Here is a 71,367-nt window from a genome sequence, read left to right as displayed (position 1 = left end):
TTTAGTATTTTGTTCTACGAGTTTAAAGATAAGTTTTTTCCAATAACTGCATAGGAATACAAACATAGTGTCCCCCGCCCCCCAAAAAAAATAATAATAATAATTAAATGAGTGAAATACCAATGGCTATCGTGCTATTGTAACATAAATGCTTTAGTCAGCCTGGGGCATTGGTATGGAGATTGTGGAACTTGAAACAATTTGATTTTGTCCATAAGGTTCATGTTATTATGTAAGTTAACCTGCATGGTAATGATAATTACAGTATCTGCAACATATTTTTTTAAAAAAAAAAATCATATTTAATAGCAAATTGAAAATTGTCGTAATCATTTTGGTTGTAAAGCGAAGTTTCATCAATCAACAATTCCTCAACTTTTTAATTGCTATCACTTCTTGAGCACCCCATATAAAATTTATTAAAAGATACTTATATGTGCACATGTTTGTTATGTAAAATTCTTATAAAAATTTCATGTAATATGGCCCTTTAGTAATAAGCTAAACATACTCCGTGGGGGCAATTGCCCCCACTGAGTATACATTGGGTCCTTCCTTGGGAAGTAGGGGCCTGGTATCGCTGGTCCACTACCCGTAGGTCACTTAAACAATTATAGCTATTCAAGGGTTGTACAAACAACAGGGGTCAAGGTCGGCCAGTGAGACGATGGGGGATAAGCTTCGTTGTCGACCTATATATGGGATAAGCTTCACTTATACAGTTCTAGCTATTCAAGGATGTGATCCGAGACGGTGCCCAGATCTCCTTGTGCCTTTTGGCCTTCCCCTTTGCCTACATATAGACCTATATGCATAACAGTTCAACCCATGCATATAAACCCATTTTGATCAGGAACGATGAAATTAAGATATATACCCCTATAGAGAGACTCATATAACATGCCAAGGAACTCATATCAAGCAAGAACCCTTTGTTCTAAATATAAAGCAAGGATTTACCTTAGTTTGGATATGAAATCAATAGCTAGATGAGATAGGGCAAGATACAGAATCTCTACGCTCTAGAAAAGTGTCTTATCAGGCGACTTTTGCTGAGATTGCTACTATGGAGGAGATTTCGTGGCGTCAGAAATCTCGGGTTTTGTGGCTTAAAGAAGGTGACTGCAATACTAAATCCTTTCACAGGCTTGCGAACGCTCATAGAAGATACAATAACATTGGGCGTATTCGTGTGAATGGTTCAGAGTTGTGGAAAGAAGATGAGGTGCGTGGGGGTATTGTTTTTTTTATCAGCAGCTCTATATCGAGACTTTGGAATGGAGACCAAAACTTGACGGTTTGCATTTCGATGTTATTTCTACGCTGGATAGTGATATGCTTGAGGTTCTGTTCTCTGAAGAGGAAGTTCTTAAGGCGTTATCCAGTTGTAATGGTGATAAAGCTCTAGGGCCAGACGGATTTACTATGCGGTTTCTTAAGGAGAGCTGGGAGGTGGTGCGTAATGAGGTAATGGGCACTTTTTAGGAATTTCATTCTCCTGGTACATTTGAGAAATCATTGAATGCATCTTTCATTGCTTTTATTCCTAAGAAGGGCAACGCCTCTGACATTAAGGACTTCCGGCCAATCAGTCTAGTGGGATGTATGTATGTATAAGCTTATTGCCAAGGACCTTGTTCTTAGAATGCGAAATGTTTTGGATGGAATTATCTCAGAGTCGCAAAATGTTTTTGTTGGTGGTAGACAGATTTTAGATTTCGTTCTTATCGCAGGAGAATGTGTCGACTCCAGGTTGAAGAGTGAAGTTCCTGTTGTCTTATGCAAACTTGATATCAAGAAAGCTTATGACCATGTGAATTGGAAATTTCTTCTTTACTTGCTTCGGAGAATGGGGTTTGGGGATCGATGGATAAAATGGATTGAATCTTGCATCTCGTCAGCTATGTTCTTTGTGCTTGTGAACGGCTCTCTAGCTGGTTTTTTCCCGAGTTCGCGTGGTTTGAGACAATGAGATCCTTTGTCGTCTTTTCTATTCCTTATTATCATGGAGGGATTGAGTAGATTAATGAAAAAGGCAGAGGATCTGGGTTACATAAGGGGGTTCACTGTTGGCAGAGATGTCGCTAACCAGATTCAGATATCCCATTTGTTGTTTGCAGATGATACCTTGGTTTTTTGTGATGCTGATGTTTCCCAACTCAGGTATTTGAGGTGCATTCTTACATGCTTCCAAGCAGTGTCTGGTCTTAAGATTAATGTTGGAAAGAGTGTGCTTATCCCAGTGGGGAATGTCTCTGATATTTCCTTCTTAGCTGCTGTTCTTGGGTGTGGAGTGGGTGCTTTTCCACTCCTTTATTTGGGATTACCTTTGGTAATCTCCTCCAGGAGAGTGGGGACTTGGGATCCGGTGATTAACAGGTATAAAAAAAGATTGGCGGGGTGGAAAAAACAGTATCTTTCGAAAGGGGGGAAGGTCACTCTTATTAAGAGCAGCCCCTTGTCCCTTCCCACATATTTCTTATCCTTGTTGCAAATCCCGTGCTCTATTGCTGAACAGATCGAAAAAATTCAAAGAGATTTTCTTTGGGGTGGAAAAGGAGAGGAGTTTAAATATCATCTTGTTAGTTGGGAGCAGGTTTGCAAACCTTTGAAGTTTGGCGGTTTAGGTATTCGGAAGTTGGTCCCTTTTAATAGAGCCTTATTGGGGAAGTGGTTATGGAGGTTCGGTAAAGAGTGTCATCGACAATGGAGAAGAGTTATCTCGTGTCGTTTTGGGGAGGAGAGTGGAGGTTGGTCGTCTCGTCCTGTTTCTATTACTGGGGGTGTTGGCGTTTGGAAGTTCATTCGGAAAGGTTGTGATGTGTTTTCCACCCATATTCGGTTCAAGGTTCATAACGGTATGAATGTTAGATTTTGGGAAGACTTATGGTGTGGTGATCAGTTGTTGCCTCTTTCCTTTCCTCGTCTCTTTTGCATTGCCGAGAATAAGCATGCTTACGTAATTGACTGTTATTTTCTTGATAACAGTGGAGTTACGTGGGATGTGCGTTTTAGGCGTTCTCTTCAGGATTGGGAGATAGCAGAAGTTTGCGTCTTTTTGGACCTGTTGTATAGACAGAAGGATGTTGGCAGAGATTGTGATGACATTTTGTGGACCCCCTCTCTTCATGGTAGATACGAAGTTCGATCCATGTTCTTGTGTTTGTCTAATTTTATTGGACATAATTTCCCATGGAAGTGTATTTGGCGCTCTAAAGCTCCTCTTAGAGTCGCCTTCTTTGTTTGGACTGCTGCCTGGGGAAAAATTCTAACATTGGATAATCTGCGTAAGAGAGATAATACCATTGTTAACTGGTGTTGTCTCTGTAAAACTGATGGTGAGTTCGTGGACCATCTTCTTATGCATTGTTATGTTGCATCTGATTGTTGGAATCTCATATTCAGTATTTTTGGCGTTTAGTGGGTAATGCCTAAGCACTCTTTCCAATTAATTAACGCTTGGAGAAGATGCCCTGTTACTGGTCATGCTCTTGATTTTTGGAAGGTCGCCCCACACTGTGTTTGGTGGTGTATTTGGAGAGAGAGAAATAACAGAAATTTTGAAGGAAAGGAATCGTCTTTTGCAAACCTTAAGTCTCTTATTCTGTGCTCTCTTTTCTGTTATGTTAGAGGCAGCGATTGCTCCTCGATTGATGATTTTTTTGTTCTATTGGATTATGTTGGTCCGTAGGTTTGGCTTTTGCTCTTTTGTTTTTGTGTATTAGGGACGCGTTTTCCTTTTGAATGTTTTTCTAATATATTTTTTAGTTATCAAAAAAAAAAATGAAATCAATAGCTGGATGAACCTAGTTTCAAAATCAAATAAAAAATAAACCCCAATTTACAAATTAAATTGATAAACAAAACCCAAATTGTAATGCGGGAAAAAAACCCATCTAGACATTGTCCAAAAGAAATTTACTATTGGAAAATTACTGAATTTTTAGATAAATCATGAATAAAATGTTGAACTCTCCGAATTTCAAAAATCAAGAGCGAAATTGAAGTCTCTCTTTCCCCGACTCTCTCCCGTGGATTTTCATTTTCATAGAAATTGTTAGACCTCTCTCACAGCCGCTAATGGTATTAACAAGAATCCATTACCGCATCGTTTTGGTGTCATGGCCTTTACATGCTATGGACTTTCCTGTTCTAGGAATTATTCCAGAACACCAAAACGATGCTGATGAGCAGTGCAAGTGGCTGCCCAATCCTGCCGGCGATTCCCAACAAGGCAACCTTCAGATGGGGGCCGATTTAGATGGGTAATCACGACACAGTAATCTTACCGGATGGGTCTTAGCATTGCTCCCTTCATTTATGCTTTTTAGTGATAGAAAGTAGAGAGTTGAGAGAGATGATGACGGTTGGCCAGTGGCAGCGACGATGAGTGGTGAGAAGAGAGAACCGAAAGAGGGTGGCGACGACGGGTGGAGAGAGATGGTGGCAATGGTGGCGATGGTGGTTGGAGAGAGAGAGGAAGAGAAGGCATCATTGGGGTAGGGTGTGAACAGAAAGCCCAGGTGTTCCTCTTGTAAGTGTGGGCAAAGTTGTCATTTCACATAATAGGATATTTTGCTATTTTATTGTTAAAATAATAGGGGTACAAGAGTAAAAACAGTCAAAGAAATTAATGTCAGGCAGCCACTATGTGTTAGAGGGGAGGTCATTGCAAGATTTTTGAAAAGTTTCATTAATTAGGGCACACCTCAGGAGAGGTCAGTGTATTTAACAAATATTTGTGTAACTGTGGAAAAAATACTCATATGTGCACATGGTAATGATTAATGATTATTTGTCTAAGATGTCATGCTTAAAATATTGCTGTGACCATGAAGGCAATGAAATTGTTTATATATACCAGTTACAACCTTAACTCTCCGATGAACTATTGGCGGAAATTTCCCCCGAAAATACAGCAGCAGCCAAGATAATAACAACCCTTTAATCATCACATGGTTAAGTAATGGTTGAAGCCCTCATGTAATGTAAAAGGATAACATTTTTTTCCCTTTGGTTCGGGGATTTTACTGAGGTTGCTCTAGAGTAGAATATACTTTTGTTAAAATGTTCAAGCCCCAGTGTGGGGTATGTGTATTTATTTGTTTTGGTGTTATTGATTTGTTTCATTGAATTTGTAAATTTTTTTTTTTTTTTTTTTTTGTTAACAGGGGAAAAACTCTAACATTGACGAGCCAAACGATGGTAAGTCTACCAGTGAGATATCGAGTCCATGCACCCCACAGAAAGACACCAATGGCCATCAAGTGCAGGTAGAACAGTGAATAAGGAGCTAAAAAATCGTGGTAATTCTACAGATTATTATCTCCTTTCACCGACCACCTATATTGATGCCAGTTCAGGGAGCAGAGAGATTTATTTATTTAATTTTTTTGTCTGTATCCATTTCTTCTGTGAAAGATTATAAATATAAAAGCTCATATCAATTATATTGTTTGTTTGTTTGTTCATTAAGTAATAATAGCAGTGTAGGAGAGAAGACAGATTTTAAGAAGAAACATGGGATCCATTGTACACAACTGTATAAACATTGCTTCAATTTTGTATTGGTTGGTCTTCGTTGGAGAAATTTAGTTTTTATTGGGTAATTATTAGTTTAAACTTTGATGGTATTTACTTTATTGGGGAAAAATATAAGCAGCAAATGATGATGTATATGTTCTTCTTCAATTGTTGATGGTGTAATATTTACCACCTATATAATATTTTCTGTAGACAATTGTACGCAAATCTACATTCTCAATTAGTTTGTTTTGGCATGGTGCAAAAGTTTTAATTTGGAATATATTTTTTAAGAGTGCAGGACATCATGTATAATTTGATATATCTATTACCAGATTGTCCGCTTTATCCTTCATAAAGAAGTATATGTATATTTTCTATCTGTTGATTGTTCAAGAAAAATATATAATAAATTAGTTTGTTTTGGCTAGGGGCGAGTAAATAATCCGTCAATTCGGTCTGAACTAATCCGATCCGTATGATTCGGTTCGGTTTTCAAATCTTATGGTTCGGTGATAGTTAGAAAAATTTACAATCCAGTATTCGCGGTTCGGTTAGCGGATTGGCCTAAGAAAAATTTCGACTCGAACCGTTAACCAATTCGAACCAAACCATTAACCGATCCGTTATCAATTCGAACCGTTAATCGATCCAAACCGAACCATTACCCATTCGAACCATTAACCAATCCGAACCGAACCATTATCTATTTGAACCATTAACCGAACCGAACCATTATCTATTTGAACCATTAACCAATCCGAATCGAATTGTTACTTAAATAATATATTAATATTATATATATATATAAAATATTGAATATACAGTATATATGTATTACTTATCGTATTATTTATTTATTTATTAATTATTCTTTTAACTTTTAAGTTAACCCTAGCAGTACCCAAACTCAGTACTCCATCTCATTTCATTACAGTCTCAGCCGCGCCTCCCTCAGCCCCTCTTCTCTTCAGTCTTCTCTCTTCTCCTCTTCTCTTCAGTCTTCTCTCTTACAGCCTCAGCCGCGCCTCTCAATCTAGCACCTCTTCTCTTTCAGTCTTCTCTCTTACAGCCTCAGCCACACCTCTCAATCCATCGATCACCAAATTCGAAGCAACGGGGACCTCTGCGTATCGAAGCAACGCCTCCCTCAGCCCCTCTTCTCTTCAGTCTTCTCTCTTCTCCCTCTTCTCTTTAGTCTTCTCTCTTATAGCCCAATCTGTGAAAATCGATCCGAACTGATCTGTTACTTCACGGATGGATTCGGTTTCAATTTTTACCAATTTGTTGAGACTGGTTCGGCTTGATCTTTTTCTCCAAACCGAACTGATCCGAAGGCCTAGTTTTGGCATAGTGCACAAATTCACATGTGTCAGACATGTTGCTAACCACTCCATATTACAATCAAGCCATGTCATGCAAAAGTAGATACTGACCAACCAGTCCTAACTGGGATGTGGAGTATAATATGCTCCCTTGCACCGACATGGTGATCAACATAATTACTGCAACTTATACAATCAGTAAAAGACGTTAAACCAAACGGGAGAAAACAGTTAATTCTTACCGAGTGGAATATTAAGTTCTCCTACCAGACATCTTAGCAAGAATTCACTATTAACAAAATTATGTAATGGATAGGGATGGTAAATTTCCCATTCTGCCGAGTCCCCGCCCCGTTTAGGGTGGGTTTGGGGATCCTTTTATGTAAACGAGAATAGGAATGGAGTAATTTTTGAAAATTTGGCGGGGACAGGAATAGGGTAAACCCACCTGTCCAACCGCGTTTAAGGTGTACATTTACTAAAATACTTTTATATATTATGATATATTACTAAATTATATTAATTATATATAAACATCTAAAAATAAGAAAATTTATGTGTTAAAAAAATTATAGTGTATATTAAACGGGAACGGGGATGAAAAAAATTACCGGGGATGAGGATGGGGATGTCCTATGAGATAAATATGTGGGAAAGTTCAGTAGTCAAGGCAGCGATCAAAATCAAAAAAGGTTGAACACTTCAAAAGTTAAATTATTGAGGATGCATTGAGAGAGTCTGCTGGACCATTATATCATGTATCACCATTTTGCACATTGTATCTCCAAACCATGATGTATAACAGCGTTTAGATTTGCTTCTAAATTTAAATTAGATCATTGAGTACCCCTGAAAAATGTCATTGCCTGGCAGCTCAAAATCATCTAGATCAAAAGTCTCTGGCAAGGTGATGGAGTGATACGGTGCAGTAGATTCTTGAGGTGGTTAATCAACAGTAGTTGAGCGAAAAGCTTGCTTAACCTTGAGCAAAGCCTCACTGCAATCATCGAAAAGGTAATTCACCTTTCTAGAATCTATCCTCACCACACCAAGCAGAAGATGGCAGACAAGCGGAGTGCAATGGGTACATCGAGCAGGAAAAAGAATCGAGTCTGTTCAAAGATGAATGTCAGATAGAGTATTTGCCATCAGATATAAAAATTAAAAAGGAAGCAGAGTCAACGTTGGGGAACGAACTGCAGACGCAAAATCATATTTGTAGTGAGTTGCATTTCCTTAAGTACAATAAAATCTACCAAAAACAGAATATGTGGTTTGCTTCAATTAATTCAACATCTGATAATGCTTCTATCAAAATTTCAACGATACAATAAACAGCATGAAACTCAACACAGCAATGGTGTACACAAAAAAAATCAGGGAAATAAGTAGATAAATAAATAAAATACCTAACTAGATCTAATCAAGCTTCCCTGAACAGATTCTGCATAATTAAAATTTTGAAATATTGGAGGTTTTTTTTTAAGTGAAATATTGGAGGACAGTCTCTCATCAGGGTCAGTCCTCCTAATTTGCATTGTTGAATTGTAAGAGACACGAAAGTTAATGCAAGTGTAGAGAAGAAGAGTACAAGAAAATTAATTTAAGTGTAGAGAATAATACAAGAGGATGGTGTGTGTGTGTGTGTATTTGTGTGCTTAGTCTAAGGATTATTATTATTATTATTTTTTCGGAAGGTCAGTCTAAGGATTATTGCTTTTCTAGTTTTTATAGGCTTCCAAATTTATTGTGAGTGGTCATTCTCTATTTGCTTTGATGTACAGGGAGGGAATGGCCTCTCTTTATCCCTTGTACTAATCACATTTATGTTAAAATAAGGGTAAATTACAACAACATTCCTTGAGCTTAGGTCATATTTCACCTATATGAAAATTTTGATTTTAACTTTTACTTACACCCCAAATTAGTTTTTGAACTCTGACACATGTGAATTGACCTATTTACCCTCACTTTTTTCAAAACAATTTAATACAAAATTTCTACAAAACTAAAATGGCAGAAATACCCCTATGTAATACTAATATTCCAAATCACTATTTTTCTTTTCTCTTTCATCTATTTAAAAAAAATTGGGCATCAGTCACAGCATCACCATCGTCTCCCCTTCCACTGTCGTTTAAGTCACTATCGCCATCACAGGTTGGTCGGAGATTCTCATCTCGCCATGGGCAAAACCAGGAAGCTTGTTTTATCGTGAAAATCATTAAGAGCAAATCACACACTCCCTCTCCCTGTCAAAGTTCCAAAACACCTTCCTAACAATCACCACACCACAGAACGATCCGACGACCATTGACGTAATTTCCGGCGGCGGCGACAGTGACAACAATCTGCAACAATGATGACGACACACCACACCACACCACAAAACGATTCGACAATCATCGACGCAATTTCCAGCAGTGGCGGCGGCAATGACAACAATCTGCAATAACGATGACGATTTGCAGCAGCGGCAACCTCTAAATGGGAAAATGTATCCTCGTCGCAGTTGGGGCTACGACGGCGTCAATTCCGGTGGTGACGGTGCAAATGGTGTCGCCTTCGAATTTCGGCGAGGAACAAGTAATCTCGTCGAACTTGCTGCCGTTCGTGGGTATTATGCTGCGCCGAGAAGGGAGCTGCGGTGCGATGTTGGATTCACAGCCGTCGAAGAGTAGCGATTTGTGGGTTTTGGGCAGAGTTTCCCTTCCGGCGGAGGTCCAAAGTGACTTGTGGTGTTGGATTCATAGGCGCGGATGATGGAATTGGGATGCAATGGGATGTTTGTCGGGTCGGGTGTGTTCAAAAGCGGTGACCCGGCTAGGCGTGCTCGGGCAATTGTTCAGATCCGGCTGCCCCGACTTGCCCAAAGGCACAGAAGGCAGCAGTGGAGCGGAAGATGCCACCGACGACGATGGAAGATAAGGAGGAGGAGGAGCCGACAATGCCGTCGACGGGTCAAAAAGTAGACTGCATACAACCACCGCATAGATATATAGTGTGTTTATATAGATATAGATATATAGTGTATATATGTATGCTTGACTGTATTTATTAATTTTGTGTATAAATTAAGGTTTGGTGAAGGAGGGGAAAAGATTGTATATGTGTGCGAGTGCGTATATATATGTATGTGATTGGTGGTGGTGACTGGTTTTGGAGGTGGCGGCCATGGGTCTGTAACATTCTTGGTTTTGGAGAAGATGGGCGTGTGTATACAGTTGTTAACCAAATGTAGAGAGCGAGAGAGAGAGAGAGAGTAGAGAGGGGTGAGTTGAGTGAAGGGTATTTTTGTCCTCAAAAAATTGAAACATCATTCTTGTAAGTCAACAATTAGTCAACGAGGGCAACATAGTTATTTTGCATGTAAAAGTACTCTACCACCCATGAAAAATGACATTTGGGGTGTGAATGAAATACTAAACCACTGATTTAAATATAAGTGAAATCTAAAACTAAAATTTTCATCTAACTGAAATATGTTCTAACCTCAGAGGGTCTGAGTGTAATTTACCCTTTTTTTTAAGAGTGCATGACATCATGTACAATTTGATATATCTATCACCAGATTGTCCACTTTATCCTTCATAAAAGTGTGTATGTATTTTCCATCTGTTGATTGTTTATAATATATTTTGCTACAGCAGGTTAATGGTTCCCATTTGTATTTTAAATTGAGAGCCATGAGGAGCAAGATGGGGAAGTATACTCCAAAGGGCTGGAGGGTACCTTGCAAAATCACGGGAAATAATAATATACTCTTTGTGCTTATGTGACTTACGGGTGCACAAGGTTCGGTTTGGTCTGGATTTTGGCTGAATCAGAATCAAACTGATTTCAAATCTTTTACTCTCGTTTAGTTGCTAAGTTGATTTGATTTCATCTGCTGCACTTAATATTCAAAATTTTCTCATGGACATAAAGATTTCCCTCGTTTTTATACATAGGGAGAGCATTTCAAGTAAATTAATTTCATTGAACTCTCATAACAAGAACAAATCATTAATGAATTTCATATCTAAACATAGATTAGAAGCAAAAAAGAATCAGAATACAGATGAAACTAACAAATCTATAACCCCTACCTATTCAATGGAATATAAAATTATGGAAATGCCCTCAGATTTTGAAAAATAAATGTAAACTTAAAATATAAAATATGCCATTTTAGTTGCCCCAAATGGATCTCAAATCAGAATCGAACCATAAGTTAACAATTTTACTATGTTTAAAACTGAAACTAGAACTAGATTGAATCGATATGATTCGGACCGGTTCACTAATTCAACTGATTTGTTTGGGTCTACCTTTAATGAGCTACGCGTGTCAGGGAATAAATGTTGTTACAACTTAGGTCTTTTCTTTTTGGCTAAATTACAACTTAGGTCTTTTCTTTTTGGCTAAATTACACTGATCTCTCTTGAAATTTGTTCAACTTTATTACTTTGACCTTTTATAAACTCGTTTACCGGCTGCCAAAAGATGACTTTGATTATGAGAAGTCAATAATGCCTTCATTTTCGTACAAGAAAGTGCAAGATTTTTTTTTCATAAGCTGGTAAAATAAAAAGATGTGACAATCAGTACTTATACATGCAAGGAAGTGCATGATTTTCATACAAAGAGTAGGGTAAAATTATCATTTTATAAAAGTTGGTCAACAGATATTCAAGAAAAAAAAATGTTAGGGGTGTCATTGAACATAAACATCAAATTTCAGAAAATGTTAAAATAATAAACGTTGATCAGTCTCCATATGTAATTTGTCCAAATATCATGGAAGATCAGTGTAATTTAACCCCATTGTATTTCCTCTTTCTGTCTTTGCATATTTCCAAAGCAACCCAATGCCATCGAACGCATGTGTATCCTACGTGCATTGATCTGGTACTTTAAGTATAGCAAATTTACTCTCTCCACCATTCCAAAATCAAAAACCGTTATGTGTCCCTCTCGATCAAAACCCTAAACCCTAACTGTCGCAATCTATATTTATCAGACATGGACAGAACTTCAAACCTGCTCGACGAAACCCTAGGTCTCGACGACCAAGAGAGTCCTTCTCTGATCTCGTCCGGCCGAGTAGTTCTCGTCAAGGACTACGTGGAAACCAGTGGCGCATTCGTTCTTTATCACCTCATCAAGCGCTCTTTTTCTCCTCACTACTCCTTTGCTTTGTCATCTTCGTGGCCTTCGCCCAACCTTTCTCTCACTACGATCGCATCCTTCGAAAAATGGTACCTCTTTCTATCACCCCACCATTTTTTGTATGTTTGAAAAAAAAGTCTTTTTTCAACTTTTTCATTGATCATTTTGGTGGATTTGGCTTAGATTTTATTTTAGGCTTAGTCAATCAATGATGTTTGTTGGGAAATTTTGGATTTTTGTGGACTATTTAAATTTCAGTGGTATCTGTAATGTCTTGCTCTATATTCTTAAATTTTTGTTACGGCAACAAGGGTTGTTTTGGAGACGTGGTTCTTGTTGTACAGAACTTTTCCATCTCTGTGAATCATTTTACAACAATTACAATCAGTTGATTGGATAGGTAGCTATGTGTTAATTAGAATAATTGTCTCCTGGGCTATTTTGACTTTGGTAAAATGTGTGAGCATTGGCTTGATATGGGTACAAACTCTTGGATGATTATTAAACTTTGAGGAATACAGAGATATTCGGGAAAAAAAATGTATATCTCATAAGATTGAAACCTAAAATTTGTATCTTTATGGCAGCTGTTATCACCCCAGGAAATGATTTTTGAAAATAAGATCCTTATCAATAGAGACAATATAGAAGAAGTTAGTATTTTTTATTTCTAATAATTTGGTAATTATGCTAATGAGATTTTGAGAGCTCAGTGCACAATCACATTACTAGGACATAAAATCGTGGTTCTGATTGGCGTAGCAGCCACATGAATATGTATTTCATAATTTTCATTTCATGAATTTACTATGTCTCTATGGCATGCTTGTATTCGCGCAAGAATCATACAATATGAGGAACAAAGAAATTAACGATCAGAAAATAGGTTGCATCCCAAAATGCACAACATAGTGGTTCTTTTGTGCATTCTCGAAGTAAGTGCATACATGTCCAAATAGGTGTCGGGCACATATCAGCACAGCTTTCATGAGGCAATTATCTGAAATGTTCAATCATGTATGAGAATGATTTAGAAGTATTCTATTCAGCTACATATCACAACTCAATATTTAATCTATCATATTGAATTACCTTTGTTCACCCCTTTTCATAATAATATAATAAGTTGGAAACACTTCAAAACTTGAAGATAATGATACAAGGAAGTGCATGATTTTCATACATAGGGTAGGGTAAAATTATCATTTTATAAAATTTGGTTAACAGATATTCAAGAAAAAAATTGCTAGGGGTGTTGTTGAACATACGCATCAAATCTCAGAGAATGTTAAAATAATAAAAGTTGATCACTCTCTGTATGTAATTTGTCCAAACATCATGTCATTGTAATTTAACCCCTTGTATTTCCCCCGTCTTTGCATATTTCCACAGCAACCCAGTGCCATCGGACACACGTTGATGAGCGCTGAAAAATGCGTATTTAAACCCCTTAAGTTTAGGCATTCTAATACCTTTATCTATCTTACTTTACCGTTTTAGATTGATTTCATATTGTTTCCATTTTCAGGCACTTATCCCGAAAATAAGCTAACTCATCCAAATAAGAGCAGAAATGGAGCAATTCTGGGATAAATCAAAGAAAGGAGCCAAGTGGAAGCAAAAGAAAGAAAAAGGTGGAAATTAACATCTTCGATCGATCTCAGATCAAAGTTCGATCGATCCAACATTATCGATCTCAGCACTTCAAGATAGATCAGAGCCATAATGACATTTTCAGAGATCTCAAAAGTTCGATCGATCCAACATCATTCTTCGATCGATCGAACTGCTTTGTCCTTATCCAAATGATTGATCTTATCTAGTTGTACCACCCTACTAACTACTTTTGTCCTTTTCCCAAAAATATCTTCAATATATCTCAGATTTGTCTTTATCCAAAAAGTGCCACCAATGAAGATCGATCCAGCCTAAGTTCGATGGATCTCAGCCATGCTCGATCGATCGAACTTCCTCCAGTGTGAAAAAGTTAAATTTCCAGCTCATTAAAAGTTATCATTTACCCAATCATTCAGGAATATTGTGTGCACTACCCCAGCTCATTTTGGGTGTCATTTGACCTACCTATATAAGGATAAGGATTGTTTTTTACAAGGGAGAGCCAACATAATATCATCTCATCTCTTGGAGAGCAAGCTTAGAGGAGGAGGAGGCTAGAGACACAAAGGGGGGAGTTCTTCATCAACAAGGAGCAGATTTCTTCCATGGAGTTAGCCCTTGAGGGTTGGAGCAACATCACCATGAGTGGCTAGACATCCTCTTGGGGCTAGAGTTAGCCCCAAGCATGCTTTCTATATCTTAATCATGTGTATTATTGAGGGATTAGTGTTGTAATTAATGTTTTGACACTTTGATATATATAGATCTTGATTGTTCAATGATTTATGTGCTTAAATGCTTTCAATTGATCATTTCATTCTATCCATATGTCTATGTATGCTAGAATAGATGTTCATGTGCTTGTCTCTAGATTTTGTGTTATTGATGCATGTCTATGTGTATTGATGCTATAGAGTTTGAGATTGTCAAAACATAGTGCTTAATGGAATGCTCTTGTGATTTTCTTGATGGTTCATACCTATTCTTTGATGGATTGTGCCTCTCCCTTAGTTTATTTTCATGCTAGTAGTGTAGATGTAGTGTAGTTGTAGTGTAGTGTTAAATGGGAGGACAATCCATGCTTGTTGTTTGATGATCCATGCTTTTGAATACAAGTAGCATATGTCTCTAACCTTGTGTTGTATTTGGATTGTGAGCTTAATGAAAGGATTAATGACTTGTTTTGATCTATTGTGCCTTTCACATGTTGTTTAGACAATATACGATTCATTACTTAGATATATTGTGTCTTTCACATGATGTTTAGACAATACATGCTTAACTAGTCATCTTTGCTTATTGAATCAACCAAACACACACACACACACACACACACACCAATATTGCAACACACCATTTGCCCTCATTAGTCACCTGTCAATGGTATAGAAATGCATTGCTTGGTGGTGATCTCTAAACCCCAAGACTCTTCTCTCTCTTATTTGCTCTTAGTTGCATTCTTTTGCTATCACTTAGTTTAATTTAGTTGCTCTCTAGTCTAATCAACCAACCAACCAATTGTTTGATTACTCGACCTACTAACCCTAATAGCGATTCCACAACCTTGTTCAACTCTCACAATCCCTTGGGACGATCCCTACTTGCCTAGCTATATTTATAGTGAAAGGTAGTAGCGGCTTCTATAAATGTAAAACTTGTCCCTCGCCTTAATGCACAATCTCTAAGCTTGTGGTAGGACGGCGACACCTGACCGCCACACGTGTATCCCACGTGCATTCATCTGGTACTTTATGTGGAGTAAATTTAGTTTCTCCACCATTCCAAAATCAAAACTTGTTGTTCAGCCCTCTCAATCAAAACCCTAAACCCTTAACCCTAACCATAGTTGTTAAAGGCGTCGGAGGCGCGCGCCTGAGGAGCAAGGCGCCTCTAGGTGCCATCCTGTCGCCTTGCATGACTTAAGGCGACTAGGTTGTAAAAGGTGGGCGCCTTTGTATAAAAGGCGCAACGCTAAAGGCGCGCCTACTTGAAAAGTGTTTTTTTATATATATATAATTATTTTGTTATTATTTTGGTTTTGTATGGTTTATTATTTGTTTATTGTTGTTTTTTAGTTGTTTATTACTTTTTATTATTATAGAAGCTACAAGTTACAAAAAAAAAAAAAAAAAAAAAAAAAAGAAGAAACAAAAAGCAAAAGGAAAGAAAGCAAAAAAAAAAAAAAAAACAAAAGGAAAGAAGGGACAGAGGCAGCGAATCTCAGTCTTGGTCCTCTCGGACTCTCGGATCTGCCGGATCTGCGTCTGCCGGTAAGTTCTCCTTCCCTCTCTCGCTTCTTCTCTTCTTCTCGCTTCTTCTCTTCTCGGATCTGCCGAAGGCCCGGATCTATCATCTCTCAGTCTCAAATTTATTTATTTATTTATTATTATTATTATTATTTTTCTCTCGGCTCTCTCGAGTCTGGCACTCTGGCAGATTTATTTATTTATTTTTTATTTTTAGGCTTGGCCAATTTGGCCCTCTGTTTTTATTCCAACATATCCTCTGTTTTTTTTATCCTCTGTTTTTTTTTATGCTTGTCTAGATTAGTGCCTTGCATGTGTTTGAACTTTGATGATCAATCTGTTTCTGTTTTTAGGCCTGTTTTTATGCTTGTCTATGTTGCATGTGTTTGAACTTTAATGATCAATCTGTTTCTGTTTTGGTAATTATTATTATTTTTTAATTACACAAGTTAAAGTTATTTTGACAAATTTATGTTGTGAGTTGTGACTGACTGCTGCTTTGTGATAGTTTTAGAGGATGAGTAAACTTTAATAGTATAAAATTTGGCGACTTATTGCAATTAGAGACAGTACTATATCAGTTGTACAAAACATTACCACCATAGTAAAAAGGATCCTTTTTTTTACTTCTAAATTAGTTTACAATAAAACAATAGTTCCCTGGCCCAAGGCGACCAAGGCGGTCGCCTTGGGCCTCAAATTTTTGAAGGCCTCAATTTTTGAGGCCCATAGAGGATGGAAAAAAAAAAAAAAAAAAAATTTTAAGTTAGGACAAGTTTTGGTGAGGTCCATAGGGGATGCAATAAAATGAAATACGGAGGATTAAGTTAGGGCAAGTTTCAGACGACACAATCTGCTTCGACACTCCGCAGGACGCAGCCTCCGCTATCGCCTCAGGTGACAAGGTATGATCATCCTCTTTCTCTCTTCTCTCTCCTTTTGCATGAATCGATCTTTTATATATGTTTCTTTCTTTGGTTCATCTCATCATTTGATTTGTTCTAACTTTGGTTCGTTTGATTCGGGCCTTTACCTTTGTTCCAATAGTGAAAAGTAGCTTCCAAACTAGGGTTTTTTTGTGTATGTGTGTGTGTCACTGTGTGTGATGGCTATCAAAAGCTGAATGAATATATTATGGTTCTATTAGTATTTTAATAATGTGTGTCTTTCATGGCGATCGAGTGCATAATCTATGGCAGCCATTTTTTTTTTTTTTTTCCTCTCCTTAATTCCACTCCAATCTCACAACAGCAGCAATCATACCCCTTTTCCTCGTAAGTTTTTGCATTTTCACATTCAATCCTACGAAAATTAAGGATTCCTTCTAGTGGGTTGAGCCGTTGAGGTAATAATTAACTTTTTCGATCTCTAAATTATGCTCATACTTAAAAGTGCCAAATTAAGGATTTTTTTATATTTTATTTTTATATGAAGATACATACCACCATTATTGATGTTATTTGAAGTTGGCTCAGCTAGAATTTCAGTTAATAATACTGTCAAAGCACTTGCCATCAGAATGTACAAACACATGGAAATCAAGAGCAGGCTTTAACAAAACAAAAGTTAATGGTTTCTTCTGTTGCAATGATCAATCAATCACTGCTACTAAAGTTGATTCCTCATCCTGAAATCAAGAAAGGGGTAATTGGCTCCCAAAAAAAACACACACAAAGTGTAGTTAATATAAAGAGTGAAAGACAAAACTATATATGATAGTGGATGCCACATATAACCTAAAATTCCCACTAATTCTTCAGCACTACAAGTTCAGCCTCCTATATATATAGTCACCTCATCTCCACATTTTTGTCATCTGTAGTCATCAAATTTTAGCAGCTATATAAACAATAAATGTAAAAAAGAAGCTGCAGTTTTCTGTTCCCCATTTCCACTTTTGGACTGTATTTTGGATACTCTGTTTTGTCTTCTCTCCTCTCCTCCAGATTCCAGTGAAAACTCCAGCTAGGAGATCATTCAACCAAACAGCTTGATTTTAGATTTTTTATTTATTTATTTATTGTATGATCGGCAATGCTTAGTTATTATTGTTTCTGTTTGATTCTCCATCCACTTTATGTTAATTGTGATCTTCTTTCACATGCTAGCAGGACACTCTTCTTATGATCTCGTGAGGTTATTTGCCTTGAACTTGAATCAAATCATTGCATATTGAGGTAATATATATTTTCTTTAAACAAAGCAAATTATTATTATTATTATTTTTAAGTCTAGTTTTATGTTGATTATGGTTCCTGTTATTTAGATTTCATTATGTCTACAAGAAAATTTGAATCTGGGCATGAAAAAAGAAGAAGAAGAAGAAGAAGAGAGAAGAAGAATTGATTCAATCTCAAAAAGGAGATAATCTTAAGTTTTTTAGGAGCAATACACAAATAGAGAGTTTAGTTGAAGATTTGGTGAATGAAGAACATATGAATGCGAAAGCAAATGAAGAAAACCTCAATAAACACGAAGATTTAATGAATAAAGATCATAGGAAGTTAGTCAATGAACATGAAGATTTAATGAATGAAGATTATAGTTATTAGTTAGTTGTCTTATGCACATTGCACATGCGCGCAATTAAATTAGCTATAGAATTTGAAGTTGTCTTATGCACATTGCACATGCGCGCAATTAAATTAGCTATAGAATTTGAAATCATCGTGTGAAAATTCCGCACTCTTATAATTTTTTTTTACATGTGTGAAACTTAAGGGCCTCACATTTGAAAGTTTGCCTAAGGCCTCTCAAAATATTTGGAAACTTAGGGCCGGCCCTGAACATTACCACCACCATAATGAAGAACGAATTTAAACTTCACTCACTCCAACAATAATGAACTGATTATTATTAAAAAAATTGATCATTGAAGTTGTCACAAGATGGGTTAATTTATCTTCTTTAAAAAAACAAACAAAACAAAAAATATCTTGTAGAACAAATTTTGATTGGGTGGGTTTTGTTTCCCATATTGATTCTTCTTTATATATACTATTGCATCTTTAATACTTTATTGGGTGGGTTTTTTTTTTTTTTTTTTTTTTTTCTCAACGTGCGCCTTGCTTCAGTCGAGCGCGCGCCTCGCCTTGCGCCTCAGGCTCCAGGAAGCATTTGCGCTTTTGTGTGCCTTGAGCCTTTAACAACTATGACCCTAACTGTTGCAATCTATTTTTATCAGACATGGACAGAACTTCAAACCTGCTCGACGAAGCCCTAGGTCTCGACGACCAGGCGAGTCCTTCTCCAATCTCGTCCGGCCGAGTAGCTCTCGTCGAGGACTGCGTGGAAACCAGTGGCGCATTCGTTCTTCATCACCTCATCAAGCACTCTCTTTCTCCTCACTACTCCTCTGCTCTTGTCATCTTCGTGGCCTTCGCCCAACCTTTCTCTCACTACGATCGCATCCTTCGAAAAATGGTACTCTCTCTCTATCACCCCGTATGTTTGAAAAAAAGTCTTTTTTCAACTTTTTCATTGATCATTTTGGTGGATTTGGCTTAGATTTTATTTTAGGCTGTGTCAATCAATGATGTTTGTTGGGAAATTTTTGGATTTTTGTGGAATATTTAAATTTCAGTGGTATCTGTAATGTCTGGCTCTATATACTTAAATTTTTGTTAGGGCAATAAGGGTTGTTTTGGAGACGTGGTTCTTGTTGTACAGAACTTTTCCATCTCTGTGAATCATTTTACAACAATTACAATCAGTGGATCGGATGGGTAGCTATGTGTTAATTAGAATAATCGACTCTTGGGCTATTTTGACTTTGGTAAAATGTGTGAGCATTGGCTTGATATGGGTACAAACTCTTGGATGATTATTAAACTTTGAAGAATACAGAGATATTCGGGAAAAAAATGTATATCTCATAAGATTGAAAAATTTGTATCTTTATGGCAGCTGCTATCACCCCAGTAAATGATTTTTGAAAATAAGATCCTTATCAAAAGAGACAATATAGAAGAAGTTAGTATTTTTTATTTCTAATAATTTGGTAATTATGCTAATGAGATTTTGAGAGCTCAGTGCACAATCACATTACTAGGACTTAAAAATTGTGGTTCTGATTGGCGTAGCAGCCACATGAATATGTATTTCATAATTTTCATTTCATGAATTTACTATGTCTCTATGGCATGCTTGTATTCGCGCAAGAATCATACAATATCAAGAACAAAGAAATTAATGATCAGAAAATAGGTTGCATCCCAAAATGCACAACATAGTGGTTCTTTTGTGCATTCTCGAAGTAAGTGCATACATGTCCAAATAGGTGTCGGGCACATGTCAGCACAGCTTTCATGAGGCAATTGTCTAAAATGTCCAATCATGTATGAGAACATTTATAAGTATTCTGTTCAGCTACATGTGGATTATGTAAATGTGCATGGTTTTCATTTTTGGGACATTTAGATTCATCGGCATATTTTATGGATAAAAGCCTTGATGAAATGCTATCGATTTAAAGTGTACCTCAGTAGGAATTTTTGCTTGTTTGTACTGTCAGTTCATATGAGGTATCTTTTTTCCGTTACGTGACAATGCATGCATGTTGTTTAACAATTTATCATCCAATCGTATGAATTAGTTAGTGAGTTAGCATGTGGGTGTGTATGAAACTAAACAAAATAAGTGGTAACAAGAGGAAAATAATGCAATTTAGATTTGAAATATTTATGAAAAGTTGCAACCTATTATTGAGCTTTGGCAATATTGTTAATAAATTCCATAATGAGAGTATTGTTTTACCCACTCCAGCTCCCTCGACCTGTCCAATTTTTCCTCACACTTGCTCTTTTTCTCAAAACAACAAGATAAAGATAAAATGATGCACGCATCCTAAGGCGGGTCTGTCAGTCCTCTGGTCACTGTAGCTGTAAAGATTCTGGTCAGAGCATTACTTGCCCTAGCTCTCGTGGAGGAACTACCGAGACTCCCTATAATATTCTTCAATAAATTAGGAGAAAATTTAGAGAGATACATTTGTAATGATGTGCAACAACCATAGCTTCTTACTTTAAATATGGTGGTTTTCAGCTTACTTTCATGATGTATTGGTTTAATATCAGTACGAAGCATCATCTATTTCAGTTAATTTTTTTTGAATAATTTTCATGAGTAACATTTACGATATCTGGAGTTGTTGCTATCACAGGGCTGCAACTTAGTTGTGCAACGGGATAATAAAAGATTCATATTCTTTGATATGCTTATGTTGGAGTGTCCAGGTGAGAATATCAGGTAGAAGTGGTTCTTCTAAACCTTTTTAATCCCGTTCTTGTTATCTTTTGGTGGACTTCAGTACTGCAATATTTGAAGAAAATAAATTCGTTGACACGGGATCCTAACAGGCGTTACAAATTATTTAACTTAGCCAAGTATGCGTAGTGTCAAAAGTATTTTTGGCCCCAACATCAATGGACTTACCTTTCCTTTGGTGTATTTATTAAGAAATGTGTTCTGTTGTTTTGATTTCAACTGAATAAGAAACAAAATTGTTGGGATCTACCATGTTAAATCTTAAGGAGCCTTACAATATCTTGCTTTAATTACTTTTTGCTTTACATGTGACGGGAGTCTGCTTTGACTTGATTTATGATTAGATGGAGATGGAGGAAACATCAGTAGAGATGGGCTTCTGGAGTTGTACGGGAAAATTCAGAAAACCATGGAAGAATGTGCTTTAACTGGGGATAAGAGGACCTGTATGACTATTATGATAGATGACATCTCTTTAATGGAGGTTGCTACTAATGGCTCTTCAAATCATGTCTTAGACTTCCTGCATTACTGCCACACTCTAACAGCACAATTTGTAAGACCTAGTTTTCATTTTGTATTTCCACTCCTTTGTTTAGCGCATTCGTGCGCATGCAGACACACATGCTTAAGATCTGTATTCGGTCAGAGTGTGGATAGAAGAACTGAAAAAGATCCCTGCGCAAATCTCAGTTGTTGATCTATTGAGAATAACTTCTTTTTACAGGGTTGTTCAGTAGTAGCTCTTAATCACGTGGATATCTATTCAAGCACGGAGGGGCCTCCACTTATTTTACAGATGGAGTACCTTGCAGATGTTATAATAAAGGCAGAACCTTTGGCCACTGGTTTAGCCACTGATGTGCATGGACAGGTATCACTAATTCACTATAATATTGCAATATTTGATTTACATGTTGTGATCAATGTAAACTAATCTACCGAAGGAAGAATATGAAATTGCATTTTTGGCATTTCTGACTTGTAGTTTTGACCTATTATAGAAATTGCACAGATCTGTTTCATTCATTTAACAGTGATGAAATCATGGCACACAAATTCCTCCCCAGATGAAATTTTCAGTAGTTCCGGATTACCCGCAAAATAGGATTGTTTCTAATTGTTCTTATCTTCAACTCTAAAACATTCAGGAAGAACATTTTATATACTAATTATAAATAGAGACCAACCATTCTTAAAAATGGATTTCATGTCACGCGACTTATTTCAGTGGCTTTATCTGAGTGTGGTTCTTTAATTTATTAATTTATTATTTTTGTTTCTGTGCAGTTGACAGTTTTGAGCAAGGGAATTTCTTCTGGTGGGGAAAGCTCAAGAAATAAGATGCACAATTTCCACTTCAAGGTCAAAGAAAATAGTGTTGAATACTTCTATCCCGGGAGTCGGAGTTGAGAAGAAGACATCTAACCAGATATTTAACCATATATTGTTGAAAGAGAAATGATGTTCAGAGAGAGCACCGAAAGGATGCCGAACACAGTACACCGGTGGATGAATACACCTGCAATTGTCCATTTGGCCCCCATTTACATTCATCCAACGGGGTAAAATTATTCAAAGAGCATTTTTCTTCTTGAAATCTAATTTTCAAATGAATGTGTCTAATTTAAACAGATCAGGGTAAAATTACTAGGTAAAGATCTTTTTAGGCTACCATTGTGTATCAAATTTAGAAGACATTTAATGTACCCTTGGAAATTTAATTTTTGTATGAATACATCATTTGTGCTTCCGCAGATTAAGGGGAAATTGTCGGGGAGATTCCTCTTTAGGTTACCAATGATCTGTAGTATTGCTTTATTTGAAGTTGATTGTTATTAAAATTATAATATATATGTATTGAAGAACGTATGAGCATAGTAAAATATCCGACTGTTTTTAACCCTTTGCCTCAGCTCAGCTGATTTAACATTGTGATCATTCATTGGAGATGGGAAATTTCAGTGTTTCTAACTGATGTTGATACTTCTCGTTTCAATTAGCAAATTATTTCCATTCCGATGGTTTGAAAGCTCTATTGGTTGAAGTGGACTAATCTTTGTCACTTACCAGCATACTGCAAGGCACTTGCACGAGAATCTTAGTCCTGTGTCATGTTATAAATGCCCTGGCTAAACCTGTCGATGGTAGATGTGAAATTTCAGCTTCTGAATCTCGGTTAATTGAATACCCGAAGGTCTAGTAGGCCCATATGGTTTACTCTTGCAGGAAACACATACATGTTGGTTTTCATGAATAATGATTGAGACCAAAATTGTACAGTGGATTTCACTGTTGTATACATTTAAGCAAGGGCTTGTACAACAATCTATGCTAGAAGGTACCCAGGCTATTGCGTGGTTCCTTGCTCTCTTCATTTCTGTCGCATGAAAAGTGTGGGCATCAGAATTTTCTTTTAGTAGAAGGTTTCAATAACAATGTAAAAAGCAAAACTCAGTGTTGGGGCGGGCAAGCTTCAGGTAATGAAAGTCGCTCTCTCTTCTCTGATATGGGATGTTCAAAAACTCGACCGGATTAAAAGGTCGCTTGTTATGAAACAAACTATATAAAGATTAAATAAACCTAGGTTTACAGGATTAAAAGGTCGCTTGTTATGAAACAAACTATATAAAGATTAAATAAACCTAGGTTTACTGGGATGTGTAAACCTAGGCAAGTCCATTTTACACATACACACAGGGCACAGGGGGCAAAGTATGCGAAAGGTAAAATTTTTTTACAAAGCTTAGAGCATTCCCGGATCTCAATAAAGCAAGAGAAGCAGCTGACCTTTGCATTTGCAATCAACAAGTTACATTAATCATCCTGATTCCAGCTCCACTGCGACCAGGACCCCTACGGTAGCTCCTCCACACCAAAAATAGATAGAGCTCTTGTTCGACGAGTAAGCAAATAACGAAGAAAGAAGATATGATTTAAGGTCCATAAAATCGATCAGATCAGTGGCAGTCTGGTTCAAAGTTATGATTTAAACCTTATTCTGCATTCTATCTAGTTCAAAAATCATAAACATACAGAAAAATCAAATGACAGCAATATTGAGAATAAACAAATTAAATTAAATTGACTGTATAGTATGTAATAATGTAACCACCAATTTCATCATAACTCCTCTCAAACATACTTCGACCATCCCACACATCTCCCAAAGCCCCAAGGGGAGATACAATTACAAAAAGTTCAGGGACATTTCAAGCTTTTATGGCATAAAAACGTCACCTTTTCTGTTTAAAATTAATAATATTCATGTACATCTTGTACATGCAAAGAATAATCAACTTACCTCGGTATTAATCTACAGTTCAAAAAACTCATGCTGCTGCAGACTTTTTGTCCTCGTGATCATCAAGATTCAAAGCTTGAAGCAGTTTCGGCCAGGACTCTGGGATTCCTCCTGGAAGATCAAACTCTAACAACTTCCCACGACTGCGATAGAATTCCTCCACAGGTCGGCTCTGTAGGAACAAGATAACTTATAAACAAACATAAATATTTGAACCATCAAAACTTGTCATTAATGTTTTTTTGATATAATATTTCTTCATTCCCTCAACTAGTCAGGTTAAAAAAATTAATCATATTTCCCAATTAAGACGTCAAGGCTTCCATTGCCACCAACACCATATTGAAAAATGCTTGCAATACCCCTCTAAAAACAGTTGATCGAGTGAGTGTGCGTATAACTCACCACCAATTCTACGTTTGGCAGGAGGGAAGGAAGGGGGAGGAAACGAAGAGAGAAGGGATGGAGCAACGTTCATTTGTTCGGTAGAAGGGAGAGGAAGAGATGAAGGATAGGAGGAGGGACGAGGATTCCTCCGGACCCACTGTTTTGCTTCTATCCATAAGTGAAAGAAAGAGGAGATAAAAATGCATATTTGTTACATAAATTTGAAAAGAATATCCTATTTAATGTATTAATTTATATATTTAAGGGTACTTTCGTAAAATAATAATACCATTTTATTTCCTTTTCTTCCATCCAACCAAACAAAAGGGGGAATGGACACCATCCCTTCCCTAAGGATGACTCATCTCTCATCCCTCCTACCAAACAAAGCACAATGAGAAACACGGATAAAAGAAATCCAAGAAAAGAGGCCCACAAACAGCAAGAAACAAGGGTGTCAACCCACAAATTTAGATGAGACCTTCCATCCTTTAAAATAAACCATGAAACACACATACAAGTTATATTTTGCAATGTGAAGGATACAATCATAGTTGCAAAAGTTCTACTATATCAAAATGCACTTCCAATAATCCAAGGACTCCCCCCCCCCTCCCCCTCCAAAAAGAAAACTGTTCTTTCTGTCATCATTTCAGATTCAGTGGTACACACAAAAGGAGTATGCACTAGAATGTTTTTTATTTTATTTTATTTTTTTTTGATAAGTAATAATTGAATAAAAATATACAAAAGTGGAACCGGGGTTTTAAGGCCCCAAAGAATCCAAAAAAATGATTAAATCATTTGAAGAGGAACATGACTTCCTCTTCACGTAACAAAAAAGAGAGCGAATGTGAAGGATACAATCATAGTTTCAAAGTTTCTACATTAGAATGTTTTAGAACAACATTCCTGAAGATATCAGTTCTATAATGACAACAGCATCAAATCACAATAACAACTAGGAAAATCTAAATTGTAAAAGAATTTCCTCTCTCTCAAGGTATATCCATACCATTAATAATGTAGAATCAATGACTGATACTGCATAATCAGTATTCTGTCTGATAAAAAGAGAACTATAAAACTCAATGCAGCAAAAATAGACCTTCAATCCTATAGAACAAAGTATGAAATGGCACAAGTTATATATTTAGCAATATGAAGGATACAGCAAAATTTTTACAATATCGAAAGGCACTTCCATCACCCCCACCCCAACATTAAAAAAATAAAAAAAATAAAAAATAAAAGGAAACAGAAAAAAACGAAACCCTTCTTCCTGCCATTTCAGGGGTACACTCTTGTGACATATAAACACCAAAGGAGTTTGCGCTTGAGAACATCCTTGAAGATATCATCAATTCCGTAATGACAAGAGTATCAAATGATAACAAAAATTGGGAACTTTTTTTTAGGTTTATAGACATAAGCTGGCAAATTTTGTATGACGAAACTTACTCATGCAATGTAATTTTTACTGTATTTCATTTTTAGTAGGTGAACTAGTTGTTAGAAGTCATAATTGTGTGTGAAGGCTACACTTGGTGAAGAAAGTTATATGAAAAGGATGTCAACTTCGTCAAGTCAGAGAAAACAAAGGTAATATCACACCAATACACTCAGCGATCACCATATAGGTTCATGCAAACACATTATATATGTTTTTTCCTGGTGAATATACACGTTACATATATTTTCAAAGTTTCTTAAACTTACTTGGACATTGCTATGGGTATCGATCAAAGGTTATGCAGACTAGAAATTTCTAAAATGTGTTTTCCAAGTTATTTCATATCTAAACCGTTTTGGAAAGTATTGATGAGTTGCCTATAAATACTAGTCTTTCCATAAACCCTAGTGTGTGAATAGAAGTGCTTTATTCGTGTGCCAAATATTGCATTCACACATACTCTCTTGCATAGACAATTATGAAAGTTTTTGAGAGTTCTTTTATTCGTTCTTTATCCACAAGAAAATTATACTGTTCACGTACACATATTTGTGAGTGTTATTCTAGAGAGATTAGTGGGTGATCTTTCTTATTTGTCATCACATATCATATCCATTAGACATGGTGATCATGATGATATATTCAAGGTGTTGTAACTACTGAAGTTATGTTATGCAACGATTACAACAACACCGTTCAGAGATAACCATCAGATGAAGTACTGAATATTGTAGACAAATTAGAAAGACGACCTGGAGATCTTCGAAGGACTAAAGGTTTGGCGTCCTACCGTGTCTAGGGATCAACTAGTGTTCGAAGGACTGAATAGATCTAGGTTGTGCATCTCATTCTTCAAAGTGGATTATTTTGCCGGACTATGTCCCGTGGATTTTTTGACTCGCCGAAAGGGAGTTTTCCATGTAAAGATCTGGTGTGCCTCTAAACTTTATTTTGCTTATGACATCAAGGCAATATCAATTATTGTTAAAGAACAAATTGATTTAAATTGTAGATTAAATTTGGTGAAAATTAGTGTAGTTTCCGTTTAGACCTATTCAAAACCCCCCAAGTCTGAGGTAAACGTGATCAGAACGATCCTGCTGTGCTTAGGACTTGATTGTTACTGTATAGTCTCAGTTGAGTCACTCTTCAATCGGTATCTTCCATATTGATTGATAAAAACCCCATCACTTTTAATTTAAAAAGAACACCCCCCTCCCTGAAAAAAAAAGGTACATCCATTACCGTTAAGAATGTAATATTGACTGATAGTGTGTAATCAGTCTTCTGTCTAATAAAATAGAAATATAAAACTCAATGCATCAAAAGAAGATTTGTTTAGTCTCCTCAGTTCAAGAAAAAAGTACACATACGTAAATAAAAGAAATCCTGGGAAGATGAAGCAATACCATCTCATTGTATACACGGAGCCGTTCCTTTACAACTTCCTCAATGTCATCGGACCGGGTGATAAGTTTTGATGCACATTGTGGAGGAGGATGAAGAGGAGCCATGTACATTCCAGGGCTTCCATTCTCACCTTTGATGTCAATACAGGCAACATTATAATTCCCTCCACACTCGCTACAAATCCTTCTGCCAAGGCATTTTGCAAGCAACGCTTCTTCCCGAAGCTTAAGATTAATCACCAAGTCAATGTCAGTTACTCCCTCTAATATTTCCTGAAAATAACCAAGCACAAAAGGCAAATTAGGACGGAAAAGGAAAAAAAATGTCAAGAGGGTCTTGTCAAAATATATATATATATGTAAGTATAGATATTCCAATCCTGGCACTTCTTTATACATCATTTGAATAAAAAAATTCGTGAACGCTCAACGAGCACTTGTCAATTGCAGACTATAGAAAATATTAAATTTAATGAAATCTTTAATGTAATTCTTTCACAAAGTGGGGTTAAATAGTCTTAATTTGAACAATAAACCTCATCACAATGTTTTAGAGTTAATCTTTTGCAAAATGCATTTTCAGTCAGCTTATAGCAATTGTCAATATTAATCAGAATTCAAAAGGTTGTAGGCTATTACAGAATATGTTTATATCCTAAAAGTTATTGTGAAATTATAATATCCATTGCTGGGACATTAGATATCCCGCTACTTTATCTAACTAAAATAAGTAACCCCTTCAAGCTTCTCTATCTAATTTTGGTGAGCAAGACCATTCAAGCTTCAAACAGCATAAAAATATCTACTTCCTGAAAAATAAAATAAAAATAAAAATAAGAGAGGGAATTATCATTAAGAAGGTTAACTCGCCTTACTTATCAAAAAAAAAAAAAAAAGGTTTATCTCACCTGAATATCTTCAGTCTATTGTTTCTTCCCCTACTTCAGTTCTAAATTAGTCACTATGCCAATCAATAACTCAAAGAGAGATGATTAATTCTTTTTCTTTTCTTTTCTTTTTAACATTTCAATAATGATCACAGACAAAATGCTCACTGCTTGTTTTATAGTTCGAGGGAAACCATCAAGAATAAATCCCGATTCACCCTTTGTTTCTCCAGCTTCAAGACGCTTGGACAATAAGTTTATTATAATTTCATCTGAAACCAATTGCCCTTGGTTAACAATCTCTGCAAGCTGCAAGATAGAAACAAATAAATAAATAAAATGAATAATGAGAGCAAATGAACCAGCAGGAAAACTGTTCCTAGAAGGTAAAAGCTCAAAGATAGAGTTTCATATTTTTCATTTCATTAGCATAATTTCTCTCTCTTTTTTTTTTAATAAACAAATGCAACTTTATTAAATTGAGGTATGAAAAAAGGAAAAAAAAAAAAAAAAAAAAAAAAGAAAGAATGAAAGAGAAAACTCTGATCTAATTTAAGATGGTAAGTGATAACATGGAGATTCTAAAATAGGAATTGCAGCTATATTCCGTAGAGGAAATAGGAAAACACAGCACACATTGCAGCTCACTAAGTCATTAAATTGTTAGTTAGAAAGAGAACCTGTTATACTCTTCGTTACACTAATAACACTATATTATAGCACGATAGTTTCTGACACAGAAGGCTGCTGCAATTATTTAGACAAGTAAGACCTAATTTATCAAAATTGTCAATCTTTGGGACCCTGAGTAATGAAAATTAACCCTGTTGAATGTAGAACATGGGCAGTCTACTTCGATCATTCCTGATGCAATGATCCATTTAATAAACTTACTCCGCAACTTCCAGCATTTTATAGAACACATTTTCAGATACAAAATTTTAGTTGAGAATAAAAAGGAAAATAATTCTTCATTAAGGTCAAAACATAAATCAGAGAAGCAACCACTATACTATTCTTACATAACTTCCATGGACTTCAATAAATATTCTTGGATGAACAGACATAATTACTGACACTGAACAACAAATTCATTTCAGATGAGGTTAGCCATAAAAGAGGTCCCAACCAACTTGCTTTGGAATAAAACCTAGAAACATAATTTTTTCAAAGTTCCACTAGACAAATAGTTTCTGATAAGCAAGGAATAAAAATGAACAGACAAAAGTAAGATTGTCAGAAGCAACCAATTACTCACCATAAAGGCCAGGTTGCTAAATAGAGGTCTCGTAATCATCTTTAAGTTCGCTATAATTCGGAAACTGGCTTGTTTCAAATTATATTTCACAATCAACTCAAGTTTACATAGAGCAGAATGGCAAAAGGAATGATTTGCCAACGCTAAACAAGTTGGATAAAGGTTTGCTGAGTTAACAAACTAAATACAATTAAGTTCATGAATGTTAATTCAGTATTCGAACCCCATTTCTTTTCTGGAAAATATAACATTCAAATCAGCATTATATTAAGAAAATAAGGAATCACTTCTTATCAAAAGAAGAAAAGAAAAGAAGGAATCACTAGTGAAGTATTGAAAATTCCGTCAAATTTGTATATTCAATTCTGTAAACAGATTAACAGAAGTAACTGAGCTAATAAAAATAATATTATGCGGGTGGATGAAAACAAATGGCATAATAATTAGCTGAGTTGAACTGAGTTCAAGGATAATCCGTTAACTTAAAGTTGTTACCCTTCCTGAATTTTAATTGATTCAGAAGATACAATGCTTGTATGGACCATAACAGGATAAGTGAATCAGTCGACTTGGTAAGGTAACTAAGCTAGATCATAGCGGGCAAGTAATGTGTTTGCTACCTTGAACATAACTAGTCACTAATGGCAACTAGCAGTGTGTTATTAGCTTGGTTAATACACTGAAAAATCACAATTTGATTAAAGGGCTATAATAAGATAAATATATAAAATACTTATAAGAGGGTCAAGGCTTAACGTACCCAGCATTTATCAAGACAATGGATACATTTGCGCTTCTTATAGACAAAATAAATAAATAACTATAAGCAACTTGCATTTGAGCAAAACATTAGGATTGGAACTAAAACATGATGACATTGATATATAGGACAAGGTGCGAGTTGCACCGTAGCGGCTGCAATATCATTGAATTCTAACAGACCATTTTAACAGCCCCTAAAGGTATCACCAACAGTATCCTCACTTGGCATAACCATTGCATATCAGTCATAATGCACAGTAACTATCATTACTTTAAACCATGCTCGAAAATTATTAGTGTGGACTCTGAGAATTCTATGTGCTCAAAATGTTTTTCCCAACTTTTGAATATTTTTTTTACTATTCAGTATCTACTTTCTCATGTTATAAAACCTTATGGTCTCCGATCTCATCCTATAATCTGATACTACATCATTTCAACAACATAGGATCTCATCCTATAACCTTATGTCTCCTCCCAACATAGAATCCAGATTTCAACGACATTTCAAATCATTTTTTTGAACAACCGGATTTGACAGAATGAATAAAATCGGATTTGGATTTGATAGGATTTCAAATTCCAAAATATAGTGTACTGAAATCCCACAAAAAATGGTAAAATTTCATGGGATTTGGACTTATTTAAGTAATATTTATAGTTTACCTAATTTGACCCCTGCTTTAGCATTCAAATTCCAGTTGTGAGATTTTATTTCAAATCCAATTTATTTCCTTTTCCTATTCCAAATTCAAATCCCATAATGATATATATATATATATATATATATATATATTGAAAGGTGAATTTGATTACATATTGAAGTATAAATTGTACAGGCCCAATTAAATGAGCCATGAGAACAAAAGATGGTGTAAACCATACAATAGGCCAAAGCCAAACCCAAAGTCATAATGACGCAACCAAAAGACATAACAGTTATGCCAATTCAAAAGCTAACCGCTAGTATAAAATCCGGTCACAGAGGAAGAAGGCAATTTTGGATTTGATTCCAAACACAGTGTGTAAGAAATCTGCAAAAGCTCCACACATTTGAAGCAGGGCTGCTAATATTTCAATATCACAATAAATTTTGATTGCCAAGCAAAACTATCCACTGCAATAAACATGTTTTCAATGGTCTTAAAGAAAGACAATTCCAACTCAACTGACCCAAAAGGTGTATCATTTAAGTCCAAAACAATAAAACAAAAATCAAGATTCATTTTTTTATTTCTTCTCTTACATTATCTCAGCAATCAAACAGTTCAACCCGTTCCCACCAATTAAAATTTCCAACCTTTGTAAGAGATCTTTTTCATAACTATAAGCTGAAAACTATTACTCTGGGTTTTGCACTTTTCCCTCCACTCAACAAAACTTTTTCTGAAATAGAAGCAATTTCAAAATGATCAAACCATTAACACAATTTCCAAATCAGGCCAAAAACAATCAAATATTTATCATTTAAATCAATAAAATGATAAACGAATTGTTAGTCTCCTCAAATTCAACATCAATAATTTAGATAGATTTGATCATCATACCATATATATATACAAACCTAAAATCTCAAATTCAAAAAAATTAAAAACTTTAGCAAAAACAAACCACCATGTAAAAATATCTACATGCAAGTGTGTATTTACGAAAGCAAAATTCAAACCCTAATGGACCTGAGAAGCAAGTGGACCGTGTGACGACAGCTCTTCGCGGACGAGATCGCCGGTGGCGATGTGAGGTACGCCGAGGAGGGTAGAGAGGCGACCGGCGTAGGTGCCTTTGCCGACGCCGGGGCATCCGAGGAAGACCCACTGGACGTTTTTGCCCTTGGGTTCGCGACAAAGAGGCAGAGTCTTGCTGTTGGTGAGAGAAGACGAAGCTCGAAGGCAAAATTCGGAATTCAAAGACGAGGAGAAGCTTCGAGCTAGGGTGGAGAAGGCTGAGCTTCTGACTAGGCGGTTCAGAACCGCCATGGATGAAGAAAAAGGTGGAGTTTTCTAGAGAGAGAAATAACGGGGAAAGTGTGGCTTTTGAATGATGCCCGTGTTTCAGTCGTCGTTAGAGTTTTAACGGCAAGAATGAGCCACGATGTTTTGTGTCGTAGACTAGTCGCTTTTGGCAAATGTCAAAAACGTGGGTGAAATTAGTTTTAGGCCATATTGGCCATTTTCTATTTTTTTTTTATTATTAATATTTTCTTTGGTAAAGCTTTAAATCAAAATCGAGTTCATCCGATTAGTTGGGTAAAATAACTGGCTGAAAAATAATGAGTATTTTATTTTTCTTAGGCTTTAATAGTTTTGTCTTTGTAAATATTTGACTGACAACCGAATACTAAAAATTAATATGTTTTAAAAATATTTTATAATTTTAGATTTTGTCAATTTTACGTTTTCTCTCTCACATTTTTATTAGGCTTTAATAGTTTTATCTTTGTAAATATTTTACTGACAACCTAATACTAAAAATTAATATGTTTTAAAAATATTTTACAATTTTAGATTTTGTCAATTTTAAGTTTTCTCTCTCACTTCCACGTGACTTAGCTTCAACCCGTCCTTTTGGGATCCAATATTTTAGATTTTGTCAATTTTATGTTTTCTCTCTCACTTCCATGTGACTTAGCTTCAACTCGTCATTTTAGGATCCAATTCGAGATTTTCTTTAGAAAGAATAGGGAAGGAATTGAAATGTAATAAAGAATATCGATTCATACAGAAAAAAATGTTCTCTATAAATTCACTCTATAAATTCAAACACGATACATTCTCTATTGATTCAAACACCATACTTTTGAGCGAAAAATTAATCTGATTTATTACCAACCCTCAATGGAACAAATTCTACATGAATAAACCTATGATTAATCTGATTTATTACCTACCCATAAATCCAGGGGCAGCTCGAGCGTTAGGCGAGTTAGGAGGCCACCTAAGGCCCCAGCCAATAAAAAGACCCCAAAATATTATAATTGCCTAATATATAATATATTGTAATTGTTTCTTTATTGAACATTAATTCTAAAAAATTTATATACTAAAATAACTCTTTCTTTTTTTATTTTCTCTCTCTTCATCACCATTCATGCCTTTCATTAAACTTTAATCAAGAGAGAGATTATTTATCTTCTAAAATATCTTATTTTTTTATTTATCTCCTAAAATATCTTATTTTTTTATTTATCTCCTAAAATATCTCTTATACTGTTATACGCGTTTTTTTTTACCGGTTTTTTTTTTTTTACACTACGTTAAGTTGCACCACAATAAATATTTAGCCGTTGTACAGGGAATTAAAGAAACTTTCCATTTTTCTAGATTTTTATTTTATTATTTTATTTTATTATTTTTTCTTATTCCTAATCCTCGCGTTCATTCTGAATTCTGATTTCTCTCCTCTCTCAGCAAAATCAACAAGTTACAAGTCATCTCCCTTCTTAGTCCTCTCTCATTATACAACTTCACAATTTTTTTCTTCTCGACTCAATATTCATTAGTTTCAAATCTCAATTTGAACGCATTTTTCTTTTATTGAAGAATTTGCAGCAGCATTGAATTGGAGCTTTCTAAATCAAGTTGTATTGTTCTTTTTTCTTTAATTATTTTTTAGTTTTACTGACTTTTGTTATATAAATTTGTATACATCTATAAGACTATATCTATACTTTTGTTAATATATTTGTATATTTGTTTTGTGACTTGTGATATTTTTTAATATGTCTGCTAGAAAGTATGAATCTGGATTTGAAAAACTTTAAAAAAAAGAGAAGAATAGATAAACTAATTCAATCTCATAAGGGAGCTATTCATAAATTTGTTACCACTAATAATCAAAACCTAACAAAAAATTTAAGTAAAAGTTCAACAAATGAACAATCAAATCATCTAAAAGAATTAGAAAATTATACAATAGTGAAAGAAAAAAATACCAGTGACTTGATTCACAATAATAATCAAGAACAACAAAAAGAATTGGAAGAAAGTGAAACAAGTAATCGAAAATCATATTCTAAGACTGTTCCCACAAATATATATGATCCTAGACAATGGAAAAATATTGATACAAAAGTACGAGATTTATTAGTAGAAAATGGTCTAATTAGATTTAATGATTTTAATTTTCCAAAAGATGAAAACTTTAGGCATTTTTCCACTTCATATTATATTCGGAAATTACCAAATGGAGAGAAGCATGATAGAAAATGGTTCATTTATTCAAAAGATTTAGATAGAGTATTTTGTTTTTGTTGTAAGTTGTTTAATTCAAAGTATAACACGAGTCTTTTCCAAATGCTTCAATTGAAATATTAAATTATATTAAAAGATTAGATTCTTTTCCAAATACATGCATTGCTTACCGAATATTATTGACAATACCTGTAACTGTTGCGATAGCAGAAAGAAGTTTTTCGAAATTAAAGTTGATAAAATCATATCTACGATCAACTATGTCACAAGAAAGATTAAATGGATTGGCTATATTGTCTATTGAAAAAGATATTTTAACCACACTTGAATATAATAATTTAATTGGTAAGTTTGCATCTCAAAAAGCAAAAAGGATAATTTTTAATTAATTATTATATAATATTTAATATATTGCATATTATGATATAAAAAGGCCCCTTTTTATTTTTCGCCTAAGGCCCCGATTTACATCGAGCCACCCCTACATAAATCATGTAGAATTAATGGGTCAAATTCTACATGATTAAATCAGATTAATTTAATGTTTTCTCTCTCACTTTCATATGACTTAGCGTCAACCTGTCATTTTGGGATCCAATTCGAGATTTTTTTAAAAAAGAATAGGGAAAGAATTGGAATGTAATAAAGAATATCAATTCATACAAAAAAAAAAAAAAAAATCTATTAATTCAAACATGATATATTCTCTATTGGTTCAAACATCATACTTTTGAGCGAAAAATTAATTTGATTTATTACCTACCCTCAATGGGTCAAATTCTACATGATCAAACTTATGGGTAGCCATGGAAATATCGTATTATTAATAGGAATTCCAATTAATTGAGAAACTATTAAATGATTTTAGTGCATTGACATCGTAGTGTCACATTGAGAATGACTTCACAAAAATATATTGAGATATAACAAAGAAATTTTAACATGAATTGTCAACCAAATCTATCTAATTGAAGTCGTTGGTGAAGATATTTTAAGTGAAACAATGGACTCACGTGCTTACACGAAGTGGTCCTAACTGTGAGATCCAACAAGCCCAATGCCACGACTGAACATACTTTGGCCCAGCTGTTCAGTTGGTGGGGTCGGTCATACTTTTGATTCCAACTTTTTAGTAGGTGGTTTGGTTCCGTAAAACATTTTTCTTTTTCTTTTTCTGTTTTTTGTTTTAGATTAGCATAGCATCCTCGAGTCTTATCCAAAATTCTTCCAATACACCCGTCCTTAATAAAAAATTACTAGTTAAATATTGACGTTCCAATTTTGTTACTTAAATTTTAATTGATTCTTTAAAAAATGACAAAATTATATCCTAGGAGAAAGTATACAATAACACATACGTAGTAATGTATCATTGATTGTGATGCGAAACAGCATTTTAAAAACAGTTGTGTTATTTACTTCCTAAATAATATAAATAAGCACAATGGAGCACAAAAGTTGTACGAAATTATGAATATCATTTTAATAATTACATTCAATACCGTATTTATTAACTTCTTGTTTTCAACAATAAAATCAAAGGATTTCGATGGGGGCAGATTTGAAATTGGATGCCAATTCAATGCTCCCAAACATTGCTTCAATAAAATATAAAATATAAAATAAATGATATTTGGCAAGTTTTGTTTAAAATTCACAATTTTCTTGCAAAAAAAAATCCAACGTACTCAAGCACACATACCTCCACTGAGGCTCGAACCCTTGATCTCTTTAAGAAGTAGGGTTTGATACTGCTAGACCACTGGCCTAATAATAAATCCAACGTTTTCCAACAATTCACAAAAAAAAAAAAAAAAAATACTATTTCATTTCTGTATCCCCAAGGGAGGTATTTTCTTTTCCATCCTCTTTTGGTGCGGCAAGAATGGACTAAAAACACCTTCAACCCTCAAATCACGCCACATTTTACCCATATGCAAAGAGTGATCATAGCAATAACCAGTCAGTCCCCAGAGCTTTAAACATCTTGGGAAAAGCGAAATCAATTGAAATTTCGTAAAGGGTCAACGAAAGAAAGCTCATACAAACCACTAAAACACAAATGCACGATGTGTATAAAAACCTCGCATAATATCTCCTATCCTGATTTGATGACATAACTCATTCATGGATGGTGAATAAAATACACAACAAATTACATATCCAGTGATTAGAAGGTACCATTCAGTTACATATGATCTTCCCTGCCGTCTTCCTCGGTGATTACGTCCCCTGGATGCCTGCAACCAAAATTCAGCAAGTTTTAGGTCAGCCACTAATATAGATTATTGGTCAATACAAAATGCAGTTGGATCGACTCCAATGATGGCAGCAGTTAAAGAAACGAAAAGTAAACTACGGTGTCAGTCATTGGTAATATGAAGAGATTATACAATAAGAGTGTAACAAAAACATAGTCTGATGCTGTCATAGATGAACCACTTTTAGCAAAAAGGTTCCGGCCATGCACATTTCGTTTTACGTACTTCATCATTCAAAGTAGAACATACTTGAATGAAGAATCACTAAGCTGCCAGTTTTATACCCCAAACAACCCCTTGGCAGGCTGAAGAAAAAAAAAGTGGATGAAGAGGGAAAAGATACACGTCAGGACACAGATTATAGGCACAATTAACTGCAAGCATTTCAAATGAAGTACAATTAAGTTCGCTCAGGTTGTGAAGACAATGGGAGAAATTTAGGAGAGAAGATGTAAAAACTGGTGAGAGGTTCCTTAGGAAAAAGCAAGAATACACCTACAGGTGTTGGTCCCACTTATACAGCTGGAAGGGGAACACTCTCGTCAGTTCTAACCTTTAACAGTTGTCTGCACAAAGTGGGGCCTCTCAAACTCCAACCAGCATCAGCCCCAAGCCTTTACCAATAGACCCTGAAGCGAAAGCACCACCATTGACTACACCTGAGATAACAGACTGCTAAAGTTCCCCAAAATGAACCACCTAAAGAAAATAATAGAACATTCCCACTACCTACCTACCACTCTCCTCCTATAAATACACGAGCTCACCAATTCAAAGGACTTGAGCTACCCTGGAGTGTTGCGAGTGTGGGTGAAAATGGTTAAAACATTCAACTACTTTTTTGGGACAATATACATCAAATCATATAAAGTTCTTTACGTTCTTCTTTGAAGCATATTATTGTCAATCACCTTTCAAAGAGATTGAGTAAGCCAACGCTTTAACTCCGGGATGTATCATAGAAGTTAGTCTCCTTGACAAAGTGAATTCAGAGAAGAACCAGAGCCACAAATGATTTACAAGAAAACAATTGTAGGTTCAAGAGACTGGATGATTGATCCTAAAGACAAAAAAATCCAACCATGACAAGATGAGGCAAACTGAAGATTTAAGTAATGAGCTTCAAAAGGCTAGATGAGACGTAAATTCGGGACTCATTATCTCAAAGCACTTCATATCAAAATGTGCCAGAAATACTGTTTCACAGTCAAAATTACTTCTGCTAGAAACCATATTACCAATTCTTAAGCCCCCTAAATTGTATAACAAAATGAAGTTAGTCTCCCGAAGTTTCTCAATCCACTTTGCAACCTTTAGAAGGTATTATGGACGGACATAGAATAGACTGGAACATTACCAATGGAGGATGAAATTCAGGCCCTGGAGACATATAGCTGTTTTTCCTAGTTGTAAAAAGTTTGACAACTTTCCATGCTATCACGCGCCAGTCTGAGGAATAGGGAATTACCCAGCATATTAATGGTCTTAAAGCAGAAAGCTAGAGCTTGTACTACAGATTGGACAGTCATAATTCATATGAAAAGCCATAATTAACCTTGTTTCCAAAAGCAAGTTATACGAAATACCCATCCACGTGTCAAATTCTTTCTCAAAATCAAGCCTATCATGGCTGGAGCTTGATTGCCTTTCCATTGCCATCAACTCTTTTATTTCATCTTCTTGTCATTATCAACAACCTATATTCATGGATCTCTCTCTCTCGGTCTCTCCAATTGGAAAACAAATCAAGACCATGCAGGAACAGGGTTGGAGGGGTTAATCAAGATCCAGGATGCGATTCACGATGGAAGCCCATCACAGGGATGAAATTATGGTTCTTCCAAGCAGGGCTGGGTCTAGATAGGTTGGTTCCATCTCATACCCCAGTTTCCATCCCAAGGCTTAAATAAGATCCTTCTTGCTGCATTCTATGGTCAATCAGAAGTCAGAACAATTTACATTTGCTTAATTTTTATCCTTTTTGACGATCAGAATGTGAATGGCATCAGAAATAACCTCAACTGTAAAAGACAACTTGCTCTCACCAAACTTATTGAGCACTCGATAAATCAAATGAGCCTCCTCCTTTAAATAAATAATAATAATAATAGCTCAATTATTTACTGCACAATACACTAAAGTTTCTAATATACCTTGCTACCTGCTATTCTTCCCCAAAATCCAAGTAATACAATAATTAATTTAGGTTTGAATTTAGTGAACTAACACATATGGATTATGTGTATAAAGGAGGAATAACAATCATTCTTAGTCTTGGAATTACATGCTGGGGGAATTGCTGGTCATTTTGGTAGAGATAAGACAGTTTCCTTAGTAGAGAATAGATTTTATTGGCCATCTTTAAAGGGTGATGTTGCTAGAATCGTTTCCCAATGTCGCACATGTCAGTTTGCTAAAGCTAGGAAGAGGAGCACTGGATTCTACATCCCTTTGCCTGTCCCGCACACACCGTGGAAAGATCTTAGCATGGATTTTGTCCTAGTATTGCCTAAGACCACTAGAGGACATGATTCTATTCCAGCTGTTGTGGATATGTTTTCTAAGATGGCACACGTTACTCCTTGTAGCAAAATAACGGATGCCTCGCACATTGCTAAGTAGTTCTTTAGAGAAATTGTTAAGACTCCATGGATTACCCACTTCCATTGTGTCTAATAGGGACGTCAAGTTTGTGAGTTATTTTTGTAAGATATTTTGGAAACTTTTTGGGACTAATTTGAAATTCTAGTCTGCTTTTCACCCCCCAACTGATAGTCAGACCAAGGTTGTTAATAAAAGTATAGGAGACTTACATAGGTGTCTAGAAGGAGAACGCCCGGCTATATGGGATTCATTGTTACTGACAGCTGAGTTTGCGTATAACTTCAGTCAATAGGCCTACTGGTAAGAGCCCTTTTGAGATTGTCCTTGGTTTTTCCCCTCGCCAGCCTGTTGCCTTATTCCTTTACCACCTGAATCCTGCCCTTCTGAGTCCGCTGATTCCTACGCCCAGCACATCCATGATGTTCATGCCAATGTAAGACGGAAAATTGATTTTAAGTAATGAAAACTATAAAATTGCTGCTAATGCTCATCTTAGGAATCCAAAATTCAATGAAGGAGATTATGTTATGGTTTGGGTACGCCCAGAGCGTTATCCTAAAACTCCTTCAAGAAATTGCATGCCCGTGCCACTAGACCATTTCATATCATTTGTAAGTTGGGACATAATGCTTATTTACTCGACTTACCATCTAATATGGGTATTAGTTCGGTTTTCAATGTAGAGGACTTGTTTCCTTATCGAGGCGCCTTTGAGCCTCTCACTTTTCCAGCAGTTACAATCGGAGGTGGAGATGCATCTTCATCAGCACCAGTGCCAGTTCTTCCACTGATTCAGCCACAGATTACCAATCGGATTACAGACATACCTGACCATCATATTATTGCTTCTCCTTAGGGTGGTTATCAGCGACATCTCATCCGTTGGAGTGATCGTCCAGATACATATGACACATAGATCACAGAGGATGAGTTTCGCCGCATTGACACGGACCTTTTGGAGCAGTATTACGAGCTTCACTCTCTGGAGGAGAGTTCTTCTCAGTCGGGGAGAAGCGCGGTCTACGCACTTATTATAGGTGACCAGAATTGATACATTGTGAAAGACACATTTTCAAGATTATTGAATATTGATTTTCTTCTCCCTCTACTTCTCTCTCTTTCTCTCTCTCATTCTCTCATCTGTCCTACATCACTGTGCCATCAGGACTAGACACTTAAGTATCCTTGACGTTTAGGATTTGATTTTAGTATGAATATTTTAAACTCACTTCAAAATAAAATGTTAAGGAATCAGGAAAAAGTGACTGCAAAACAGCAGGATCTTGGTTTCCATGGAAGAACGGCACCCTAATAGTCTGATTGTTTCAATGAAGAACACAAGTAGAAAAGAGAACAAGAAAAAAAGTGTATCCACAGAATTGGACAATGATGGTAAAAGATTGTATGCTACTATAATTAATAAAATGAATGATATTTAATTAAAAAATTGGCCTGCATAGCCTGTTTATTTTGCCAATAGTGAGCTTCCAATCGCACTGAAGTCAAATAATTTCCTCTGACGATGTCTCAATTTTTTTCAGATTTCAAACATGATTGTGAGATTTTCCAATGTCATTTTCTAATTTACCTTTTTAGTAGATTTTCTAATTTACCTTTTACTAGATTTTCTAATTTAACCTTTCCATATTTACTTTTTACAATAACTAAATGAGAACTGAAATAAAATTCTGTTTCAGGGTTTAGAAACAAACCGCCAAGAAGTGGTCAGATTCCAAGCTTTTCTATCCAACTGAAGATTTTCCAAGGCAGCTGAAGTATGATTTACATCATCTGGAAGCTCATCACTGTCATATCTCCGGTTGTAATCATCTTTTCTATAGCCCGATACGGAGGTCCCCGCTCTCCTATCTGAATGCTATAAAGAATCAGATTAAAAAAAACATAATACAGATGATATAGAGAGAAAATTAAATGGGTTTAGTACTTACCAGAGGCTTGGGAGACAGGACCCGGCCTATTATAAGCAAGCCCACAAACAAAAACACATCAGTGAGTGGAAAAAAACACACAGACATATACATATACATATATATATATATATATATATATAGAGAGAGAGAGAGAGAGAGAGTTGGCCAAGCACCTTCCTAGTGGAGGTAATCCTCCAGCAATAGATGATGAAGAAGGTCTCCGAGTGTTCCGGAATTCCAAATTGGACAAAGACTCCATTTCGGGAGTGGTCACTCTCCTTCCAGTGCCCCTTGCTTGTGATAAGTTCTATATGAACATGAATAATTATTACAAAGCCAAACTAAAAAAAAAAAAAATTACAGAACATCATGGAATAGGAATGGAGTTCACATATCTAAATCAACAAAAAGGTTTGCATATTTGAGAAGGGAAAAAAAGAAAAGAAAAAAGGTACTCAAATAAATCCAACTGGAATAAAATACTGGTTATTATCATGCTCACACACAATTTAAACAAACGAGGGAAATCATCATTGTAGGAGAAAATCATATGCTCCAAACAAAAAAAAATAGCATGTATGTGTGTAATCAAAACAAAGAGAAAAAACTGTTTACACCACTGAACTAGATAAAGATTTATAATATTTCTCTCCCTAAACCAAAAAAAATAATAATAATAATAATAATAACCTAGAGTTGGCAGCACAAGTCTTTCTTCAGCAGTCAAATAAATTTAGGGCCTGATAACTGATCACTGATATGTCTTAAATTTAGTGTTTCTTTTGTCCCAACTCACCCATCGTTTTGGTTTACTGATTTTACAGACATGTTGGGCCATAAAGTAAACGCAATTTTCCTTTTAATTTAATATGTATTCAACAACCACAAGCAAAAACAAACATTTTCCTTTTTGTGGGGAAAAATAAAGAGAAACACACACCAAGAGAAACCTTCCAAACATATAGATTGGGTAAGAGAATCAATGTCACTGTATAAGCCATTACAACCGATGTCTTATAAATGTTATGGGAGTGGCAACTTGCAGGTGGCCAACAAGTCAGAGTTGCACCCACTTTAACAGGGTAAATTTTGCAGGTGTGGTGGTGTTGCCCGAGTGGTAAAGGGTCAGGCCTTAAGTGCTCCCCACCCTATGCTCCTAGGTTCGAATCCCCTTCCCCTATCCCCACTAATAGGGAATATATTGGAAATATAATTAACACATCTTTTGCAATAAAAACACACATGCATATTATGTTTGAAAACAAGAAAATTGGAAATTACAAAACAAATTTGGCAGACATAAGCTATCCAAAAAAATCACAAACACTTGTATATATCATTCGAAACTAGGAAACTGTGTAGTCTTTCTCAAAATAAGAAATTTGCTAACAAAAGAGTAGGCAAAGTTTGCAATGATTTAGTAGGACAATGTGTTTCAAAACTTTCAACATATAACTTTTAGGACCTCATTAAAATTCCATAATAACAACATTTCAAACTTTTAACTTCCAGAGTTTTAGGACCAATGTAATGATTCCGTAATAACAATAAAACTGCAACCTTATGCATTTTCAAATAAAAGCCCATATATCAAATAATTTGGCCAGCAAAAAGAACACATTTAGAAGCATCATCTTGTTCTGCAACTTGAACTACGAACCTTCTCTTCAGAGTAAAATCAATCTATGGAATGCAAAATTGTAGCTTGTTTCAGAGCACTGCTAATACTTTCCCTTGTTGAATTCCCTCAAGAGTTATCACCAGCATGACCCATGTACAGTGTGTAAAACACTAAATGTATGTCGTAGATATAAGGAATCAAAAAGTATCCAAGTTTACAATATCTAAGTGTTTCTAGAGATGGGTTCACCCTTCCGTTGACCAGTTAAATAACAAATTGAAGGAGTTGCTTTTCGATCTTTAAATGTGAATGAACTTCTCGTACTCTTTCATAAGAACATTGATTGCTCTCCCCTAAGACACACCACATACAACAATGTGAAGCCACTCTCCATTGTCAAACATTGACATAGTAGACCAGAAAGAAAGTTACACCTCTGACTAGTCAATGTTTATCAGGTACTAAAACACGGCAGACACAACTAGCTTACCCAAATGTATATTTATTAAATAAAAAAAGTGGCATCACGTTAATCACCCTTGCTTTCACAAATGTCTAGCTGGGCCCAATCAAATTAGCAAATAAATTGGCCTTGAAGCATAAATATATTAATGTCGTGTAGACATAATGTTGCCATACAATTTATGAGTTTAGTACAAAAGTTGACATCCAGATTAGATTAAAAATCAAACCTCATATTTTAAGAATCCTTCAAGAACATCCAAAATCAAAGGACCACTTTCTCCATTCCTGTTAGGATCATATCCATTCTTGCTACTAAATTCTTTCAACTCAGATTTCCAAAAATCTTTTTGCTGCAGGTGTAAAAAAAAAAAAGGTAACCATTTATAATTCCATTACAATGAAGTAATAGATAAAAGAATAAATTAATGTATGAAGAATACAGATAAAAATAGAAATATTAAAAAAGAATGTACATGATTACCAAATTACACTCTGGCAAATAAACTTTTAATGTGTGGCCCAGTTGCGCCCAATCCAAGTATTCAGATATCAGTGCAGTTAACAACCTTCCTGCATTCAGCACGTGCACATGTAGCCAAAGAAACATAAAGTACATTAGCATAGAAACCATGCAAAATCTTTTACCTCTTCAATGATGTCAGATGTATTACACCTGTACCAAATACATGGTTCTTTGCGACTTTCAAACATACGCATACACAAATACATAATTGGCATCTTGAAGAAGCTAAAGGACATAATCTCATACAAAGCCTCCAACTCCGAGTAGAATGGAATGGAAACTAATAGATATAAAGTTGTAGTAGCTTAGTAGTTATTTCTAAAGATTCGGAATTTTAACTAATTTTAATTCATAACAGCTGGAAACAGAATGTTCTGCTATTGAATAGGGATCAGCTAGAAGGCTCAGAACTTTATCGGCTAGAGGTACTCTAAAAAATTAATAATAATAATAATCTATATTTTGGCAAGAGATACCACTTATGTCAATAATTAGGAGATACCACTCAAATAGGAGTGCAACTCAGGTCAATTGGGTGTCAAACCATGCTCAACCAAAGGTATAAAACCTTCAACCCAAGCTCAATCCATGTTCAAATTGTTTGAGTTCAGATTAGCAAAATCAATCTGAGAGCGGATTGAAAAAGGAAATCTAAACATAAATTACATGAATAAAACTCGCCTGTAAGATTGAAAAGGGAGCTGGAACAACTATGTAGTCGTTAGTGGCTTCTTTCTGTTCACTAGTTTTCAATTTGCCAATAGCTCATTTATAAATCTTCAAAAGTCAACCTTGAATTTAAATCTCACTCTCCTTAAGTTAATGTACAAACATTAAGTCAATCTCTATCACTTTCTAAATTCATTCATAATGTACAAAAAATCTCAGGATCAATTTGGCAAGATTTAAAGTCATCAATAATCTACAAATCTCAGGCTCACTTTAGCTCGTTCATAATGATGTACAATTAGAATTTAAATCTCATGCTCATTTTAGAAAATAATGTGATAGTGATAGGCAATATAAATAGGTAAAGGTGTAAAAACATTTAAATGGCTAGCATCTTAGTCTAATTGTAAACTCTCTGTCCTAAAATATGTTCCCTATTTCCTCTTATGATGTCGGATGTCCAAGAAGGCTAGAATTAGTGTCCCTCTAGAAAAGTAAATGAACAAACATTGAAATTTCTCCAAACTATCCTTGTGAATAGAATAAATCTTAAAATTTTGTAAGGTAAATTTTGGAATCTTAAGAGATGCATACGCTTAATGCGTGTCCTATTTAAAAGGTTGAAATCCCCAAAACTCATATTGGGCTGTAGGAAGTGGTATAATCCAAAGTACAGATAACATAAAACATGACATGCCAGTTTAATTCTAATCCGTCTTCCACTTTTTATTATAGTGTAGTAATAAATTTTTTAAAGTTCTCCTTTTATTGGAAAGTCAAAAGTCTTCAACTAAAGGACAGTGATTTTTTTTTTTTTTGATAAGTCAAAAGGACAGTGATTTAAACCAACCATACTTACTAAGAGCTGTTAATTGCCCAGTTATGAAGCCCTAGAAGATGCAGTTAAAGCTGAGCAATGCTAAAAGAACTTGTTCCTACCCTGATCCGAGCTCAAACATAGCAGGAAATACATTTGCCAAGCTCGAGCAATTTCTTCAGTAAGTTGAACTACTTGGCTTGGGTCAGCTAATCATTAACCAGATATCAAATCAAACTCACCATGGATTTGGAACCAACTAGGTTGGGCTGATTTACATCAAAATTCAAACCCTTTTTAAGGAAGGGCACCCATAATGCCTACAATTCAGCACGATTCGTAAATCTTGTCAGCTATACCTCTACCTACACAAATTACTTACTCTAAAATGAACCGCTACCTTGTCCACTGATCACACGAAAACCTCATGCTAGAATACCAAAGCCTTCTTTGGAATTAGTGGATCAGCCCATGCTTTCTTTAGTTATTTCCTCTAACATTCCCTTATTTACAATGCTATGCAAAATAAGTCCATCATGTTAGAAAGATGTTTAATCATTCCTTTAATCTAACATATCAATAGATTTATATGAAACCGGCACCATAATGTCATTCAGTTGATGTTTAAGGTAGCATGTAAAAGTTAACCATAGAAAACAGTTAAGAAAGTGTTAAATGGAATTCCCTTGAAATATCGTGCCATAAATATATTCCACAGCATTATTGTCAATAAGTTGGTACTAGCTAACAGAATAAATTCTAACTGATACTAATTGGCAAATATCTGACCCAAGGGTAGTCAACCTACCCAAATTAACTGCCCAAGTTGGCTTTGCATTGACCCCTAATAGATGGGCCAGGTTCAAGTTGTTATCTCCCAACACAGTGATAAACATGTTGATATCGCGTTGGGACTATAGGACCTTACCAGAGACAAGGTAAATTCAACCAACTTGCATACTGTTAATGGGTTCCTTGACACTGTGAAGGGTTCAAAGGTAACAATTAAGCATCTTTTGAATGTCTAAGACCAATAAATCACACAAATATGAATCACATATTTCCCAGATAAAAAGTTAACATCCAACAATTTTAATTCTATGAGAAGGAAAAAGGGGAAAGGAGAGAGACTGGATTTAAGGATGAACCTGAAGGAGAAGCATGGAGTTGTTGTGCACGATCATTGCAGCTACCCAATAACGCAGAAGGCAAACCCTCTTCCTTTTCAATTGACCGATCCTCTTCTTCAATTGCCTCAAAAACACTAGATCTTAGTTCAGCCTAGCACGGAATCAAAACATGTCAAAGAGAATCACAAAATTTGACTTTAAAGCACGAGCAATTAAAAGATAAAATGCATGAAAACTCATCTTGCTCCTACAACAGTACCCCAAAGTGACAGAGATAAGGAAATAAGGCCTTTATCTAGCATACACTGCAGATAACCAATTCCAACAACGCAAACACACACACGTGTACTACTCAATGGTGAGTAGCAATATATTTATTCTAAGAGTACTTGTCAAAAAAATATATTTATTCTCTTAGAATGCCAATGGGTTTTACCCTCCCACCACGTGGTAAGGTGAAAGCACCTGGCACTGCTTAGCGCCACACAAAAGGCATATGAATATAAAATCCATAGTTGCAAACAGAGAACAATTAACTGTATTAGAGTTTGAATGAGCATTGTCAAACTGCAGACATTGTTGAGGTAGATGTGTGCTAATATAACAAACATATGAAACGGGTGAAGAAGCATATATTGAAGATAAATTAGAGAAATTTGACTAAGATAGTTTCGTTATGTACAACACAACACAATAACTGCACAAATGATTTAATCCACAATGAGGGTAATGCTATAAAAGGGGGAGGACCAAAATTAGTACAGTTAGGATGGAAAATAAAGATATGATCGCACGTGATTTATCTCAAATTATGATTTATATTCACGAAACATGATTCATTTAACCAACCCCATATAGTTGGATCAAGTTTTCTTGAGTCCGGATAACTAGTTTGTTCAAGGCTCTGTTCAGTCCAAATAGGCAAGTCTAAATGTAACAGCCAGCAACCGTTCTTAGTTTTGCATTTGCTTACCTGTGGTCATGAGGGCAGGCCTTGGTGCAACAGTAACGTTGCTCCATTGTGACCTGAAATCAGTCTCTCCCTATCCAAAGGTAAGGCTGCGTACATTTTACCCTCCCCAGACCCCGGAATGGCTGGAGCTCGTGCACTGGTTAGCTTACCTGTGGTCATGATGATAACCCATAACTTACCACACTACTCTACAAAAAATAGCAGAACCCTGATATCTGAAATGCTCTTAGTGACATTTTACTGTCATTAAGATAAAAATAAATAAATAAATAACTCAATCTTCACTGGAACTGCTGCTCAGCAGCAATAAATCAAATCCATGAAAAGCTTCCTCAATTACTGCATTTTACACACACGCATTTCACCACCCGATCCAGCAATCTTTTGCATCTCGTGCTTACAAAAACATGCATATATAACAGACACAATTATATAAACATATATGTAGCAATTAGTACTAAATTGGAATGGCAATGAGACGATCTACGAAGAGAAAAATGAAGAGATTTACTCGGATCTTAGCGAGGACGCCTTTCTTTTCTAGGGTTCGAGTTACGAGGGTTTTCAGGTCCATCATCTCTCTCGTGTAATCGTCCATCTCCTCTTCTTACTGAGTTCACTCGGCTCGCTCACCCCTCCTTTTCGAGTTTTTTGAGGTTTCAATGTTCGATCCCTTCTGTTTGGTGTGAGAGAGAGATGGTGCCTTGGTAGGCATTAAGGCGAAGGCTTGAGTAATAGTGTAATAATACTAATCTTATAGGGCTGATTTTGAAGATAGTTATTTGAATTGGATAACGTTTAATTAGGATGTATTTTCGAATTTGAATAAAATATATTCAGATTAAATAATTTTTCCCACAAGATTCTAAGACCTAATTTCAATAAATTCCAATTTAGAATAAGAACAAAAAAAATATGTAAGTGACATTCTAAACCTGATTAAAAAATATCAACTAAATTATATTCATTTTATGTTTGGTTACATCTAGATCCGAATGTTAATCACCATAAAAAAATAAAAAAATAAAAATATAATTCTTCTCCACCATCTTTAACACTGATAAATAGTATATCTTTAACACAAACACAACACCCACCGAGCAGATTCATCATATGGAAAAGCCATTATGGAAAGCCATTGATTTTCTATAATAAATATAAAAATGTTATAAGTACAAGATATTGAAGACATAAATATTGTATAATAAATTTAACGTTTAAAACTTAGATGTTTATTAAACAATTTTTCACACTTTTAAATTCAACACATAAAATTTTAGTGTTCAAATTTTAGTATTTTAAATTTTTAGCACTTAATTTTAAATTTTATCAAACATTACCTCAAACTCAATATATTCTTAATCATTATGCTTTTCAACTTTTCATTAATTTTCTCCCCTCTTATTCATTAAAACACTATTGACTTCCAAGATAACATGAATATTACTCCCCTATTCGTCAACTTTATAACAGTAACTACAAAGTCAAATCATTTTTTTTTTATTTTTTCTTTCATAAAATTAATTTCAACTTCTTTTTTCTTTTGGGGACTCAACATTTTTATTTTATAATTTATTGTTAATTTTTTTTTATTGATAGACAAAGGTTGCATGCATAATTTAGATTGGCCATGAAAACAAGTGAAAACAAATGTTGCATATATAGATATATATATACACATAGGATTGTTCACATGTTCACTGGTGTGCAAGGAATTATACACGAATTAAATCATCACCGTTGGATATAAAAACATAAACTATTTTTTTAACCGCCAAATAGAATCTGACAGTTACTACTTCAAGTGCACATGCATTTTCTTGCACATCAGGAAGCTAGAGAACAATTCTGTATATATACATACATATATATTTGCCCCGGTAAAATGCAAGCATAACTTATGCAACATAAAGTCATGTTTTTAACTTTTTACTCCTTTTATTCTTTTTTGCTCGGATTGGAAGTTGAACTATTTTTATTTTTTTTCCCCAATTCTAAAGCACCACTTTAATCCAACCGAATATAACATTACATTATAATTTCATTTGTTTGATTATTTGTACCTTGCAAGAGACAAATATAGTATACTCTGTATTTCACAATTGTAGACTACAGTGGACATTTAAATATTAATTTTTATTCCTATAAAAATAAAAAATAAAAATACCCTAATTGTTAGCTTGATATGTTTGATATATTTGGGGAGGAGAGAATAATGTGATTGATTTGAAAATAGGTAGGAGGATCATATGATGGTGTGAAAATAGGTAGGAGGATCATATGATGGTGTGATATATGAAGCGATAAGTGTGTTTTTATATATACATATGATTTTATAAGTTTCAAATAGTATTTCAATCCTTGTAAAAAAAAAAAAATTAATAGTATTTCAATCCAACCAAATGACAATACTGCCATTTCAAAAAGAGAATACCTTGTTAGTTTAGGGCCTGTTCGGAGGCCCATATCTGATATTGTTTTGGTGTTTTGGTTTTGGTTTTGGGTCAATATCATGTTTGGAGCGGGCTGATATGGTTTTTAACAGTGCCAAAACATTATCATTTTTGGGCAAAACCCATATCAACATTTTGGTGATATTAGACTGATATGGCACTGTAGCGGTGAATTGTTCTCAAACCAAAACCAAACCAACCCTCGTTTTTACTGTAGCAGTGATATCATGTATATAAGGTCGCATATCAGATTTAGGGCATTTTTTCAGCGTCGTTTCTCTCTCTTCGCGTAGCTCCTTGGAGGCGACTTCAGTGGCGATCCAACCTCTTCCATCACCGATCAGGCAGAGCTCTTCCACCAGGTACCTCATTTTGTGTCTCTGTTTGTATCTATAGATCATATATATCTTCGCTTTTGAGATTTACATTTGGGAGGTCCTCGTGTTCACTTTCTCTCTCTAAAATATTGTGACAATCACTTTCTCTCTCGCGTTTCCAAGTTCTGATCTTTATTCCAATCATGTTGTGAGTGTTGTAATTTAGGGTATTTGCGTCCAGATCTTAAGTTTCATGAGGCTGTGACGGAGATCTAGGGTTTGATTTTAGCCCTTTTCTGGGTTGTTTATTCTATCAACCATGGTTCTGATTTAAGGGTTTATGTGTCATCCATCGATTGCGTGTGTTGCAATTTCATATAATTTAGTTCTTGAATGACAGTCTCATCAATTTTACTCTTTTCTTTAAAGGCCTCTCGGACCTCAGCTTGTGCCTTCTCCAATCTCCATTACTCTTGGGTTCTTTAGTAGTTCTGACATTGTCCATGCTATGGTTGTTGCAGAAGTCTCACTCCCTGCCACAAAAATGTCCTGAAATTAAAAAATGATTGAGTTACCATGAAATAAAAAAGATCATGAATGTCAGTTAATTTGTTAGCATTGCTGAATTTCCATATTATGCCATGTCTATTTAAACTAAATCAGTACTACTTCTAATTAATTTGTAGTCCAAATTAATGGTATTACATGAAATGAATATTGTCAGTTATGCTAGCAGTATAATACTTTCATATGCTGGTCAATTCATGTTCAACTCATGAGTCCTAACTTCTATTCTCTCTCATCATCCTCGTGTAACATGAACACACGAGAGCAATCTTCGTGAGTGCTTTTTCAGTTCAGATGAGTCTCATCCAGTGTGTTCTACTATTATGTACCACTTTCCTTCACCTTGCTCTTAGATATGTTAAACTAGTAGTTAGTGTACAAACTGCAACAAAGAGCTAACCTCAAATACTAAATTTTGACTACAATTTTTGTTTTATTTCTGCAAAAAACAATTTTAAAATGTTGAAAATTGTTTTATATCTTAATCTTTGCAGTGCTTCATGTATCTATGTATTATGTGTGGATATAAATATATACATGAAATATTGTAAAATTGTATGAATATATACATACCAAAATCACAGCTTTGATGTTGTCAGTTGTGAGAGAGAAGTTGAGATCACTACTCTTCTCAACCTATAGGAGAACATCAACTAGAGAAATGGAAACTTATCTAATTTGAATCACCTAGCTTGTATAGAAATTGACTTTAAAATTGAGGAAGGAGACTGATTTTTAAGAAAATCATGTGCTTGATTTAATTGATGAGACTGATTTTTAAGAAAATCATGTGCTTGATTTAATTGATTTTGACAAATAGAATTTGACTGAAGAAAATGGTGAGAATTTGAACTGAAGAAAATGAAGAAAATGGAAGAAGACTGATTTTTATCACATTTTTACTTCATTTTTTCTTCTTTTTTGTCCCTTATTGAAGTGTTTTATAGACAGTACCTTCTTTACTTATCATTAACGTGTTGAATTATGAGTCAAAACACAATTCAATGTACTAAACTGTTCAATTACTTAATAGTAATCAGATGGACATGAACAATGACAATGTTGAGCAATACCCATCAAGAGACATTCATTCTCTTGATGGTGAGAATGGTGAGGATGTTGTAGTTATTGAATAGGCCGATGTCGCTGTTTGGTGTGATGCCCATTAAGAGAAATTCATGCTCTTGATGGAGGAAGAGGTTGGAAAAGGAAATCGTACAGGCACGACTTTTAATCCAATTGGGTGGACACATATTGTGGACGCAATGTTATTGGAAATTGGGAAGAAGTACACGAAGGACCAATGTAGACAAAAATTCAATAATATAAGAGCACTGTACAAATATTGCAAACAAATATTATCTGAGACTGGTGTAGGGTACAACAGTGAAACTGGGATGATTGAGTTGGAAGCTGAAAGATGGGTTCGATTGTGCAAGGTTAGTATTTCAATACGTGTCTATTTACCATACATACAGTTAGTAATTAGTGATTTAGTATTAAAAGGGTTTGATGAACAATAATTGTAAGCTAAAAACGTGTAGGTTCTCAAGCATGGCAAAAAAATAAAAAAACATGGGTGTAAGAATTATGAGCAGATGGTAAGGATTTTTGAGAATACACATACTACTGGCAAGCATGTTCATCCTTCTACAAAGCCACCCAGACCTTACCAAGTGCTAACAATGCCTCAAATGGCAACGCATAAAGCTTAAATTCATAACACTGAGGGCAATGCAGGCATGACTGATGTAGAACAACCTAATGTAGAAGGACCTATTGACCTCAGTCCTACTCCCAAACCTGTAGCTAAGAAACAAAAGAAAGAAACTTTTTCAGAAACAATGTCTTTAGTGATGGAATGTTTGACTAATATTGGGAACGCGAAAGCTGATAAAATTGCAAAAGTCATAGCAGAATCATCTTCTAGTTGTCAACCATCTCGATTACCGAAATGCCTGAAGTGACATCTTCCAGTAAAAAAGAAAAAGAAATGGATCCCCAGCTTGAAGAGTGCGTTAAGATCGTCAACACATTAGTGGGGATTGATGATACCCATTATGCTAAAATCATAAGGATGTTTGGTGAGGACAAGGTGTGGAGGGACATATTTCTTCGCATTCCTGATGAGAGGAAGGTTGGGTGGGTGATGAATCAGGCTCTGTGATTTCTTCGATATCTTACTTTTATGTGCTTTTGGATGACTGTTTTATAACTGCTTTTACATTACTGTTGGATGACTGTAATGAATTTTTCTTATCTACTGTTTTTACATTATTGTTGGAAAACTGTATTTAATTCCTCTATCTACTGCTTTTAAATTAATGCTGGAAAACTATTTATGTTCTATATCTATTGCTTTTACATTATTGCTGGATAATTGTATGATTTGGTATGTCTTTCCCATTTTGCTTAATTTTTATTACAATAACTGCTTCTGTTTATTCTTAAATAGGATAGTACCTATGGATATAAGGACAATATTAACCATTTATGATGATGATAATGAGGAGGAAATTCTTGTATTGATCGCAGCCGTATATGAGTACTATTATAAACATTTTGATAAGCAACGTTGTAGGGATTCCATGTTGCAAGGGGAAGATTACATATTCGAGCTCTTAAATGGACATGAAGATAGGTGTTATGAAAATTTTCGAATGTACCCAAACACCTTTAGGGCATTGTGTCGTGAGTTGAAATTGTTAGGATTGAAAGACTCAACATTTCTAACGGTAAAAGAACAAGTTGCAATTTTCCTAGTTACTGTGTCTCACAATGAAAGGAATCGCGTCGTTGCTGAAATATTCCAACACTCTACATCCACAATTTCATATCACTTTCATACTGTATTACAGTTAATTTGTGAGTTTGGGACTAAGATTATTATTCCCCCAGATTTGAATGAAATTCCTAAAGAGATAAAGAACAATCCAAAGTCTTACCCATACTTCAAGAATTGTGTAGGAGCCATAGATGGTACTCATATCCATGCTGTAGTGCCAGTTGACTAACAAATACCCTTTCGTGGTAGAAAGGGTGATACGACCCAAAATGTCATGGTCGTGTGTTCACTTGATATGAAATTTACATACATTCTAGCAGGGTGGGAAGGGTCTGCTAATGATTCGAAGATTTTAAATGAGTGCATTTAGAATGAGGATTTCAATTTTCCATCACCACGCGAAGGTAAAAATATTACCTTTCCATATTTATGCATTTAACATTACAAATACGTTAATTTTAATACTTAACATACTTAACATGACAGGTAAGTTTTATTTAGTGGATTCTGGGTACGCCAATCAACCGGGGTTTTTGGCCCCTTACCGGGGTCAACGTTACCACATGCAGGAATATCAAAGAACATACTAGAGGACCACGTGGTAGAGAAGAGGTGTACAATTTTAGGCACTCGTCATTGAGGAATATCATAGAGCGATGTTTTGGGTTGGTAAAAATGAGATTCGCTATATTGAAGCAAATGCCCCCTTATCACTTTGACACTCAAGTTCTTATTGTCATTGCCTGTTGTACATTGCATAATTTCATAAGATCCCAAGGTGAATCTGATGAAATTTTTTATTCTGAAACCCCTCAATCTTCACAAAATGAACCTGATGTGGATAACGATGTTCAGGTGGTCAGTGCTACTAATACACAGATACGACAGATGAATATTTATCGTGATGGTATTGCCAACTTAATTTGGGAGCACTGTAATCACTAATTATAAAACTGTCAATAGTATGTAGAATTTTAATATAGATGACTGTAATAACTAATTATATTACGTAAATTAAACTCAGATGCTCCTTATTTATGGATAACTGTAATAACTAATTATATTAGGACATCAAATATTAAATGCTTTAGTACTTGTAGGCGCACTTATGTATAGGCTTGAAGGTGAGCGACCACAATGTGCATGTGGTAGAGGTCCTATGCATCTGTATAGGGCTCGAACTCCAAAAAATGATGGTTGACAATTCTATAGGTGTCCAGCTCGGGAGGTATGGTTTTAAACTTTTAGGTGCTATTTCTGTTACTGTTTCCTAATTGTATAATTTATATTTCTTATAGTCACATATGAATGCATTTATGTGGGTGGATGTGTTGCACCAAGGTGCACAAGTTGAAGAACAGGTTCAATCTGACTTGGACAGAGTCATTGCAATGATTCAAAATAAACAATGTAGACAGAAGTACATGCTCTTCCTAGGTTGTGGATGTCTTGCTATCACAATTATGTTTATTGTGATTGTCCTCTTGTTGCTCATTATCGTTGTTATTGAAAGATGAAGTTAGATAAACTTCCATCTTTTGTAGTATATGACATGTAATACGTATTTAGTTAATTTCCTGTGTTTCATTTGGTATATAATATATACTTAAATAGTATATTTTGAACTGCGTATTAGTTGCTGTTGTGTTCTCTTCTCTGTCATTTTGGGAGTGAGCTTTAGGGCATTTGTAAAATTTGCCACTGAGGTCATTTACACTCTATTTGCAACTTAGTCTGAAAAAAGGTTAAATATATCTTATTTACTACTTCTAATTATTTTACTCCTACCGTGTGTTATTTTGTTTTTATCTAATGTTGTTCATGTGTTTTGTTTTACACGAGGTCATTTACACTTTAAATTTACAACTAAGCCTGAAAAAAGGTTAGATATATCTTATTTACTACTTCTAATTATTTCATTCCTACCGTGTGTTATTTTGTTTTTCTCTAATATTGTTTATGTGTTTTGTTTTGCAAGAGGTCATTTACACTTTAAATTTACAACTAAGTCTGAAAAAATGTTAGATATATCTTATTTACTACTTCTAATTATTTCATTCCTACTGTGTGTTATTTTGTTTTCCTCTAATGTTGTTCATGTGTTTGACTTTGCATGAGGTCATTTACACTTTAAATTTACAATTAAGCTTGAAAAAAGGTTAGATATATCTTGTTTACTACTTCTAATTATTTCATTTCTACCACGTGTTATTTTGTTTTTATCTAATATTGTTCATGTGTTTTGTTTTGCATGAGGTCATTTACAATCCAAATTTGCAGCTTAACCTGAAAAAATGTTAGATATATCTTGTTTACTACTTCAAATTATTTCATTCCTGCCGTGTGTTATATTGTTTTTCTCTAATGTTGTTCATGTGTTTTGTTTTGCATGAGGTCATTTAGACTCCAAATTTGCAGCTTAGCCTGAAAGAAGGTTAGATATATCTTGCTTGAATTAAATTTGTGGACCGTGTTCCTTGTTGAAATAATTTTGTGGGCGGTGTCCCTTGTTAAATGAATTTTGTGGGCGGTGTCCCTTGTTGAAATAATTTTGTGGGCGGTGTCCCTTGTTAAATGAATTTTGTGGGCGGTGTCCCTTGTTGAAATAATTTTGTGGACGGTGTCCCTTGTTGAAATAATTTTGTGGGCGGTATCCCTTATTGAATTAATTTTGTGGGCGATGTCCCTTGTGTTTATTGTGTTTTGAAATTTTGGAAATGTCCATTTTTAAGGGAAAGTCATGCCGGATTTTTTTAAAATAAAATAAAAAAAATTGAATTTAACTCTGCTTTATATTTTGCTACTATAGGTAATGTCTTGTTTTACATTCAAATTCATTTTTTGCTACTACATTGAAGGACATGGCAATAAGTTGTAGGCAGTGGCACCAGTGGGATTGAAAGGAAGCATTCTCCAGTTGCTGCAACTCCAGAAAGCTAGTGATCTCTTAGTTAATCAAATGGAGGCCTATGTAAGTATGAAGTGGGTGTACATTTTATGGAATGAATATTAATGATCTCCAGTTGTGCGTACATTTTATGTAAGTGTAATGAAGTGTGTGTGTACACACATACTATTTTTAAGGAATGTCTAGCTCCTTATATGTGGAAGTATATATGTGAATGGTGCAACACTCAAGTTCTTAAGATTATGATGTACAAAGCAAAACTATACGTGTAAGTATATATGTGAACGTTGTTCAGTCTTGTAAGAGGGATCTTCCTTGATTGCTTGCTTTTAATCTTTATTCATATTTATCAATTCTGTTTATGGTTGGATATTGTATGAAATATTCATAAGTCCGTTATCAAAATAAATACTCAAGAAAAGGGGAAATGGTCTCGTGACTAAACAAAAAAACATATTACCAATTTGAAGGACCTCCACTACAAAATTTCAAACTAATCTAAGTGAAGTAAAACTATTCACAAGCTTTAATGTCTTTTTTTTTTTTAAATTTTAACAAATTATCTCAAATCATAAAGAAAAATGGACTATTTACATATAAACTTATAATTGTATTCATATATATAATTTTTCAAAACAAAAACAAAACAGTCTTTACCAAACAGGTATTCTGTTATTGATTCAGAATTTTTGATAACAAAACATTAGTCCCAAACGTGTTTTGTTTTCGGATTCCTTAAAACACATGACAATACCAAACGCGTTATCATGTTTTTGATATACAATTATCAAAAACAAAACAATCGTTACCAAACATGGATCCGATTTCTACTAAAAACATATTAATACCAAAACGGTTGTTTTCATATCATACCAAACCATAACATATAACGTTATCGCCATTCAAACAGACCCTTACAGTATACAAAATACAAAATACATTGTTAGTTTACAAAATGTCAGAATACATTGCCATTTAAAAAAGAGAATACATTACTAACAATGTATTTTGTATTTTGTTCATTTTTTTTTTATGTTAATTATTTAGATTAATTATAATGACACTCCCTGAGGTTTGACATATTTACGGTCATATATAACTTAGCTGTTTTTTGAATAAAGACACCTCGTGATAATTTTAATCCAAACAAGCCTTTAAAACATTAGAAAAGATGATATTGCCCCTTTAATATTTAATTCATTTTTATTGTACAATATCAGAACTCATGAAAAGTCAAAATTGCCCCATATATATATATATACATTAGTACCCTTATACATTATATATATTATTACCCATATATATATATATATACATATATGTATGGAAGAGTAGCGGGGAAGAGAGAGCAGCAGCCGCCGCCACCACCACAACCTTCACAACCACCATTTCCTTCCTGGTTCCACCACCATCACACAAACCCACACAAACCCAACACCTCAAAATTACACATATATATCTATATATACATATGATTCAAGTGAAGAGGGTCCTTGGCGACAACTGAGGTGATGAAAGGCATTTGACTGGGGTTCAATACATACAAAAGCAGAGGCAACTATTAAACGCGACCGAGTCCAACTTGGACCTCTGCCACCACCGAGTCCAACTCGAATGAGTCAGTGCCCATCATCGCCGCTGTCAATCAGCCGCACCAACTGCTGCCGATTCCATCCAGCCAAGCTATCCACCGATATTCAGTGCTATCAGCCAGTCACCCACAGCCGAGGTCGTCTTCATCACGGCCGAGCCCTCACCAACCGCTGCGAGTCCTCCATTGCCGAGCCATCCACAGTTAAGCTCTCCACTGGCTAAGCTGAGTTCATCCTCGCATAACTCACCACCAGCCCGTCCCCGCCGCAGGGATCTCCTTAATGCAGAGCTCAGAACGGCAGCGGTGAAACTGTGCAGCGCTCGACCTTTGCGCCATCGGTTATCGAGTTTGGTAAGGGTTGATTGGTTGGGTTTGGGAGAGGTTGGGTTTGGGGTCTAAGCATCAGTGTATGAGATTGGGGGCTTGAGATTTATATATATATGTCTATAAATCTGTGTACGTGCAATTGGGATTTTTTTTTGAATTTTTCATGGGTTCAATTGGCTGGGTTTTGGTTTTTTATGGGTTCAATTAATTGGATTTTTTTGTGGGTTTTTCATGTATTCAATTGATGGGTTTTGGTTGTAGTGGCAGAGGTTGCAGTGGTGGGTGAAGAGAGATAAATAATAGGTGGGCAGTATTGGTGGTGGCTATGGTAGGGTATTTTGGTCAATAAAAAAAATAATTGTATTAAATAAATTGGTAATTGAATGTGTTAAAGGGCAATAATGTCAATTCAAGACCATTGTGGTCTCTTTGTTAACTTTTTTTCAAACATAAGGGGGTATCATCGTTTAAAAATAACTCAACTAATATATAGCTATTATTATGTCAAGCCTCATAGAGTGTCGTTGTAATTAACCCTAATTATTTTATTGTATTACTTACAAAAAAAAAAAAAAGAAAAGGAAAAAAGTATAAAGAAATTATATTAATGAAATAATCATTTTAAAATTAATTCAAGTGTAAGCAATCTTGATAATGTGATGATTATTTTAAAATTAATTCATAAAGTTTATTTTTTTGTAAATAATATTAGAGTAATTTTAAAACTATAAAAATGTGAGTGTAACTCTTACAAAACTCATCATATGAGTGAAATTTATTCGTGGCTTAATCGGTAGAGTATCTAATTATTCGAGCGGTATACTCTACTCGGCTATCGTCTCAAAATACAGAAAAAAAGAAGTAATTTATCCTAATTATTTAGATATATACAATATTATAATTTTATATAAATAAAGACAAATATAGTATTACCGAAAAACTTTACTTTTGCATACTTATGTTAAAAAAAAGTAGAAATAATATACATATTTTCTTAAAAACTAATTAGGCTATTAGATAGTACAATTTACAATTATTTTAAAGTTTTTTTTTTTTTTTTTTGGGGAAAGTATTATCTTTCATGATAAATTCATAATTTAATTTAATTTTAATTTAATTTATTTTTGTGGGTTAGGTAATAAATTCATAATTTAATTCGTTAAAAAAAATCGTGTTAAAGTTCGGAATGCTCATATTACACCGATAATTAAAAAAATACAGTATATACGTGTGTATAATATTATATTCATTTTCATATATTTTTTTATTTTTATTTTTTGTATAGTTGTCCATGTTTGATGTTCGTAGAATTTCTCAAAACAAAATAGATTTGTGCGTTTGGGTTTTAGGCATTTTTTAACCTAAATAAACCCAGAAACACTTTACCATCTCATCCAGGCTCTGTGTTCACTTTCAAACCCTAACCAGTGTCTGAGATCAGAAAATCAAATCTTCGTTGCTTCAATTATATACACACAACACACACTACAAAAATCAAACTTTTGAGAGTATCTGCTCTGAAACTCTAGATCAAACATGCCTCCAAAGCAATCCAAAACCGATTTAGCGAAGAAGCAAAAAGTGGTCGAGGACAAGACTTTTGGGCTCAAAAACAAGAACAAAAGCAAAAATGTCCAGAAGTATGTGCAGAGCCTTCAACAAGCAGTTCAACCCAAAACTGACGCTTCCAAAATGGCTGCAAAGGTATTGTTTTATTGTTTTTTATATTGAAATTTCCCAATTTTGTAGATTTATTTTGTGGTAAGTGGATTTGTTTACTCTAATTGGGTTGTGTGAGCAGAAGAAGAAGGAAGATGAGAAGGCTAGAGAGAAGGAATTGAATGACTTGTTCAAGATTGCTGTTACTCAGCCCAAAGTACCAGTTGGTATGTACAACTGTACAATTCATATTTTAGCTCAGATTCAAAAGGAAAAAAAAGATAATCTCTTAGCTCTAGATGACCAATTTTCTTTTCTTTTATATATATATATATATATATATATATTTTGGGATAACTAAGATAACCAACCTAAATAAGAATGAGTTTTCTACAAGTGTATGTTTGTGGGTGTGTGAAGATATTCGATAAAACTCCACACAAGTAAGCCTTTGTTCCACTATTTGGTCAAGCTACCCGAAATCTTATTTTGCCATTCCACTATGTTAAGAGTGTGCTATTGGATATTTCCTATTGATTTACATCAACAATACACACACACACTGATACATAAAAACAATCACATGAAGCGCCTTAGCTCCAAACAGCTCGTGTAATTCTGTTCTATATATAGTTTTGATTTCATTAAAGAATACAAATGTAATAATAAAGAATACAAATGACACCCCCCCCCCCCCCCCCCCCCCCCCTTTTGCTCCTAGTACCCAATCAACTAAGTTTGTTTTTTTTTTTTTCAAAATTTCAGTATTAACTATAAATGTTAACAGGTCTACTGCTTATGTTTATCATACATGCACAATCATGAACAACATGTCTCTGATAATGATTATTATAGCTCCAGTTATGTGGAACGGTTTAATTGTAATGGAAGTTGGGTTTTTGGTTAGGTGTTGATCCCAAGTCTATATTATGCGAGTTTTTCAAGGTGGGGCAGTGTGCAAAGGGTTTCAAATGCAAGTTCTCGCACGATTTGAATGTTCAAAGGAAGGGTGAGAAGATTGATATTTACAGTGATCAGCGTGACGAAGGTGATTGAATTGATGCTTTTTGATTGATTTTATGTACTCCTCTGGTCTTTCTATTTACTGTCTATTAATATGTGTATACTAGTATTTGTTTTGGGTTGCAGCTTTGGTTCTTTTTTTGTTCTTATCCATTCTATTTGTTCTATCAAGGAGATTCTAAATTAATTCTTGGTGCGTTTTGTTCTCTTAGAAACCATGGAGGATTGGGATCAAGATACATTGGAAAAAGTTATCGAGTCAAAGAAGAACGAGTACAACCAGAATAGGCCAACTGAAATTGTATGTACCCCTATATGCTTGAATGTATTTCAGCCATACAACATTGATATCATACTTTGTGCTCAATGTGGCATTGGGAAATGAAGCTCCTTCTCTATCCCTCCCCCTCATCTTTCATTATTAGTATTTGATTGATTTCCAGCTTCTGATGTGAATGCAAATTATTGACACATGACTTACCTTTGATATGTGACTATAGTTATTGCCATGATAGGCCTTATCTATTTGAACCTGATAAGGTAATAAGCTCCAGACATCTGTTGGTGATTATATTCTGGAAATCCTAACATAATTAGCTCCAGTCATTAGCTGGTGATAATATTTCTTGTTCCTTGGCGAAGTGCTTTTAATTTTGATATCACATGCTCCACAGGATAGTGCATAAAACAATTCATTATTTCCGCAGTCCTATGTGTTTCGGGGGTGTGGTCATTGATATAGGTACAGAATGAAAGTGGCTAGAATCATTTCTCATACTGGTTGGTAATTTTAAGCATGGCTAGTTAGGAATTGGATGGTGCATTCAACCCGTGCTGTTTGTTGTGTACATGGTACTTCCTGTCAACTTAGTTTTTATGGTTTGCCTCTTTGGTGAATAAAGCTAAGGGAGTGATGTAATAGTTCAACTAATTGTGGTTTCTCTGAAGCTTTTGCTTAAGAATTTGGATTGGTATTTCATTTATTAGGTTGATGTATAAGTCATTTTTGGTCTTGTAACACTGCGGTATTATTTAGAAGAGGTAGGCTTTAATCTGAAGTTATCTAGACTAACATTGAGGCCATGTTTGGTATGCGTTTTGTTTCTGCTGTTTTTGTTTTTGGGCTACTACAGTGTTGATTTTGGCAACAAAAGCATGTTTGGTGCAGCCTTGTTTTATTTTACACAGTGCTAAAACACTTCGTGAACAGTGGCTCAAAACCAAAACACCAAGAAGTTGTTTTTTCTTGTTTTGACAACTGTTCATGGCCCAAAACCATAACTGTTCGTGTTTCTGTTTCCGACATTTCCACAGCAAAACATCGTTCCCAAACGTGCTTCCGATTTTTTTCCAAAACACTCCTACAACAAAAACACTGTTTCTGCTTTAACCAAAACCAAAACGCCTAAAACAAAGCGCATGCCAAATGGGCCCATGAATATTTATGTTGTGACAAGTGAGACTAGCAGGCTATGTTGTTCACATGGGGTTAAATTAAATAGAATTATGGTGGGAGATGTTTGGCCTTTCTTCTTTTCGGATCAAGTTCTCTCTCTCTCTCAGAAGGAAATTTCATAAAAGGGTTGGCCTCTTAAATATATTTGTAAAGCTATGTTCCTGGAAAACTCGGACAATAGTTTTGAGAGTTCCGTGACAAATGGGGAGGTCGGAGTGAATATCTAATATATCGTGAAAAAGCAGTTGGCTTAACATTTGGCTGTAAATTCCACAAAATAGGGCAAGTTTAGCTTCATTGGCCAACAAAACAATAAACGAACAGCCTGGAAATCTGAACGTCTGTAACCATAACCGTAGTTATTTGCAACATTCTAGTTAGTTTGCAACTACTTTCTGGAGCCAAAGAAGAATATATTGCTATAGGAAATCATTCGCAATTCTTTGTTAATTATCCTTGTCAATAATAAATCATGTAAGCATTTATTACATGTAATTCACTTTTTAGGTTCATGTAAGGTTTAAACATAATTGTGTCATGTAAGTCCTTCAGTTGTTCTCTATCTAGAACATGTAATCTTTATCAACAAATGTTAATGGACTGATGAGCAGGTTTGCAAGTACTTTTTGGACGCAGTAGAGAAGAAACAGTATGGTTGGTTCTGGGCTTGCCCAAATGGTGGCAAAGATTGTCACTACAGACATGCTCTTCCTCCAGGATATGTGTTAAAATCTCAGATGAAGGCGCTTTTAGAGGAAGAGGCTGATAAGATGCTGCCTATTGAGGAAGAAATTGAAAGTCAGGTGATCATCTTTGCTCCTTTTAATTATTATTGGGCAATCCATCTTCTGTATTAAAGTAGGAAATTAGGAATTCCTTTGTTCATTTGTAAATTCATCCTCTCAATACCAATATTTATTGTTTTTTTCCCCTTCTGTTATTGCACTCCATTGGTTCTTATGATGGTTCATCCATACATTTATCTTATTTATTTGACCCCATACATCATTTTTGTTCAGCTTTTGACAGTTCTTATAATTGATTGATTGATTGATAAATTTTTTCAGCGTTCCAAACTAACGGCTTCAACTCCAATGACTACTGAGTTGTTCATGCAATGGAAGACGAAAAAGATGGAAGAAAAAGAAGCTGGCTTGGCTGCCCAGCGAGCAGATAGGGCTAAGAATGACCGCATGAGGTATTGTCGCTCTTTTTGTAACATTCAGCTAGTTATGTCCCTTTGGACATGGTATTGATATAATATTACATTCTCTTTAGTGGTCGCGAGTTGTTTCTTTCGGATTCAAGCTTGTTTGTGGATGATGCTGAGGCGTATGAAAAATACAACAGAGAAGAAGAACCTGATGTTGCAGAGCAGAAGGTAGTCCTGCATCTTGTATTTGATTTTAGTTTGATTACAGATTCTAATGTCTTTATGGCGGGACAATGAATTTTTGCTTCTGCTTTGTGCAAGTAATACTAGTAGTATGTGTCCCCTTTGTATTTGGAAATAAGGTCATTTGATTGAAACATCAAAACCTTATATAGAGTAAACTAAGCAGCATACTTTGCTGCGTTGCTGTTGAGGTATGTTTATTTATGTAGTTGGGCCAAAAGTTGGAAGTTAATTTGAATTACATGTCCTGTAAAAAAGATGTCTGATGCAATGATTACAAAAATGAGATAAGGAGATTTGGTCAAATCATTATTATATAATTTAGGCATGCTATGCTTTTCTACTTGGAGACTCAGTTATCTTCTAACATTTTTAAGATTTGAACCAATGAGTTGTGTGATCTGTTTCACCAATCTTCACAACTCAATTCTCCTAAAATCCTATGCAATCACTGCACCTATTATTCTATTGTTCTAGTTCTTCCTCTTCTTTTTTGGAATCCATCTTTGATGGTAGCTTCCAACCTTTGGATGTTGCCCTTGCAGCGAGATCTTGGTTGTATTGGGGTATATTCGGACTGATTCAAAGGTACAACATAGGTTTTCCTTGTTCACTTGTGGAAGCTGCGAGGCATAGGAAAGCACAAACAAACCCAAAGAGCCAAAGAGGCGGATTCTTCTCTAGTTTATGGGAACTTGGGAGCTTTCTTCGTCTTGGAGTAATTGAATTTGAATTCTTGTCTAAAAAATTGAGGTATGCCTGATGATGTAGAATAGGGAAAGAAGAGAGGAGAAAGAGAATAAAAGGAGAAGAGAAGAACAATGGAGAAAAAGGAGAAACAGAGGAGAGAAAAGGAATTTAGGGAGGAAAATTAATAAAAATCGTAAATGTCTTAGTCCTGTTACTTGGAGGTCTTAGGCAAACACTAAACAAACCTAAACATTAGTAAATTGTAAATCCTACTGAAAAGATAAATACCAGTCCCTAAAAATAATGATAGGGTAGAATTGAGAAGGAAATTAACTCCTAAAGATTGTGTTGAAAAAAACTCCTTTTTTGATCCATTTCTACTGTGTCGAAGATTACTCAAGCAGCACAAGGTGGATTGATCCTTATCTCATGTATCACCAGTACAGCCATAACACTCTGGGGGTGCATATGCTGCTATCCTATTTTCTAGAAGAGTACTCTTCTTTTTTGTAAATGTATTTCAGATGAAAGTTTTGAAAATTGAAAATTCTATATTTCTATTTATTAGTGAATTTTATGCCTCCACATTTGTTAATTTTTTTTTTAAGCAACAGGATAAGGGGTGAAGATGGTGTTCAGTATCTTTTGCAGACTCAAAACCAAGCATGTGGTTTTGCTACCAACATGCCTTACCAGCTAAGATAGCTGGCACCATCCTTCAAAATTATTAGTTATTTGAGGGTTGACTCTAGTATGGTGAAATTGCCAGAATTACCAAGCAAAATTTGCAAGTTCTTTTATTGCAATTGCTATATAAAACATGATGGGCTGGCATCAAATACTGTAAATGAAAAGGGTATACTAAAATTTCCAGAAGGTTCCAGACACTGCATTACTTAATTTATAGATATTTAAATTGAAAAATGCCTTCTCCAACCGTGAAGCCAAATAGTATGTTCTAATGTTGTTTGCAATGCTTTCTTAAGCTATGATCAGTAATCGTAACAGGTGAAAAAACAGTTCTTATTCATTATGTGCATGTGGCTACTGAAACAACTCAAGAAAATTGCTTCACGCAAAGTAAAATTGCTAGTGTTCTAATCACAAAATCTTACGGCATTTAACTTCCACGACCTTGATAGGTTGGAACATTTTTTAAGACGCTCATTTCGTATAGCCATTTTATATACACGCATAGATTCACGGTTAGGCATGTTTTGCATGAGAAATTTTGAAACCAGTTAGCTGGGCCTTCATGGTTTTGGTTGACTGTTCAATTTCAGGTCCAGGGCAATCCTTCTGCAGGAAGGCCAAGCTCTTCAACAAGCGCAGTTGTTGATTCTGAAGAAGTGCTTTCTGATGTTGATGATGACGATGATGAGCTGGACATAGATGAGTTAAACGAGCTTGAAGCAAGTTTGTCGAGAACATCCATTCAAATCCAAGAGCCCAGTATAAAGACTTCATCTTGAGAGAGAGAGAAAGGCTGGGATACCACTGCCTGAAGATGCAACATAGACTTATGAGCAATCCGACCATACTAGCAAATGCACTGGGTAATAAACAATTTATGTGTTAACCTTAGTGTTGTTGTTGGAATGAGGTGGATTATTTTGTGTTTTGGCAGAATCCAAGTTTTGATTCTGATTTTGTTTGCTGTGTCAACAGCATTTACTTCTAAGCATTGAAGCTTACAAGATAATAATACTTCCTTGTAACTCTGATGGCTTTATCTGTGTTTTTGAATGGTTGGTCTGCCTCTTTACTTATTTTGGGAAGGACCTGTATTTTCATGTTATTGGGGATTGAAGTGTGTTCAGCCCCTCTTAACTTGATTGTAATTTCAAATGCCACTGTCATCATTCTATATCTTCTGTAAGAAAGTTCTGTTTGCATAGCAATTTTCATGAATAAAAGAATACAGGGTAAACATATATGTGAAGCCACTGGGTATAATATGAGGCTAATCTGACAAATTTTTTCAAAACAATTTTGCTTCTTGGAAGTATTGCATGTTGGTATTTTTGGTTTTTTATTACCAAAATCACTCCCATACATTCATATGACTTTCAAGGGTTTCTGTTGCTGAGGGAGTGGGAGGAGTTTTTGGCATCAATTGACTTGGTCCATCCATTTACCTTGTACACGCTTCTTCGCTAGTGAACCCCTTCAACTAATGTTTTTTGCCAAAAAAAACCCTCCTCAACTTACCTAGGGGTATGGGGGTTGGCTTGGAGTAGAAGGATTTATTGGTAGGGATTTGTGGCAGAATGAGAAGGATGGGGGGGATAGTAGACGCGATAATCATACCAAAAAATGGCTTTATGTGGAGGATGCCGACTCTGAAGGGGCGGATGATGTTGGTCACTCTTCCTCATCCTCGCTGGCTTTCCAGAGTGGCCTGGTGACTCTCCTGGTCAGTTTGGGAGTCATTTGGGTCCAAATTCATTTGTTCTTAGACCTCCTTTGCAACCGCCAGTGGTAGCTTTGTCCTGTGTGGGTGATCCATACAGAACGCCTGGGGGCGAGGGTCAGGGGGAAGGTTCTATTGGGGTTGTGGGTTTGACATCTAGGCCAACGATGGATCATCATGGTACGGGAGTGGTGGTTTATTTTAACCCTGGGGGGACCAGTTGCCTGTTCCTGAAGGAGGGCAAATGATTGGGTCCTCCTTTCAGAGTCATGTTGCTTCAATGCAGGTGGATGATGCTGTTAACTTTGTTTCGGTCACGTCTCCTATTAAAGGTCAAATCTTACCTTTAGAGCTTTGGGACAGGATGATCAAGGAAAGGCAGAAAGGAAAGACGAAGTCCTCAATAGGCCTCACACTCTGACTCATCTGCCACTTCCAAGGGTCTTCTCCTGCTAAGCGGGGTCGTAAACGACGTCAATCAACTTCCGGGGGATTTACAGGGGCTCAGATACAAGGAGATAAGAGGTGGAAGGGTATGGTGGGTGCTGTTATGAGTAAAATGACGTCGTTGAGTCCTCCTAGTAGCTTGGCTGGTGTTAATTCCACTTCCTCGGGGGGTTTGGGTGTGCACTTGATAGATTCCTTCAATTCTGACTCTTCCCAGTTGTTCGCTACCAAGATTGCCATGTTGATGGGTGCAGGACGGTTTCATACTTCAGAAACTACTTAAGCTTTGGTTCTCATGACAACGATCACGTCTTAACTTTTGCTTAGGTTTATTTGGAATCGTCTTGTTTGTTCTTCCTTCGTGGTTCTTTTGACGTTGTTATGTTTGTTTGCCTAGAGGTTGGCTTTTCTTGTCAGGACCAAAAAAAAAAAAAAAAAAAACAAACAAACAACAACAACATACCTAAGGGAGGGGTTCTTTCAAAAATACCCTCACCAACCAAGTCGAGGGGTTTTTTTATTTATGCAATTTGTCTAATTGTGTGAATTTAATTAAAAAAATTCTATTTTTTTTCTTTCTTTCTTGAATAATAATACTTGAACTTATATTTTTTGTTACATGCATCACCATATTTTTAATTAAAGAAAAAATAAAAAAAGTAAAATTAATACGTAAAATTCATAATTATGAGTGCAATTACATGTTATTTTTTTCACACATTTCTAGCATAGTTAAATCTTGCAATATTTGTTAAAAAAAAAAAATTTGCAATATTTTTTTTTTCTCATTTTTTTTTTTTTGGTTCTATTCAACCACACAGAGAGAGACAGAGAGAAGCCGCCTACTAGTTTATGCCATTCAATTACTTTTTGTAATTAAAATTCATTTTTGTCAATCTAATTGCTTGATCAAATACCATCTCATATTATATATATATATATATACACACGCATTACATAAAATTTAAAATATAATATAATTAAGATAATAATGGTATATATATATATATATATTTTTTATAAGTTAGATTAATAAATGCAGGCTTCGATGGCTATCGAGGCATGCAAGATAATAATGGTATATGTAATATATAATATGAGCAAAGATATAATATTTGAACTTATATTTACTTACACCCATAAATATATAAATATGTGTAGTGGGGGGTATTTTTGACAAAAATTCAAAAAAGCACCACTCGGTTAGTTGAGGGAGATTTTTTTTGGCAAAAATATAATAAGGGGGTTACTGCAAAACCTTATATTGGATTTAGGAGTTTCTACAAAAAAAAAAAATAATAATAATAAAAAGAAAAAAGAAAAAGAAACATGTCTTTCGAATTAAACCTTAGAAGATCTATTGGTTGACTACCTTGTGGAGTTCAAAAGAAAATTCAATGGAAGTTTAGAAAAAAATCTGATTCTTCCCTCAATTAATAAGAGAGAAGTAAAGTTGTCTATGTTTGAAAATTCTTGAACTATAGTTTGGTGTACATAGAACTTGTGAAGAACTAAAGTTGGGGAAAATAGTTGAGTCACACAAACAAAAAGGATCTTATAAATGCAAAGATAACAATTACTCTGTATCTGTATTAATAAAAGGAAATAATATCAGAATCTGACAAATATTCTTTTGAAAAGGCTGCCACTTTTCCACCACCTCTTTCAACTAGACCATTCTCACCCAAAAGCTAATAGAATCAGTAAGCAATTCCAGAAAGCACCAACTTTAATTCTTATCAATATATAATCATCAATCAAAATAAACAACAAAAACCAAATATTTATTTATTTATTTTTATTTTAACATGTTTGAGAAACATATAGATAAACAGAGGATAACAACACAATCACCACATATGCTATTATTTCACTTGGTTCTTCAAAAAGTTCCTAGATAATATTTAACATCACCACAAGTATTTTTTTCAACTTCCTACATGTATATTTTGGATAAGAGCCAAGAGCTCTAGAGACTTGCCCTTCTTAACTAAATACAAAGCAAATTGAAACACAGAAACACAGAAAATGCTTAATATGGCTTTAAAGAAAGCATACAAAGAAGTAGTGTCACGTGCACATATGGGTTAAAAAACTGCATGGCCATCTGAAGAACTGTAGGAGCTTGGAGGAGGGGCTTTGGAGGCCGGGCTTCCACCGTGACCTTCTCAGTTTTTTGCTTGTCTTCCTGTGATAATTTGTGCAATCATCACTTTCTTCACCAAGTCTCTTAACATCCTAGCTTTGACCTGACCTCTCACAGGAGGGATTTTTGGCTGTCCTTGATTTAGCATCTTGGTTTCTTGATTTTCCATTGTTCAATTGTGTGGCAAAAACTAGAAGCTTTGTAATGAAGCAGAGTAAGAAACAGAGAGACACAGTGCTGCTAGGTTTCTTGTCAACAGGGGTGAAAGAGAGAGTGGGAATCATCATGTGAATACATACATACATACATACATACATATATATATATATATATATGGTGAAGAATATATCTAGATTCACTGTGCTGGGAAGTGGGAACAAATTAGCTGGTCGGTCAAAAGGATTCACACAGTGCGTGGTAGACTTCAAATTCAAATCACACACACATATATCTCATAGAAGATGTTGGATTGAAGTATACAGCTGCCTCCACAGGAATTTTGTCATATGTAGTGTATATATTATTTTTGGAAAGTATATAGAGATAAAAAAACACTAAAGCTGTAGAGGAAATATACAGAGAGGAAAACTTTAAAAGTAGGTTAAATATGGTTGATGGGTACAAAACACCCATCTATTGTAAGAATATATATAATACACATCCCTTGGCATTTTTGGAAGGCTAAAATGGAAAAAACAAATTAAAACATTACTTTATGTCATAGACTTGCAAAAATTAATTTGTGGGGGTATTTTCGTACATTTTTTAAAAATTAAGGGAGATAATAACACACTTTTTAAAATAGGAGTGAAAATGATACGGAGAGTTATACTTTAAGGGTTTTTTTCCACACTAAACCCGTTCCTCTATATATATATATGAATTTATCCTCAATTGAAGAAGAAATCGTAAATTATTTATGTTTTTTACATTATCATCGTCATCCTTACATTTATCCTGTAGAAACGACGGGGATTGCTCTAACGAATAAATGTAGATTCTTTTGGCTTCATCAAGATGTGTATCATTAGACATGAAGAAATGCACTGGTAAATACATTAAATAATGGGCAAATTTTATAAAACCCCCATTACTTTCATTTTTTGATCATAAAATTCTAATATGTTTCTAAAAACCTCTATACTTTTAAAAAGTGTTCACATTGCTCCAATATCCGTATCCGACCTGTTAATTGGGCTGTGAAATGACAAATTTGACTTTACCATTTAATATTAAATTAAAAAATAAAAAAATATTTTTATTAAATTACAAAAACGCCCTTAAATAGTAAGCATAGGCCCACCTGGGTCAACTCAGTTCCTTCAAAAGTCGGTCTCAAACTCACCAAACCAACCCTTATCTGTGTGTGGTGGTCTCTGCATTGGTGAATTGGGGATTGTTGCAAAAAGGATCAA

General features: G+C 35.1%; 6 protein-coding genes and 1 long non-coding RNA gene across 14 annotated transcripts in view; 4 read left to right on the top strand and 3 right to left on the bottom strand.

The window, feature by feature from the left end:
* The window catches only part of LOC132311976 (uncharacterized), a 21,680-nt gene extending 16,047 nt beyond the window's left edge, over positions 1-5,633 (top strand). The window contains exon 18 of the mRNA XM_059810169.1: positions 5,172-5,633. Within this exon, the coding sequence (XP_059666152.1) occupies positions 5,172-5,285 (114 nt within the window). The 3' untranslated portion in view covers positions 5,286-5,633. The remainder of the gene's footprint in view (positions 1-5,171) is intronic.
* Positions 5,634-16,645: 11,012 nt separating this feature from the next.
* On the top strand, positions 16,646-22,928 carry LOC132311974 (elongator complex protein 6). 3 transcript variants are annotated; one of them, XM_059810168.1, is made up of 7 exons: positions 16,646-16,767; positions 17,974-18,039; positions 19,047-19,285; positions 21,024-21,096; positions 21,472-21,611; positions 21,855-22,001; positions 22,418-22,928. In XM_059810168.1, the coding sequence occupies exons 3-7, from the start codon at positions 19,049-19,051 to the stop codon at positions 22,538-22,540; spliced, it is 720 nt and encodes a 239-aa protein (XP_059666151.1). In that variant the 5' UTR covers positions 16,646-16,767; positions 17,974-18,039; positions 19,047-19,048; the 3' UTR covers positions 22,541-22,928. The 3 variants fall into 3 exon arrangements, with proteins under 3 accessions (XP_059666151.1, XP_059666149.1, XP_059666150.1); XM_059810166.1 differs by having other exon boundaries at positions 16,647-16,767; positions 21,472-21,683; XM_059810167.1 differs by having other exon boundaries at positions 16,661-16,767; positions 17,971-18,039; positions 21,472-21,683.
* Positions 22,929-23,674: 746 nt separating this feature from the next.
* On the bottom strand, positions 23,675-32,677 carry LOC132311973 (probable adenylate kinase 6, chloroplastic). Of its 5 annotated transcripts, none has more exons than XM_059810161.1 (5): positions 32,264-32,671; positions 28,736-28,876; positions 27,681-27,953; positions 24,432-24,603; positions 23,675-24,139 (listed from the first exon to the last, which is right to left on the bottom strand). In XM_059810161.1, exons 1-4 carry the CDS (start codon positions 32,561-32,563, stop codon positions 24,460-24,462), a joined length of 858 nt encoding a protein of 285 aa, XP_059666144.1. In that variant the 5' UTR covers positions 32,564-32,671; the 3' UTR covers positions 23,675-24,139; positions 24,432-24,459. The 5 variants fall into 5 exon arrangements, with proteins under 5 accessions (XP_059666144.1, XP_059666145.1, XP_059666147.1 ...); XM_059810162.1 differs by having other exon boundaries at positions 23,675-24,135; XM_059810164.1 differs by having other exon boundaries at positions 23,675-24,098.
* Positions 28,203-28,729, bottom strand: LOC132311975 (uncharacterized). The gene is made up of 2 exons (XR_009483147.1): positions 28,589-28,729; positions 28,203-28,489 (listed from the first exon to the last, which is right to left on the bottom strand). It is a non-coding gene; the product is annotated as an uncharacterized LOC132311975 (long non-coding RNA).
* A 4,050-nt stretch (positions 32,678-36,727) lies between the features above and the next one.
* Positions 36,728-48,516, bottom strand: LOC132311972 (protein TONNEAU 1a-like). 2 transcript variants are annotated; one of them, XR_009483146.1, is made up of 9 exons: positions 48,283-48,516; positions 46,817-46,949; positions 44,141-44,229; positions 43,887-44,009; positions 41,747-41,880; positions 41,592-41,617; positions 41,355-41,511; positions 39,852-40,041; positions 36,728-37,017 (listed from the first exon to the last, which is right to left on the bottom strand). XR_009483146.1 is itself a non-coding variant. In XM_059810159.1 (8 exons), exons 1-8 carry the CDS (start codon positions 48,367-48,369, stop codon positions 36,966-36,968), a joined length of 801 nt encoding a protein of 266 aa, XP_059666142.1. In that variant the 5' UTR covers positions 48,370-48,515; the 3' UTR covers positions 36,728-36,965. The 2 variants fall into 2 exon arrangements, 1 of the variants encoding a protein (XP_059666142.1); XM_059810159.1 differs by lacking the exon at positions 39,852-40,041 and having other exon boundaries at positions 48,283-48,515.
* A 4,585-nt stretch (positions 48,517-53,101) lies between these two features.
* LOC132314312 (uncharacterized) lies at positions 53,102-54,122 on the top strand. The gene is made up of 2 exons (XM_059813188.1): positions 53,102-53,250; positions 53,564-54,122. The coding sequence occupies exons 1-2, from the start codon at positions 53,102-53,104 to the stop codon at positions 54,120-54,122; spliced, it is 708 nt and encodes a 235-aa protein (XP_059669171.1).
* Positions 54,123-60,034: 5,912 nt separating this feature from the next.
* Positions 60,035-66,815, top strand: LOC132311970 (zinc finger CCCH domain-containing protein 11-like). Its single transcript, XM_059810158.1, has 8 exons — positions 60,035-60,426; positions 60,524-60,608; positions 61,289-61,429; positions 61,617-61,705; positions 63,472-63,663; positions 63,928-64,058; positions 64,139-64,241; positions 66,230-66,815. Exons 1-8 carry the CDS (start codon positions 60,259-60,261, stop codon positions 66,416-66,418), a joined length of 1,098 nt encoding a protein of 365 aa, XP_059666141.1. The 5' UTR covers positions 60,035-60,258; the 3' UTR covers positions 66,419-66,815.
* Positions 66,816-71,367: the final 4,552 nt, after the last annotated feature.

Source organism: Cornus florida, unplaced genomic scaffold (assembly GCF_030987335.1).
Source record: "Cornus florida cultivar Cherokee Brave unplaced genomic scaffold, ASM3098733v1 CherokeeBrave_3.0.0_Hap2_Chr06, whole genome shotgun sequence".
NCBI classification, from domain to species: Eukaryota; Viridiplantae; Streptophyta; class Magnoliopsida; order Cornales; family Cornaceae; genus Cornus; species Cornus florida.
This window is presented reverse-complemented; position numbering and strand designations above follow the sequence as displayed.

Excerpts from the sequence above, each read along its gene's own strand:
- LOC132311974 (XM_059810166.1), top strand. The coding sequence starts at position 19,049 with ATGGACAGAACTTCAAACCTGCTCGACGAAGCCCTAGGTCTCGACGAC. Across the intron at positions 21,684-21,854 it reads ACACTCTAACAGCACAATTT|GGTTGTTCAGTAGTAGCTCT; the intron begins GTAAGACCTAGT and ends TTCTTTTTACAG. Across the intron at positions 22,002-22,417 it reads CCACTGATGTGCATGGACAG|TTGACAGTTTTGAGCAAGGG; the intron begins GTATCACTAATT and ends GTTTCTGTGCAG.
- LOC132311973 (XM_059810161.1), bottom strand. The coding sequence starts at position 32,563 with ATGGCGGTTCTGAACCGCCTAGTCAGAAGCTCAGCCTTCTCCACCCTA. Across the intron at positions 28,877-32,263 it reads ACGGTCCACTTGCTTCTCAG|CTTGCAGAGATTGTTAACCA; the intron begins GTCCATTAGGGT and ends TCTATCTTGCAG. Across the intron at positions 27,954-28,735 it reads CTCGAACTATAAAACAAGCA|GAAATATTAGAGGGAGTAAC; the intron begins GTGAGCATTTTG and ends GGTTATTTTCAG.
- LOC132311972 (XM_059810159.1), bottom strand. The coding sequence starts at position 48,369 with ATGGACGATTACACGAGAGAGATGATGGACCTGAAAACCCTCGTAACT. Across the intron at positions 44,230-46,816 it reads ACTCCATGCTTCTCCTTCAG|GAAGGTTGTTAACTGCACTG; the intron begins GTTCATCCTTAA and ends TGCTGAATGCAG. Across the intron at positions 37,018-41,354 it reads AATCTGACCACTTCTTGGCG|GCATCCAGGGGACGTAATCA; the intron begins GTTTGTTTCTAA and ends TTTTGGTTGCAG.
- LOC132314312 (XM_059813188.1), top strand. The coding sequence starts at position 53,102 with ATGGATCCCCAGCTTGAAGAGTGCGTTAAGATCGTCAACACATTAGTG. Across the intron at positions 53,251-53,563 it reads CCTGATGAGAGGAAGGTTGG|GATAGTACCTATGGATATAA; the intron begins GTGGGTGATGAA and ends ATTCTTAAATAG.
- LOC132311970 (XM_059810158.1), top strand. The coding sequence starts at position 60,259 with ATGCCTCCAAAGCAATCCAAAACCGATTTAGCGAAGAAGCAAAAAGTG. Across the intron at positions 61,430-61,616 it reads CAGTGATCAGCGTGACGAAG|AAACCATGGAGGATTGGGAT; the intron begins GTGATTGAATTG and ends TTGTTCTCTTAG. Across the intron at positions 64,059-64,138 it reads GCTAAGAATGACCGCATGAG|TGGTCGCGAGTTGTTTCTTT; the intron begins GTATTGTCGCTC and ends CATTCTCTTTAG.